Below are 72,089 nucleotides of genomic sequence, written 5' to 3'. Positions count from 1 at the left end.
GTCGACGAAGATGGTTGGTTTATTGACGGAGTTGCAATGTCCCGGAGGGGGGGGGGGGGTTATGCTGAGATGGCTTCTTTGTTGACTAAGTCGTCAGAAGTCCTCTGGTCAACGCTACCTGTAGCCAGTGATCGGGTTGCCCCGGTCTTTGATATCCCGAGACTCGAGGCAGATTCAACGAATATATAAGTAACAGACTAATATGTATAATAACGAAATGCACATAGTACATGAATAGAGAATGTACCCTGGCCCAGGGGGGCGCCCTCGGATAGGATGTTGCTCGAGTGGTCATGACCCGGAAGAGCAAATGACTCGGAGTCGGATGAAGAGCTGGATCTGACGAAGCGGAGCCGAATGCGGCACGGAGCCAGAAGCGGCGGCACGAAACTAAATGTGACCTCGGCACGTAGGTCAGGCTATGATATCGGCACGTAGGCCGATCTATTACATCAGCACGTAGACCGGGATAAGACATCGATACGTAGGTCGGGATAAGATATCGACACGTAGGTCGGGATACAATGGCGGAATGAAGGCCGAAACATGATATCGACACACAGGCCGAGATATGACACACAACCCAGAATCTAACACATAGGTCGGATGGCACAAAGACCGGAACATAGCAAAGACGGAGCACAATCAAATCAGAGCCCACTGCAGTGAGGGCTCGGAGGCCTAATCAGCCTCGAAGGCGCACAGCATGGCGGACGACTTGGAGATGGCCTACGATGAGACAGCAAGAGAGGCGAGGTTGTGGCGTCCTGGAGGAGATCGCCAATGGGTGACTATGGACGCCGGAAAAGAGGGAGATGGAGGTAGCGCTTGGCTGTCGATGGCCTGGAAGACGGCAGTCGTTGGAAGACGGCGGTCGCTGGAAGCAGTTGTGGGCGCTCATGCGTTAAGGGAGAGGGAGATGGCGGCAGCTTGCTGGAGATGAGGGAGAAGGCAGTAGAGGCAGCGTCCTCCCCACTGTGGTGGCGGAGCCAAACACCTAACCATAACCCCCTTCCTGTTTGTGGTGGCGACGACGAAGTCAATGAAGGAAGCCTCCTTTGCATGAGGCGGCGGAGAAGACCCCCTCTGCTGTTGGCGTAGGTGCGACCGTTGATGGCAAAGGCGTGGAGAGGAAGGAGGAAAAGGGTTGCTTGCGAGGGTGTCGGCGCGAAGGGGTTGTGCGGGCTTGGCGACGGAGAAGGAAACCAACGCGCCAAAAGCCTCCTCCTGGCGGTGGCGGCAAAGAAAACTCAGCCAAAAGCCTCCTTGCCCTTTTGCGACGGCGGCGTGAAAATGCAGAAGAGACTCCCCTCCCTCGGTTCGTCGTCATGACGGAGAAGAAGCTCCCTGTGCCTAAGGCGACTGTAACGACCGTAAATTGCTTCTTTTTTTTTTTTAAAAAAAATACAAATATGCCCCGTTTAGGATTCGAACCCTAGAACGTTTATTTGAAATTGGGTAAAGTTGCCATTATGATGGTGGTAAAGCATCACATTGGGAATAGGGAACTATTCATTATATGTAGGATATGCATGATGAGATGCTTCAACTTCCACTTAGTATGAAAAGGAAATGGAAGAGACAAAACACAACTTCTCATTTTCCTTTCTCCTTCTCCATCCGAAACTTCTCCTCCCCTTTTCTCATGTTCGGCCAAGAACCCTAGGGTTCCATCTTTTGAAGCTTTTCAGGAGGAGATTCTAAGAAGGAGTTCTCACAAGGATTAGTACGCGCGTGAAGAACAACTCGGAGATTAAGTCATACAATAGGGGCTTTGTTCTTTCTTAAACCATAGTGGTATAATAGTAAGATATAGCGAAAGGATGTAAGTACCACTCACCTACAGTATAAATTGCTTTAATTATACATGGGTAAACGTTCTTGTAGTAGTTTTAGTATGATTTTATGCATATTTAAAGAAGATACATGATATGGAATGTAAGATGCTCCCCATCTAAATTTTGGGATTAAGAGCAGGTCTAGAGTATCTTGAATTGTTTCCCATTTAGTTTTGGGGCTAAAAAGCATATTCAAGTGCCCTAAAGTGCTTCCCTATAAGTGTGGAATTAAGAGCACACAAGGTGCTTGTTTAAATGATAATATTAAAAAAAGAAGTATTTTACTTTAAATTGGCATGTACTGGACATAAGGTTTATGGGTGGGCTCCTAGATCACCCATAGACCCTAGATCGCCTAGTAGTACCTTAGTAGGTTCAGGATTAGCTACCTCGAATCCTATTAAGGATGCGCGCAAAGTGGTACAATGTCGGACCCAAAGCAAGTTGTTTATTATTTTCAATAGTTATCTATTATAAAGTTTCAAAAATTCGTTGTTTGTTAAGTGGAAGCATTCTATGCTTGGGAACTTTGGTTATAAAGTGTAGCATTCATGAACTCAAAAGTATGGCAAGATTAGATGTTTCTAGTACAAGCATGGTTTTATGTTTATGTTTTGCATGATAAATTTATTTAAGAGCATGTCATGTACATATTTCCGAATTATGCATTTTAGCGTGAATTACTATCAAGTGCAAGCATGTGTTTTCCTACAATCATTTAAAAAGCATGTTTCCTTTTTAATGCACTATTTTATGAGTAGATGGTACTTACTAAGTATTCTTGCTTATAGATTTACATTTCCTTATACTGCAGATAAAGGTAAAGGAAAGCTCGAGTAAGAGGAGGCAGGAAGAGCAGTGTTGGGTGTGTGTGTGGTGGAACAGTGGAAGAAGACCTTAGAACTTGCTAATACTTACAATGTGCTAAACCTTTATGCTATCGTGTTGTCTTACCTCCGCTCTTCATGAATTACTACCATGATTTGTTTAAGATGAACTTACGAGTTTGACAGTAATTAGAATGTCGGAAGGGTTAGCAATCTAATAGTTCTAATCTTTGCTTCCACAAGATTAAAAGCTTGAGTTACAATTGTCTGTTGAAATTGGATAAATGTTGCTTACGTTAAGTAGCATTATGTGTGGAATACTTGCATACAAATAATTGTTTGCAATGCTTGTTTGACTCCATTAAAATCATGTTTAGAGTTGTTAAAGAATAGATGCATCACTGAAATTCTAAGTACTCAATCAAGGCTTCTACATGCCTACGCCATTTAATAGAAACAAAAATTTGAAATTTGTAATGAAAGAGTAATGTTTTCCATAAGGTAAGAAGGGCGAACGTTACAGTATGATATCAGAGCCAAGTTCCACCCTTCCGCCACACACACATCAAGCATTGATCCTGCAACTTCCAAGTAAGAAAGTATCTTCTCACAACTTTTAGGCATTTTGTTTCTGTTAGAAATGTTTGTTAAGATTAAGCATGCTTATACATGAAAGTACTAATGATAGCAAGTAAGAATGATGATGGGCTGACGTATGTTTCATTGGCTTGGTTCAGGGATATGTAGAATGGCCAGAGGACGTTCGACTAGACAGCCGAGAGTAGCTTTGGCGATGCCAAGCAAGCAACCAAAATAGTATCAAGCAAACGAAAATAAACTGCGATCAGGCGACCGATAGATGTTGACCGAGTGATCAAGAATGCCGAGCGAGTAGAAAGGCGATAGGCGAGAGGTGTTGAGCGCGTGATAGAGAAAATGTCGACTAGGCAACAGAGGTAATGCCGATCAGGTGGAATAAGAATGAGCAAGCGATGTCGAGGTGCGATTGACCGACAATAAATCCTGACCGGGCGACCGAAAAGTGTGAACAGAGTGATGGAGAATGCCGAGTGGGTTGAGAGACGATGGGTGAGCGGAAGCGGATCCCATGAGCGGAGGGAGCATAAAGCCTATGAAATCGAAGGCGGACGGGAGCAGAGCCCTTGAGCTGGGTGTTAGTTAGAGCCCCAGAGCCAATCATTTGATGATTGTTGTATGGACTCATTGTATCATATTTCTTATGTATATAAAGGCATTTGTTTATGGTTATTATGCTTACTTGTATTGGTGCCAAATAACTAAGTATAATAGCGTCCTTGAATAGAAGGTTCTTACCTATATCAATCGATTGGTTGAGTCGATAGTGAGATGATATAGGGAATACAACTCTTAATCATTCCTAGTCAAATATTAACATTCATGGGCAATGTTAATGTGATGAGACTAGTATGTAGGTCAACTCGATGACTTGATCTCACAAGTTATGGATATGGAGATATCAAGTTGACACATGGATATGCATTGGAGAATGTATACTGAATGACCCGCCATAAGAAAGTATCATGGATCGTTATATGAGTGTCATATACTTTCTCATGTGGCTATTAGTATGACTATTAGTCCTTGGACCTGAAGTCACCATGGTTCCCTACATAAGGAGTTACATACTTTGGCTTCGTCAAACGTCACCCGTAATTGGGTGGACTATAAAGGTGATTACTGGGTATGTAACAAATTATGCGGAGGGATGTGAGTGATGTAGATGAGATCTATCCCTCCTATATAACGGGAGTGACATCGTTATTCTTGATAGAGTGAGACCACTAAGTGCATGGCCATGCCCAAATGAGTTAATATGAGATGTTGAGCTCATTTGATTGAGTGAGTCTACTTGGGATCCAAGATTTAGATTGATTAGAGGATGACATGGTCTATGCCTCATATTGATCAATCTCGATGTCAAGGATAGAAGGACACTTATCACATATTGTGAAGAGTCACAATTAGTAGTCATAAGGTGATGTTGGATCTCAACATTCTTGTAACTTGGGTAGTAATGATGTGTTGCTAGATACCGCTCATTACTTATGCTTCTAAATGGGTTTAGGAGCATTGCCAACGTTACCAGAACCTATAGGGTCACACACAAAGGGTAATTAGATGGAGATTAGGTTCATATGATGAACCAAGAGGATTAGGTTCATGTGATAAACCAAATTGGATTAAGAGTAATCCAAAGTAAACTAATTGAGTTGGACTCAATTTGGTTCATGTGTTAAATGAGTCTAATTTGGACTTAGACTCATTGAGCCAATTTAATTCAATGAATAGAGATTCATTAAATTAAAATTGACATGAACCAATGGTTAGATTTGATCAACCATGGGAGAGAAGTGGTCAAGTTCGACTTGACTTGAGAGGAAGATGAAAGGTCAAGTTTGACTTGACCATTGCCACCTGATTTGTGAGTTGGCATTAAGTGTACTAATGATGATGTGCCACATCATCAAGGCTAGCACATGTGTGTGCCACCTCATGAGGGAGATCAAGAGTTGTGACTCTTGAAATTCCATGGAGGTTTATAAGCCTTAAAAAGGTGGTCGACCACTTAATTCATAAGTGTGAGTTTCATTTGGTTTTGGTAACCTCCTTCTTCTTCCTCTCTACCTTTCTTCTCTCCCTCTCCTCCACCATTGCTGATCCTCTAAGGTTGCTAGCATATCTTTAGAGGTTCTCTCCATAGATTTGTTCGTGTGGATACAGATAGAGGGTTGTACACTTGACAACCTTGAGATCCGGCGAACCTTGGACGAGAGGGATTTGCGAAGGGCATCGCATCAAGGGTAAACTCTTTTCTTTGTAGATCTAGTATAGATCTAGGTTAGAGAAACTCGTACAAGTAGAAATTTTTTGTTTTATAACTTCACACGGATCCGGTGGCATGGGATTCGGGGTTTCCGCAACGTAAAAAGCAGTTTTTGCGGCCCGAAAAATCTAACAGTGGCATCAGAGCCACGTGCGAAGAGTGTGCCTCTCAACTTTTGTGGATGATGCATACCTTAAAAGACTATCAATTAAAATACAAAAATACAAAAATATTAATTGATAATATAATCTAAATTAATCTAACAAAAAATCCAATTCACCACTCTAGGACTAAATACATAGAGGTAAAGCACCACTTTGTAAGGGATCACGTAGCTAAAGGTGAACTTGCACTCAACTATGTTGAGTCCAAATCAAACCTAGTTGATATTTTCACAAAACCCTTACCTGAACTTGAGTTCAGTACACTTAGAAGACAAATTGGAATGTACTGGGTAGAATAGATGTTGATTTTCAAACTTATTGTCTTACTTAATCATCCTGTTCTTTTCAAAAAAAAAAAAACTATTTTGAAAATTATAGGGAAAATAATGATTTTAAAATCCCTTTTTTCTTAGAATTTTCAAAAATTAGACTTAGTTTAGGCTCTACCCTAGAAATCTTGCTCCCCTAGATTTAAGCCAGAGCATCTCACAAACAGTTAGGCATACCTTGCTTGTGTTTGAAAAACATAGAATGGTGTGAGATGCATAGGGTACAGCCTGGACTCGAGAATGCTTATTTCTGTGCATCAATATGAGTCAGGGCATTAAATAATTTATTAATAGTAATCAAGTCAAGTCTTCCAGCCTTAGTCAAATCTAACTGGACAAATGACTTAACTTGACTAACCAAGTGAAAGTTGCTGTCCTCTAGGTAATAAGAAAGTAGCTAAAGGTTAGACAGTTGGTGAAGGAAATGGAGATTGTAAGATTGAGCATGCTTTAGGGCTCTAATACCTGATCAAAACAATTTGTATAATTTAACATCTATTTAACCTGACTCATGCTTGGACTTAAGGACCAACTAAATTTAAATAAATAACCTAAATTAAATAGTTACTCCCTATTCGTCCTAACACTTAACAAGTTCTTACTCCTATTCTTTCAAAATTAATTTTTTTTAGTTAAGCTAAGTACCTTTTTAAACTGAAGCTACATTTTCAAAATTCAATGTTTGCAAAAGGCTTAGCTAAGTGGTTCATATAGCAACCTTCTAACTTTCTCAAACTTAACCAACCTTGAAATCTAACTTTATAAATTTTTGCTAAAATATTTCTCTAAGTCACCTCTAAGATTCATTTTTTACTTAGCTTAAAGTATTAAAAAGCATATCCTTGCAATATTTAACTCATTGCTTTCAAAATATTTCTGCTAAGTAAAAAGAGACTTTAAATTTTTTGGCTCCAAAAATTCTTTAAAATCTAGCTAAGTTTTTCTTCTAACAGATTTTCAAAGAACAATATTTTTCAAAGAACAATATTTAACAGATTTTTTTTTGGCTCCAAATTTTTTTTGCTAAGTATTTTTAAAAAAACAAAGAAGTCAACCATATATTAGCCTTTTAAACTTACGTGAATAATATTCCTTTTAAGTCCTTTATCTCACTTAGCTAACAGTTTTTACAGTAAAATTTAATTATAAGCTAAGTGTAACACAAGCATCTTTCAAAGCCTAATCTGTTTTCTAAAAAATTTAAAACTTGCTTTCAAATGGCTTATTTTTGATAAATGGCAAAGGGGGAGAGTAGGGAAATTCAAAATTAAATCTGATTCAAAAAGAAAGCCCTGTATTAAGGGGGAGCTTCACAAAGTTTAAGTGTTAGCTTAAGTTATGCTTTTATTTGAATTTATATACTTAAGCTTGCTCACTTAAAACCTTTTAATATATTTATGCATTTGTTTTACTTAACTTTGAATTTGGGTTGTCATAATCAAAAAGGGGGAGTTTGTTGGTGTGGGAAACATCCGACGATCGAACCTGAGTTTTGATAATGGCAAAGGATTCAGAGTTAAGGTTATATTGTGATCTAACAAGTCTGTTTAAGTAGTTCAGGAAAAGTCCTAGCTGTGGTTAGGCAAGTGAAAACCCTAGGGGGCGATAACCCTAGGTCATAGGGGGTGGTAACCCTATGCGGAAAGTTTTGGTGGGTCGAGTGCTTCAGGCAAAAGTCCTGGGGGGGGGGTAACCTTAGGTGGAAAGTCCTGGTGTCGCGAACCAGGTGAAAGACTGGACCAGCCGGGAACCAGAAGTCCAGCAGAAAGTCTGGAAGCATCGAGCACCGAGCAAAAGTCCAGTCGATCTGGAGGATCGCACTGGCAACAGGTAAATCTCCTGAGTGGAGTAGGTGAGGACGCGTTCCTCGTAGAGGGAACAATAGGCGTCGGGTCGACCTAGGATTTCCGGTTGGAAATCCGAAGTCAAACCCGGACAGTCCGATGACTGTCAAACTTCATATTTATGATATTATATGTGCTAACTTTTGTTTTGCAGGATATATTTGTATTTTGGATCTAACATGTCTTGCAGGTACGAAAGAACAAGGTTAAGCCTCGGATAAACAGTGTCCGAGGCGGCTCCATGGAGCTTGGAGGCGCCTCGGGTACAAAAGATGAGCTGGCTGCGAAGCAGGCTTGGAGGCGCCTTGAAGGAAGCTCAAGGCGCCTTAGACTGGTGGATGAAGGCGCCTTGGAGAGAAAAAAAGGTGCCTTGAACCTGATAAGGTTCGACCTGTTTAGCCCTTATCTTAGCGTGTGACTCGGCCAGCATGGAGGCGCCTTGGATGGCTTTCAAGGCGCCTTGAACACCCTTTATAAGAGGGTCTCGACTAGCAGCTCTCTAGAACAAATACCAAGCGATTCCTTTGCAACTAGCTGCTATAAAGACGACCCGGAAGTGCTACGACTTGACACCGACGACTCGGAGCTCCGAAATCTTCATATTACTATACTATTGTCGGTATAACTGGTTTTTGTACTTAATTGTAATATTTGTACTCTATTCGAACTTATAGTTGTTGCCCACGGAAAGCGATCAAGGATCGTGGGCCTTCGAGTAAGAGTCGTCACAGACTCCGAACGAAGTAATTCCTCGTCTCTGTGTTTGCTTGTTTTTATTTTCCGCTGCTTATTAATCTGTTAGTTTTACTCGACTGCTTTTACGATTCTGAAACGAACGAAATAGGCACGAGCGCTATTCACCCCCCCTCTAGCGCTTCTCGATCCAACAATTGGTATCAGAGCGAGGTCGTTTTGAATCAGTGCAACCACTATTCAAAACATTTTTTTTCATGGTATTTTCAGTTTTTACGGAGTCAATTAGAATTAGCTTAATAGTTATATTCTAATTAATTTTTCGAATCGAATTTTTCTCGAGACTGGTGCAACACCACTCGAGTTCGCAAATCTTTAACTCTATTTCCCGCACTACTAATCCAAGACCTAGTCTTGGAACATTATGCTTTACTTTTTGTTGTTGCATATTACAAATGGCTCAACAAGAAGGTTTCAGCACCGTTCGCCCCCCACTTTTCTCCAGAGAAGACTTCGGATATTGGAAGGGGCGAATGGAAACCTTCCTGAAGACGCAATTCGATACGTGGATGATAATCAAGACCGGACTACAACTCCCATCCGACGAAGATGGCAAGCCGACACCCTGCGAAAAATGGGAACCAACCACAATCAAGAAAGTGGAAGCTGATGCCAAAGCGACCTGCACCCTCTAGTGCGGACTGACCAAGGAGGAGCTCAATCGAGTTGGTCCGTTCACATCAGCAAAGGAGCTCTGGGAGAAGTTGATCGAACTCCACGAGGGCACCTCCGATACTAAGGTAAGCAAGAGAGATCTCTTGTTTAATAAATTGTATAATTTGAAAATACAGAAAGACGAGACGACCAGCCAACTTCACGCTCGAATTCAAGACATCCTCAACTCCCTCCACGGAATCGGGCAGAAGGTAGAAAATAGGGATATCATAAGGTACGCTCTTAACTCGTTTCCAAGAAGTACATTATGGGCATCAATGGTAGATGCCTACAAAGTCTCTAAGGATCTATCTTGTATTAAATTAGATGAATTGTTTTCGGAATTCGAACTTCACGAGCAGACTAATGCACAGCCAACCGAGAAGGGGGTTGCTTTGGTTGCAGGTACCAATTGAACACGCGAACCGAGATCACGACGAAGAACTGAACCGGAGTCGGAAGAAGAACCTGACTCAGACAATAAAGACGATGAATTAACAACCGAGCTCGTAAACCTCGTAAAGAAGCTCTACAAGAAGAAGAAGAGCTTCAACAAGAGAGATCTAAAGAAAGCAGTACAATCCAAGGAGGTTCAACCGAGTTCGAAGGGTAAGTTCGAGGTTATCTGCTACGGGTGCAACAAGAAGGGACACATCAAGGCCAACTGTCCAAGTCTGAAGGATGCAAAGAAGCGAAAGAAGGAGGCTTTGAAGGCGACGTGGGACGAATCCTCAGAAGAAGATACCGACGACGAACTCGATCAAACGAGTCTCTTCGCACTGATGGCTCGAGACCAGATCGACGTGTCCGAGAGCAAGAGCGAGAGCGAGAGCGAGTTGGAGGCCGAGTCCGAGCGAAGCCACGGATCCGTATCCGTTTCCGAAGGGCCAGACCCCGTTGTGAGTATTTCTAGACTTAATAACTTAGTTAATTATTTATTACGAAAATTAGCTAAGTCGAATCTTAAAATTAAGTCACTTCTAAAGGAAGTAGCTGTCCTTAAAGAAGTGACTAACTCCGAATCTTTGATTGAACCAGTTCAGACTGGAAACTCAACTCAAGCCCAAAAACTTGAGGAAGAGAATTATAGCCTAAAAACTCAAGTCAAGGATCTGGAGAAAACACTAGAACGGTTTTCTTTAGGTTCCAAGAATCTTGACCTAATTCTTGGGACACAAAGAGCCGTTTACAATAGAACTGGTCTAGGATTTAAACCAAAAAGGGAATATAAATCTTACTTATCTCTTGTAGAAAGAACAAATAGAAAAATAGTCCAAGCATGGGTCCCCGAGTCCAAATTGATTAATCAAGTTGGACTTGGTCAATATTGGATCCCGAAGGATCAAATACACTATCTCGATAGACCATATTGAGGCTATGATCTAGGGGGAGCAAAAAGAAAAACAATATTAATAAAATGAACATAATTTTAAATTTAATTTAAAAAAAACTCGAAATTAAATTAAAAATTCATTAAAAACTAAAAATTAAATTAAAAATTCATTAAAAATTCAAAATTAAATTAAAATTCAAAATTAAATTAAGAATTCGAAAATAAATTAAAAATTAAAAATTAAATTAAAATTCAAAATTCAATTAAAAATTTGAAATTAAATTAAAATTCAAAATTCAAAATTCAATTAAAAATTTGAAATTCAATTCCAAATTAATTTAAATTCAACTTAAATCAAATAAAAAATAGAAGGAGGATCCAGAATAGCTAGCACCCCCAACTAAACTACCCGATTGGGTAACCGAACTTAATCTACCCGAAATGGGTAAACAAGAGTAGACTACCCGGTAGGGTAATTAATGTTAGATTAAAAGGAGTTAGGTTTAACTTGACCCACGGTACTGGTGAAGTATTGGATGATAGTACGTTGGGGAAACTTAGTCATCGCATGTCTAGGAAGATATGACTTCGACCTGGTGCATTTGGCTAAGTGGAACTGACCGAAGCTACCCTTTTTGGATCATAACCAGTTAGACCAAGGTTTTGTACTAAGTTCAATGGGTAGGACTATTTGGAAAACCTCGAAGGCATGATTACTTTAATGATGTCCTTGTGACTCACCATAGCCCAGAAGTTTATCCAAAGAACGCCTACTTGTTGAACCCAAAGCTAAATCTGAATCTAACACAAAGTTAAACCAAACCCTTAAATTGAACCTCAACTCATCTCACAACAATTATAGGAGTACCTGATTGAAAATTTATATCGGGTGAGATGACTAAGGAATTTATAAGAGAATCAAATTTGAAATTCAAATTCAAATTCAAATTAAATTCGTAATTAATATTATTTTTTAATTTCAAAATTAGTTAAAAATTATTTTCAAAATCAATTTCAAAATTATTTAAAAATTATTTTCAAAATCAATTTCAAAATTACGTAAAAAATTATTTTCAAAATCAATTTCAAAATTATTTAAAAATTATTTTCAAAATCAATTTCAAAATTATTTAAAAAATTATTTTCAAAATCAATCTCAAAATTATTTAAAAATTATTTTCCAAAATCAATTTCAAAATTATTAAAAAATCTTTCAAAAATCAATTTCAAAATTATTTAAAAATCTTTCAAAAATCAATTTCAAAATTAACTTAAAACTATCTTTCAAAATTAACTTAAAAATTATTTTTCAACTTAAAAATTATTTTTCAACTTAAAAATTATTTTTCAAATTTAATTAATTATTTTCAAAATTAATCAAACTTAATTATTTTTAAAATTAATCAAACTTAATTATATTTCAAATTAACTTAAAATTGTTTTTCAAAATCGACTTAAACATTATTTTTCAAATTAATGAACTTAAAATTATTAACTTCAAAATAAACCTAAAGTTAGATCTTTGTTTCAACAAATACAAACTCAAACTTAATCACTTCACTTTCTTTTCATCAAATAGAGTCCAATTCAAACAATTTATGTGTAGGAACATAAAGAATTGGATCAGTGGATGTTAGATAGTGGATGCTCCAGACACATGACTGGAGATAAACTAAAGTTCACAAAGCTCAAACTAAAGAATTTAGGGTCTGTTGCATTCGGCAATGACGACAAACTTAAGGTAATCGGAAGAGGTAACATCGAACTTAGTTCCGATTTTATTTTTCGAAAAGTTCTATTAGTTGAAAACTTCAATTTTAATCTTCTAAGTATAAGCCAATTATGTGATAGTGGATATTTAGTTACCTTTAACAGATCTAGTTGTTTAGTTATAAATATTGAAAACCTTGAAATCACACTTAAGGGGCTTAGGAAAAATAATATGTACTCAATTGATCTACCCACTTCCTCATTAAAGTGGTTTCTAACACAAGAAGAGGAAACTGAGTTGTGGCACAAAAGATTGGGTTACACTCACACTAGACTCATTTAATAAATGAGTCAAAATTGTCTAGTTAAAGGTTTGACCAAATTAAAATTTATTGAAAACTCAATCTGTAATGCTTGTCAACAAGGAAAACAAACCAAGTCAACCCACAAATCAACTAATCTAGAAAGAACTAACTCTTTACTTGAGCTCCTTCACCTTGACCTATTTGATTCACATGGAGCCAAGTCACTAAGCAAGAACTAGTATTGCTTAGTAATAATTGATGACTATTCTAGGTTCACCTGGGAAAAATTTCTAAAATCAAAAGATGAAACTTTTGAAGAATTTAGTAATTCTTGCATGTTAACAGAAAATGAAAAAGATACTAAAATTAAAAGAATAAGAAGTGATCATGGGGGGAGGGGGGAATTTGAAAATCATAGGTTTACCCAATTCTATAAAATCAATGGATACCAACATAAATTTTCATGTCCTAGAACCCCCCAACAAAACGGTCTAGTGGAATGTAAAAATAGAACCCTACAAGAAGCCGCTAGAACCATGCTAAATGAATATAACTTAAGTCATCAATTTTGGGCCGAAGCCATAAATACCGCAAATTATATTCAAAATAGAATTCTAATTAACAAATATCACAATAAAACTCCTTATGAAATGTATTATAATAAAATTTCCAACCTAAACTACCTAAAAGTTTTTGGATGTAAAGTTCATATTTTAAATACTAAAGATTACTTAGGAAAATTTACACCCAAATCAAACCAAGGAATCTTTTTAGGGTACTCCACAACCAGTAGGGCCTATAGAGTCTATAACCAAAATACCCTGAAAGTTGAAGAAACAACTAATATAATATTTGATGAAGAAAATAATCTACCTAACTTAAATGAAAATGTTGACATTAATCCAAGAATTATTGAAGACGATGAAATTCATCCCAATACTAATAAACTAGAGGAACCAATTTCTGACCCAAATATAAGACCAACTAGAGCAAGTATCTCTCACCCACCTGACCAAATTTTGGGTGATCCAAACCTAGGAGTCAGAACTAGATCCTCATATAGGAACCTGAGTCAGATTGCCCTTATTTCAAAGATTGAGCCTAAGACTATAGAAGAGGCTCTACCCGACCCAGACTGGATCATTGCTATGCAGGAAGAGCTAGCACAATTTGAAAGAAACCAAGTCTGGGAACTTGTACCTAAACCCATAGATAAGTCCATAATTGACACCAAATGGGTATTTAGGAACAAATTAGATGATCAGGGTGAAATAGTTAGAAATAAGGCCAGACTAGAGCCAAAGGATTCAATTAGCTTGAAGGTTTAGATTATGACGAAACCTATGCACCAGTAGCTAGACTCGAATCCATTAGGATGCTGCTAGCCTATGCAGCACATAAAGGGTTTAAATTATACCAAATGGATGTAAAATCCGCGTTCCTAAATGGGTTCATTAAAGAAGAGGTCTATGTAAACCAACCCCTAGGATTTGAGGACTTAGACTACCCCAATCATGTATTTAAATTGAAAAAGGCCTTATATGGACTTAAACAAGCTTCTAGAGCATGGTATGAACGGTTATCCAATTACTTAACATCCAAAGGTTTTAATCAAGGTCACATAGATCCGACCCTATTTGTAAAAACTATAGAAAAAGACATCTTCATAGCCCAAATATATGTTGATGATATAATTTTCGGCTCAACTAACTCTAAATTTCTAAAAGAATTCGTTAAATTAATGGAAAATGAGTATGGTTGGAGAACTAAATTTCTTCTTAGGTTTACAAATTAAACAAACAAAAGATGGAATCTATATTTACCAAACTAAATATGCTAAAGAACTAATTAAAAAATTTGGCATGGAACATTCTAAAATCATAAATACCCCAATGGCCACTAACATCAACATTGACTTGGACCTAGAAGGAAAATCAGTAGACCCAAAGTACTATAGAAGTATAATAGGAAGCCTACTCTACCTAACTGCAAGTCGACCAGATATAATATTTGTAGTTGGTATGTGCGCAAGATACCAATCTTGTGCAAAAGAATCACATTTAACATATGTTAAAAGAATACATAGATATATAAAAGGCACCCTCAATATAGGACTTTGGTACCCTAGAACTAGCACCTTTGACCTGTTTGGCTATACTGACTCAGACTATGCCGGGTGTAAATTAGACAGAAAAAGTACAAGTGGTAGCTGCCAAATCCTAGGTCAGTGCCTAGTAAGTTGGTCAAGCAGAAAGCAACATTGTGTTGCTCTATCCACCACTGAAGCTGAATACATAGCCCTAGGAGAGTGTGCCTCTCAACTTTTGTGGATGATGCATACCTTAAAAGACTATCAATTAGAATACAAAAATACAAAAATATTAAATAATATAAGCTCAATTAATCTAACAAAAAAAATCCAATTCACCACTCTAGGACTAAACACATAGAGGTAAAGCACCACTTTCTAAGGGATCACGTAGCTAAAGGTGAACTTGCACTCAACTATGTTGAGTCCAAATCAAACCTAGCTGACATTTTCACAAAACCCTTACCTGAACTTGAGTTCAGTACACTTAGAAGACAAATAGGAATGTGCTGGGTAGAATAGATGTTGATTTTCAAACTTATTGTCTTACTTAATCATCCTGTTCTTTTCAAAAAAAAAAAACTATTTTGAAAATTATAGGGAAAGTAATGATTTTAAAATCCCTTTTTTCTTAGAATTCTCAAAAATTGGACTTAGTTTATGCTCTACCCTAGAAATCTTGCTCCCCTAGATTTAAGCCAGAGCATCTCACAAACACCTAGGCATACATTGCTTGTGTTTGAAAAACATAGAATGGTGTAAGATGCATAGGGTACAACCTGGACTCAAGAATGCTTATTTCTGTGCATCAATATGAGTCTAGGCGTTAAATACTTTATTAACAGCAATCAATTCAAGTCTTCCAGCCTTAGTCAAATCTAACTGGACTAAATGACTTAACTTGACTAACCAAGTGAAAGTTGCTGCCCTCTAGGTAATAAGAAAGTAGCTAAAGGTTAGACAGTTGGTGAAGGAAATGGAGATTGTAAGATTGAGCATGCTTTAGGGCTCTGATACCTGATCAAAACAATTTGTATAATTTAACATCTATTTAACCTGACTCATGCTTGGACTTAAGGACCAACTAAATTTAAATAAATAACCTAAATTAAATAGTTACTCCCTCTTCGTCCTAACACTTAACAAGTTCTTACTCCTATTCTTTCAAAATTAATTTTTTTTAGTTAAGTTAAGTACCTTTTTAAATTGAAGCTACATTTTCAAAATTCAATGTTTGCAAAAGGCTTAGCTAAGTGGTTCATATAGCAACCTTCTAACTTTCTCAAACTTAACCAACCTTGAAATCTAACTTTATAAATTTTTGCTAAAATATTTCTCTAAGTCACCTCTAAGATTCATTCTTTACTTAGCTAAAAGTATTAAAAAAGCGTATCCTTGCAATATTTAACTCATTGCTTTCAAAATATTTCTGCTAAGTAAAAAGAGACTTCAAATTTTTTGGCTCCAAAAATTCTTTAAAATCTAGCTAAGTTTTTCTTCTAACAGATTTTCAAATAATAATATTTTTCAAAGAACAATATTTAACAGATTTTTTTTTGCCTCCAAATTTTTTTTGCTAAGTATTTTTCAAAAAACAAAGAAGTCAACCATATATTAGCCTTTTAAACTTACGTGAATAATATTCCTTTTAAGTCCTTTATCTCACTTAGCTAACAGTTTTTACAGTAAAATTTAATTATAAGCTAAGTGTTACACAAGTATCTTTCAAAGCATAATCTGTTTTCTAAAAAACTTAAAACTTGCTTTCAAATTGCTTATTTTTGATAAATCGCAAAGAGGGAGAGTAGGGAAATTCAAAAAGAAAGCCCTCTATTAAGGGGGAGCTTCACAAAGTTTAAGTGTTAGCTTAAGTTATGCTTTTATTTGAATTTATATACTTAAGCTTGCTCACTTAAAACCTTTTAATATATTTATGCATTTGTTTTACTTAACTTTGAATTTGGGTTGCCATAATCAAAAAGGGGGAGTTTGTTGGTGCGGGAAGCATCCGACGATCGAACCTGAGTTTTGATAATGGCAAAGGATTCAAAGTTAAGGTTATGTTGTGATTTAACAAGTCTGTTTAAGTAGTTCAGGAAAAGTCCTAGCTGTGGTTAGGCAAGTGAAAACCCTAGGGGGCGATAACCCTAGGTCATAGGGGGTGGTAACCCTATGCGGAAAGTCTTGGTGGGTCGAGTGTTTCAGGCAAAAGTCCTAGGGGGGGTAACCCTAGGTGGAAAGTCTTGGTGTCGCGAACCAGGTGAAAGACTGGATCAGCCGGGAAGTGGAAGTCTAGCAGAAAGTCCAGAAGCATTGAGCACTGAGCAAAAGTCCAGTCGATCTGGAGGATCGCACTGGCAACAGGTAAATCTCCTGAGTGGAGTAGGTGAGGATGCGTTCCCCGTAGAGGGAACAGTAGACGTCGGGTCGACCTAGGGTTTCCGGTTGGAAATCCGAAGTCATACCCGGACAGTCCGATGACTGTCAAACTTCATATTTATGATATTATATGTGCTAACTTTTGTTTTGCAGGATATGTTTGTGTTTTGGATCTAACATGTCTTGCAGGTACGAAAGAACAAGGTTAAGCCTCGGATAAACAGTGTCCGAGGCGCCTCCATGGAGCTTGGAGGCGCCTCGGGTGCAAAAGATGAGCTGGCTGCGAAGCAGGCTTGGAGGCGCCTTGGAGGAAGCTCAAGGCACCTTGGACTGGTGGATGAAGGCGCCTTGGAGAGAAAAGAAGGCGCCTTGAATCTGATAAGGTTCGACCAATTCAACCCTTATCTCAGCGTGTGACTCGGCCAGCATGGAGGCGCCTTGGATGGCTTTCAAGGTGCCTTGAACACCCTTTATAAGAGGGTCTCGACCAGCTGCTCTCTAGAACAAATACCAAGTGATTCCTTTGCAACTAGCTGCTATAAAGATGACCCGGAAGTGCTACGACTTGACACCGACGGCCCGGAGCTCTGAAATCTTCATATTACTATACTGTTGTTGGTATAACTGGTTTTTGTACTTAATTGTAATATTTGTACTCTGTTCGAACTTATAGTTGTTGCCCACGGAAAGCGATCAAGGATCGCAGGCCTTTGAGTAGGAGTCGTCACAGACTCCGAACGAAGTAATTCCTCGTGTCTCTGTGTTTGCTTGTTTTTATTTTCCGCTGCTTATTACTTTGTTAGTTTTACTCGACTGCTTTTACGATTCCAAAACGAACGAAATAGCCACGAGCGCTATTCACCTCCCCTCTAGCGCTTCTCGATCCAACACGAAGCGTGTACGAATCTATTTTGTATTTTTTATGAAAAATATCATTTCTGTAACTTTCTGTAAATTTATGATTTCTATGTATTTTATGGATATTTTTCTCGTAGAAGCGAAGCAACAAGTGTTTGAACACTTGTAGGCTTCGACTACCGAGAAACACCTTCCGAATCGGCAAGGTCTCTCCCAAAATGATTTGGGACAGCGGGCTAAGGCGCTGTAGGATCGCTTAGAAACACTTGCGATGGTTATATCGCAAGTAGGGTTGCTGCCCCTAACCCCGCAAGGGACTTCGTTCCGCGATTGCACCCGAAAATCGCTAATTGGGACCGCTGGGAAGTTACGACTCATAAAATCGTAAAAATATTAGAAAAATTATAGAAATTTATGGAAATCACATAATTTAGAATTATGTATCATTTTGTGATGGTCATGGCCCAAAGAACCCAATTTGATTGGAAATATGTGTTGTAATTTATAATATGGTCTGCGCGCCATTTTGTGTGTTTGTGCGTGTTGTACTTGATTCACGACCTACGCATTGTACCCTTCTATTTATATTCCTATTGTAAAATAGTTTTTAGACTCGAATGTAACTCGTGTTTCACCTTTTGTAATGTACAAAATTGGAGCGGTGGAAGGTCCACTCGAGACAGAGTTACGAGGAGGGTGCGAGCAACACATGACGGTCAAAGGGAGGAGCTTGAGGAAGCTATTGACCCTAGGTTGACCAACTGATCTTCTCATTGGCTTGAGAAGATCGTAGTAGGGCCATGACTAATCACAAAATTTAATTAATTGCTTGTGTGTGTATGTGATGCATGCTAGATTAGGAATTAATTAGTGCCTTAACAATTAGATTAGATCTAAATCGCGTACATGATGCACCTCCATGATTAGATTAGATCTAAATCGAGTATATGATACACATCGTCGATTAGATTAGATCTCAATCGCGTTAACTCGAAATGCCTACCATGCCGTGATACCCATCTACCTCGATCACATGTTGTTGTTGAATCTGCCAAAGTAGAGCAACACATATTATCTTGGTAGGGTGCGGAGGGACAATCTTGGTCCCGCCTATCAACGCATGGGTGAGTACAACTCAATTAGATTGAGTAACTAGTTAACTCAATTGGATCAAGTTTAACTATAGGCATTTTCCAATGGTTGGTAGATAGGTCAAAATCACATTTATATTAACTCTTGGGTGATTTAGCCAAAGCTAACTCAAGTTTTAATATACATGCGAATCTTGATCCTATAAACAAGAGTTCCATAGAGATGTAATTGGTAATTAGTTACCTACCGATCATACTGAGTCTTGGGCGATTTAGCCAAAGCTAACTCAAGGCGTAGTATAATGTGGATCATGTCCCGCACGAATTATAGATAGTTAGAATCTGGTAAGTGTGGTTTGACCACGTTCATGACTTGATTCTACAAAAGTTCTATAATTCAGTGGGAGCATCATTTAATTAAAGGCCTAATTAGATGATTAATTGGAATATGATATTTATTTTCTGCATTTTTCTATTATAGATTACCATGTCGTCAAACACGAACTCCTTCTCCCTGCGTTCTGTCCTCGATAAGGACAAGCTCAATGGAGCTAACTTCCTGGACTGGTACAGGAACCTGAGAATAGTTCTCACACAGGAACGAAAACTGTATGTCCTGGAGCAGCCCATTCCTGAGGCACCTCCTGCCACTGTCACGCGAGCTGATCGAGATGCTTACAAGAAGCATCAAGATGATGCATTAGATGTGTCATGTCTTATGCTCGTGACCATGAACTCTGAGCTTCAGAAGCAACATGAGTTGATGAGCACTTATGATATGGTTGAACATGTTCGTCAACTATATCAAGGACAAGCGAGGCACGAGAGATTCGAGATCTCTAAGGCACTGTTTCAGTGCAAGATGCAAGACGGGACTCCCATAGGCCCATATGTACTCAAGATGATTGGGTACATAGAAAACCTACAGAGGTTGGGATTTCCACTTGGCCAAGAGCTGGCCATTGACCTGATATTGCAATCCTTGCCAGATAGCTATAGTCAATTTGTTCTAAATTACAATATGAACGAAAATGATAAGCCACTGCTCGAGCTGCTTAGCATGTTAAGAACTGCTGAGCTCAACCTTAAGAAGGTTAAGCCCAACTCTATTCTGATGGTTCAGAAACACAAGGGCAAGGGTAAACCCAAAGGTAAGGGAAACTCCCAAGCCAAGGGTAAAGGCAAGGCACTAAAACCCAAAGGAGGGGTTGCCAAGGATGCTACCTGCTTCCACTGCGGTTAGACTGGGCACTGGAAGAGGAACTGCAAAGTGTACCTAGAAGATCTTAAGAAGAAGAGAAGTGAGACTTCCACTTCAGGTATATATGTTATAGAAGTCAATCTATCTATTTCTTCATCATGGGTATTAGATACCGAATGTGCTTCTCACATTTGTACTAATGTGCAGGCACTGAGAAATAGCAGGGCATTGATGAAGGGCGAGGTGGACCTACGAGTAGGCAATGGAGCACGGGTTGCTTTTGTTGCTATAGGAACTTATTCTCTATCTCTGCCCTCTGGGCTTGTACTAGAATTGGATGATTGTTGTTATATGCCTGCTTTGACTAAGAACATTATATCAGTTTCTTATTTAGACAAGAAAGGCTTTTCATTTATAATAAAGAACAAATGTTGTTCAGTTTATTTAAATGATATGTTCTATTGTAGTGCACCTCTGATGAACGGACTCTACATTCTAGACCTTGAAAACCCTATCTATAACATAAGTACCAAGAGGTTCAAGTCAAATGACATGAACCAAACCTATATCTGGCACTGTCACTTAGGTCATATAAATGACAAACGCTTATCCCAGCTCCATAAAGATGGTTTGCTGGACTCATTTGATTTTGAATCTTATGAGACATGCGAGTCATGCCTACTGGGCAAGATGACCAAGACTCCCTTTAGTGGACACAGCGAGAGAGCGACTGACTTGTTAGGACTTATACATAGTGATGTATGTGGACATTTCAATGTCGCTGCTAGGGGTGGTTATAGGTATTTCATTACATTTACTGATGATTTCAGTAGATATGGTTATGTGTATATGATGACACATAAGTCAGAATCCTTTGAAAAGTTCAAGGAATTGGAACACCACAGTGGAATGGTGTATCCGAAAGGAGGAATCACACCTTATTAGATATGATACAGTTTATGATGAGTCACACAGATCTTCCCATGTTTTTTTGGGATTATGCTCTAGACACAGCAACCTTCATTCTCAACCGAGTTCCATCTAAGGCTGTAATAAAGACATCATATAGGATATGGACTGGGAGAGATGTCCAGGTATTTTTTATGAGGATTTTGGGTTGTGAGGCTTACGTTCGACGTCAAGTCTCGGACAAATTGGTACCCAAATCTGATAAGTGCTATTTTATTGGATATCCCAAGGAAACGAAGGGATATTACTTCTACATTCCCAATCAACACAAGATAGTTGTGGCTAAGACTGAGGTATTTCTAGAAAGGGATTTTGTTTCTAGAAAGACTAGTGGGAGTACGTTCGATCTTGAAGAAGTTCAAGATGTGAACCATAGCACGGAAGCCTCGATGGAAGTTGAACTGGAACCACAAAGTGTTGTGGATGATGTTGTTCTACAAGGAGGTGAGGAACAACAAACAGTTCAAGTAGACCTACCTCTTCGCAGGTCTGATAGGGTACGTCGTCAGCCTGAGAGATATTCATTTCTCTTGTCTGACCATGATGACGTTGTGCTCATTGAGGTTGAGCCTACCTCCTATCAGGAAGCTGTGATGAGACCAGATTCCGAGAAATGGCTAGAGGCCATGAGATTCGAGATGGAATCTATGTACACTAACCAAGTATGGACTTTGGTTGATCCACCTGAAGGGGTCAAACCCATTGAGTGTAAGTGGGTCTTTAAGAGAAAGACTGACATGGATGGACTTATTTATAAGGGTCACTTGGTAGCTAAAGGTTTCAAACAAATTCATGGTATTGACTATGATGAAACCTTTTCTCCAGTAGCGATGTTTAAATCCATTCGGATTATGCTTGCTATTGCGGCGTACCACGATTATGAGATCTGACAGATGAATGTTAAAACCGTGTTTCTGAATGGAAACCTGCTCGAGGATGTGTACATGACACAACCTGAGAGTTTTGTAGATCCACAGCATACTGGCAGAGTATGCAAGCTGCAAAGGTCCATTTATGGACTAAAGCAAGCTTCTCGGAGCTGGAATCATCTTCGATTCGATGATGCAATCAAATAGTTTGGTTTCATCAAGAATGAAGATGAACCTTGTGTCTACAAGAAGGTTGTTCGGAGCACAGTTGTCTTATATTGTATGTGGATGACATACTAATCATTGGAAAAGACATCCCTTTGCTGCAGTCTGTCAAGACTTGGCTAGGGACTTGTTTCTCAATGAAGGACTTAGGTGAAGTATCATGCATTCTAGGCATACAGATCTATAGAGATAGATCTAAGAGATTGCTTGGCCTAAGTCAGAGTACATACATTGACAAGGTACTACTACGGTTTGCCATGCATAACTCCAAGAAGGGATTTCTCCCGATGTCACATGGTGTGAGTCTTTCGAAGACTCAAGGTCCCTCTTCTAGAGAGGAGAGAGACCGCATGGATCAGATCCCTTATGCTTCAGCCATAGGATCTATCATGTACGCCATGCTATGTACTCATCCTGATGTCTCGTATGCTTTAAACATGACGAGCAGATACCAGTCAGTTCAGGTGAAGGTCACTAGATAGTGGTCAAGAATATTCTTAAGTACTTGAGAAGGACTAAAGAATATTTCTTGATATATGGAGGCGATGATGAGCTAGCTGTAAAGGGTTACACTGATGCTAGTTTCCAAACTGACCAGGATGATTATCGATCATAGTCTGGGTTCGTGTTTTGCATAAATGGTGGTGCTGTGAGCTGGAAGAGTTCGAAGCAGGACACAGTCGCTGATTCTACAACAGAGGCCGAGTATATTGCTGCATCAGAAACAGTAAAGGAGGAAGTTTGGATCTGCAAGTTCATTACTGAACTTGCGGTGGTTCCTAGCATAGCTGATCCCATAGAGCTCTATTGTGACAACAATGGAGCAATAGCACATGCTAAGGAACCTTGCTCACACCAGCGGACCAAACACATACTACGGTGCTTCTATCTCATTCGAGAGATCATCGATAGAGGAGATGTGAAGATTTACAGAGTACCACTGAGGCTAACATTGCAGATCCCTTGACCAAGGCTTTGGCACAGAGAAAGCATGATGGTCACACTAGGTCATTAGACCTTAGAGCCTATACTGATTGGCACTAGTGCTAGTGGGATATTGTTAGTTAGAGCCCTAGAGCCAATCATTTGATGATTGTTGTATAGACTCATTGTATCATATTTCTTATGTATATAAAGACATTTGTTTATGGTTATTATGCTTACTTGTATTGGTGCCAAATAACTAAGTATAATAGCGTCCTTGAGTATAAGGTTCTTACCTATATCAATCGATTGGTTGAATCGATAGTGAGATGATATAGGGAACACTACTCTTAATTATTCATAGTCAAATATTAACATTTAGGGACAATGTTAATGCGATGACTAGTATGTAGGTCAACTTGATGACTTGATCTCACAAGTCATGGATATGGAAATATCAAGTTGACACATGGGTATGCATTGGCGAATGTATACTGAATGATCCACCATAAGAATGTATTATGGATCGTTATATGAGTGTTATATACTTTCTCATGTGGCTATTAGTATGACTATTAGTCCTTGGAACTAAAGTCACCATGGTTCCCTACATAAGGAGTTACATACTTTGGCTTCGTCAAACGTCACCTGTAACTGGGTGGACTATAATGGCGATTACTGGGTATGTAACAAATTATGCGGAGGGATGTGAGTAATGTAGATGGGATCTATCCCTCCTATATAACAGGAGTGACATAGTTATTCTTGATAGAGTGAGACCACTAAGTGCATGACCATGCCCAAATGAGTCAATATGAGATGTTGAGCTCATTTGATTGAGTGAGTCTACTTGGGATTCAAGATTTAGATTGATTAGAGGATGACACAGTCTATGCCTCATATCGATCAATCTATATGTCAAGGATATAAGGATACTTATCACATATTGTGAAGAGTCACAATTAGTAGTTACAAGGTGATGTTGGATCTTAACATTCTTGTAACTTGGGTAGTAATGATGTGTTGCTAGATACCGCTCATTACTTATACTTCTAAATGGGTTTAGGAGCATTACCAACATTACCAGAACCTATAGGGTCACACACAAAGGGCAATTTGATGGAGATTAGGTTCATATGATGAACCAAGAGGATTAGGTTCATGTGATAAACCAAATTGGATTAAGAGTAATCCAAAGTAAACTAATTGAGTTGGACTCAATTTGGTTCATGTGTTAAATGAGTCTAATTTGGACTTAGACTCATTGAGCCAATTTAATTCAATGAATAGAGATTCATTAAATTAAACTTGACTTGAACCAATGGTTAGATTTGATCAACCATGGGAGAGAAGTGGCCAAGTTTGACTTGACTTGAGAGGAAGATGAAAGGTCAAGTTTGACTTGACCATTGCCACCTCATTTGTGAGTTGGCATTAAGTGGACTAATGATGATGTGTCATATCATCAAGGCTAGCACATGTGTGTGCCACCTCATGAGGGAGATCAAGATTTGTGACTCTTGAAATCCCATGGAGGTTTATAAGCCTCAAAAAGGTGGCCGGCCACTTAATTCACAAGTGTGAGTCTCATTTGGTTTTGGTAACCTCCTTCTTCTTCCTCTCTACCTTTCTTCTCTCCCTCTCCTCCACCATTGCTGATCCTCTAAGGTTGCTAGCACATCTTTAGTGATTCTCTCCATAGATTTGTTCGTGTGGATACACATAGAGGGTTGTACACTTGACAACCTTGAGATCCGGTGAACCTTGGACGAGCGGGATTTGCGAAGGGCATCGCATCAAGGGTAAACTCTTTTCTTTGTAGATCTAGTATAGATCTAGGTTAGAGAAACTCGTACACGTAGAAAATTTTTATTTTATAACTTCGCACGGATCCGGTGGCATGGGATTCAGGGTTTTCGCAACGAAAAAAGCGGTTTTTGCGGCCCAAAAAACCCAACACTGGGTAATCACCGAGCTTATGAATCGAGCAGGAGCGAATCCCGAGAGATCGAAAGGTACAACATCGATACCCTAAGTGGGCACAAAGCCCATCGAAGGCGAATGCAAAAGGGGGCATAACCGGGGATCCGAGTGGGCGCAAAGCCTGCGGGTGCGACTGAGAAAAATGTCGACCGAGTGAAAGTATATCATGATTGAGTAATCGAATAATTGTGAAAGGGTAATAAAGATAATGATGGACGAGTAAAGCCGTGAGCGTGACCTAGAAAAATGCCGACTGAGTGACAGTAATTTGTGACCGGTCCATAGAGAGAATGATGGACAAGCAAAGTCGTGAGAGCGACTGGGAATGAGCGTAAAGCCTATGAAATTGAAGGTGATTGGGAGTAGAGCCCTTGAGTTGAGCAGCGAGTGAGATGTGAGTGTCAAGCAATGCAAGTGAGATGAGTGGGGGGCAGAGCAACAAGTGAACGATGAGTGCCAACCGACCAACAACGATGAGCGAAACGCAAGCGGTGAGTGCCAGGCAGAGCGGCGAGTGAAGCGAGTGTGATGAGTACCAGGCAGAGCAATGAGTGAGTGGTGAGGGCTGACCGACCAACAATGATGAGTGAAACGCGAATGGTGAGTACCGGGCAGAGAGGCAAGTGAAGTTAGCCCCGGACTAGGGAGTAACCCAACCGACTAGTAGTTGATCGTGAGAACCTGATCGAGAGGTCGTTGATCGTGAGAGCATGCTCACTTATAAGTCGCGATGGGGCGAGAGTCTGGAGCCCAACCAAGAGGTTATTAGTCGTGAGAGCATGCTCACTTATGACTCGCGCTGGGGCGAGAGTCAGGAGGCATGAGAGCATGCTCACTTATAACTCGTGCTAAGGCGAGAGGTTGGAGGCATGAAAGCATGCTCACTTATAACTCATGCTGGGGCGAGAGTCTGGAAGCGTGAGAGCATGCTCACTTATAACTCGCGCTGGGGCGAGAGTCAGGAGGCGTGAGAGCATGCTCACTTATAACTCGCGTTGGGGTAAGAGTCTGGAGGCGTGAGAGCATGCTCACTTATAACTTATGCTGGGGCGAGAGTCTGGAGGCGTGAGAGCATGCTCACTTATAACTCGCGCTGGGGCGAGAGTTTGGAGGCGTGAGAGCATGCTCACTTATAACTCGTGCTGGGGTGAGAATCTGGAGCCTGATCGGGAGGTCGTTGGTTGCAAGAGCATGCTCGCTTATAACTCGTGCTGGGGCGAGAGTTTGGAGCCCGACTGGGAGGTCGTTGGCGATACTCCAGTCTAAGACCGGTGGCGATACTCTGGTCCGAGACTAGTGGCGATACTCTGGTCTGAGACCAGTGGTGATACTCTGATCCGAGATTAGTGGCGATATTCTAGTCCGAGATCAGTGGCGATACTCTGGTCCGAGACCGATGGCAATACTCTAGTCCGAGACCAGTGGTGATACTTTGGTCCAAGACAAGTGATGATACTCCGGTTTGAGATCGATGACGATATTCTAGTCCGAGACCAGTGGTGATACTCCAGTCCGAGACCGGTGGCGATAACTCAACCCTAGACGGGGGAGATAAGAGATCCGATAAGCTGGTCCAAGACTAGTGAAGACCACTCGACCCCGAACGGGGGAGATAAGGGGTCCGATAGGTTGGCTTGAGACCATGAAGACCACTCGACCCCGAACGGGGGAGATAAGGGATCCGATAGGTTAGTCTGAGACTAGTGAAGACCGCTTGACCCCGAACGGGGGAAGTTAAGCCCTGAAGTCCATAGAAGCGGAGCCTATAGTAATATGAGGGAGCAGAGCCTATGTCGTACCTGATCACAAAGTGGTGTCGACCGGCCGAGAATCTGTCTCAGTCCCTCAACTCTCGAATACTTGTGGAGCGAGGGGAGAAGATAATAATCTGAGCCCTGGCCGTCAAAGGAAGTGAAGCCCATGGCAATATAAGGGAGCAAAGTCCGTATTAGTAGAAGGAAGAAGAGCACCGTGGGTAAAGGGAGCAGGGCCTGTAGACGTAAGAGGATGCAAAACAGGTGTAGGATGCAGAGCATATAGTAGTAATAGAATGCAGCGCTTATAGCAGTAAGAGGAAGCAAAGCCCCATGGTGAAGGGTGCAGAGCCTGTAGCAGTAAGAGGATGCAGAGCCCCATGGTGAAGGGTGTAGAGCCTATAGCAATAAGAGGATGCTGAGCCCCATGGTGAAGGGTGTAGAGGATGTAGCAGTAAGAGGATGCAAAGTCCCATGGTGAAGGGTGCAGAGCTTGTAACACACCCAATCGAGAAGCTAGGCCCCAAGTCCTTGATCGGAAAGTAAGACCCCTAGCTTGTAATCAAAGAGAGAGATCCCTAGATCCTGATCGGGAAGCTGTACTGCAAGTCACTAATAGGGAGGTTGTGTCCCTAGTGTTTGATTGGAGACCTGTGCCCCTAATGTTTGATCAGTGAGCTGTGCCCCTAGTGTTTAATCAAAGATCTAGAGCCCTAGGTTTTTATAAAGGGACTAGGATCTTACTCTTTTATCAGGGAACTATAGCAGATCCTATAACTGTAAAAAGAAAGCAAAGCTCATAACGTTCCTGATTTAGAAGCCATGCTAATCGGCTGAGGTTTGTCTCGGTTTCTTGACTCCCGAATACCAGTGGAGTCAGGAAAAAATATAATGGGAAAACTAACCTGTTGGTTAGCTGAAGTTCCAACTCAATCTCTCGACTCCTGAATACCCGTGGAGTGAGGGTAGATGATAAAATGTTCATCGGGATCCTTTGGGACTGTGATAATGGTGGAGAAGCTCCCGGCGTCGTCCATCTTCATGTTTTAGAACAGGTGGAGAAGATTTCCACAGACGACACCAAATTGATCCTGTCTAGAATCTGAGTCAAACGGACTGCGGGGTGAGGTGGATGGAATGTTGACAGAGTCATGATGTCCCGGAGGGGGTATGCTAAGATGACTTCTTTGTTGTCCAAGTCATTAGAAGTCCTCTGGTCAATGCTACCTACAACCAACGATCGGGTTGCCTCGGTCTATGGTACCCCGAGGCTCGAGATAGATCCAACGAATATATAAATAACAAACCAATATGTATAATAATGAAATATGCAGAGTACATGAATAGAGAATGTACCCTGGCCCAGGGGGGCGCCCTCGGATGGGACGCTGCTCGAGTGGTCGTGACCCGGAAGAGCAGATGAGTCTGAGTCAGATTAAGAGCTGGATCTGACGAAGCGGAGCCGAACGTGGCACGGAGCCGGAAGCTACGACACGAAACCGGATTCGACCTCAGCACGCAGGCCGGGCTATGACATCAGCACACAGGCCGGGCTATGATATTAGCACGTAGGTCGGGATAAAACATCGACACTTAGGCTGGGATAAGACATCGGCAAGTAGGCCGGGATACAATGGCGAAATAAAGGCCGAAACATGATATCGACATGCAGGCCGGGATACAATGGCGAAATAAAGGCCGAAACATGATATCGACATAACAAAGACGGAGCACACTTAAATCGGAGCCCACTGGCAGCGAGAGCTCAAAGGCCCAATCAGCCTCGAAGGCGCACAACATGGAGGACGACTTGGAGGTGGCCTACGATGAGGCGGCAAGAGAGGCGAGGCTGTGGCGTCCTAGAGGAGATCACCAATGGTTTGCTGTGGACTCCAGAAAAGAGGGAGATGGAGGCAGCGCTTGGTTGTCGATGGCCCGGAAGGCGGCGACCGCTAGAAGCGGCTTTGGGCGTTGGTGCGTTAAGGGTGAGGGAGACGGCGGTAGCTTGTTGGAGATGAGGGAGAAGGCGACAGAGGTGGCGTCCTCCCCATTGTGGCGGCGGAGCAAACCATCCAGCCATAACCCCCTTCCTCTTTGTGGTGGTGGCGACGAAGTCAACGAAGGAATCCTCCTGTGCATGAGGTGACGGAGAAGACCCCCTCTACCGGTGTTAGCATCGGTGCAACCGGCAACGACAGAGGCGTGGAGAGGAAGGAGGAAAAGGGCTGCTTGAGAGGGTGTTGGCGCAAAGGGGATGTGCGAGCTTGGCGGCGAAGAAGGAAACCAACGCGCCAAAAGCCTCCTCCTAGCGGCGGTGTCGAAGAAAACCCAGCCAAAATACTCCTTGCCCTTTTGTGATGGTGGCGTGAAAACGCAGAAGAGACTCCCCTCCCTCGGTTCATCGTCGGGGCGGAGAAGAAGCTCCCTGTGCCTGAGGTGGCTGACACCAGCGAGGAGCATAGCATGAGGGAAAGAAACTGGCCCTCTCTATTGGTGGCGTAAGCAAAAAAAAACGAAGAAGCTACTTTTCCACAGGTGAACAATACGCTAAATGGAACGCTACAGTGCCATGACCAAAATGCCCCTCCCCCTTCTTCTAATTGCTCCTCTCCCCTTAAGCCCTCTCCACATCAGATACATTACCACCAACTGATTCATCAAGCTCTACAAGTATGTTTCTTTTCCCACACATATGATTACTTGCACCAATATCGAGATACTACATTGTATCTTCGCCTCTTTCATTATCTTTATATGCTAGCAGTAGGGTGTCATCTTCTTCTCTTCTTTCTTCCATATAGTTTGTTCTTTCATATACTTTATTCTTGGGTGATCTACATTCTTTAGCATAATGTCCAAATTTATCATTATTGTAGCACTTAACTTGAGATTTATCATACCTCGAGTTTGTGTACCCTCTTCTACGTCCTCTTGTTGAATGTTCTTCTCTTTCATTATTGTTGTTCGAAATACATCCTTGCTCATTAGTATGACCTCATCCATATCCACGACCTCTTCCACATTTACTTCTATTGTTACTGAAGTTTTCATCTTTCTTTGTCAGTTGAAGAGTCGTCTTTAGGAGTTGTTGAGTAATTTCTTCATTTATCTTCTTCTTTTCTTCATGGGCTTGTAATGAACCAGGAGTTGCTCTATCATCATGGCTTGTAGATCCTTGGTCTCTTCGATGATGGTTGTAATGCTATCAAATTTTGAATCCAATGATCGAAGAATTTTCTCAATGATATTTACTTCTTCTAGCTTATCGTCATTTCTCTTTAGTTGATTGAAAATGATAGAGACTCTAGAAAAGTCATCGCATACCAACTTGCCTTCCTTCATACGAGGAACATCAAATTGACTTCTTATTGTTTAAAGTCATACCTTTTTTTACTTTTTTTTTTCTCTTTGATGTGAGACTTAGAGCTTTTTCCATGCTTACTTCGCTGAAGTAGTACTTGAGATTTTCTCAAAATCATCCTCATCTAAAACTTGATAAATGAGGAATAGAACCTTCTTGTCTCTCTTTCTTAAATCTCTTAGACTATCTTTTTCAATTGGAGATAACGTTGAACAGCTCAATGTAGCATTTTTCTATAACCTCCCAAACATTATGAGCTCTAAGAAACACCTTCATTTTGATATTCTAATTATCATAATTACTCGCCTTGAGTATTGGAACTTGGAAGGGAGTCATACCTCCATTAGCTAAAGTTCTGATATCACTTTGTTGAAAGAAGAATTATAAAAAAAATTATACTCTATGTAGAAGAGGAGAATAAAAAAAAATATGAGTTCAAATTTATTTTTATTTATTGAAAAAGTTATATATTTATTGATTTATTAAATAACTACTAATCTCAAATATATTAAATCTAGATCCTTTTATTTTTACCCGTTATCATCATAATCATATTTTATTTTCATGAATTCTTATCCTTATCAATATTTTTATTAAAATTTATCATCTCATTCTTATAATATTTTATTCTATCAGTGAAATTAAGTTTAATTTTTAATGTCCCTTTCATGTTTTCAGTGAGGGATTAAATTTGACGCCAAGACGCCTTTCCACGTATTATTGTTCTTCGGTGGAAATTAACATGCATAGGTTGATTAATCGGTATCACTATGAAGTGTGTGCCACAGACAAACTGTATCAGATAGCCGGCGGCTGCAGCCTAACGGGCACACGCCGCTCCGGGGCTTCTCCGCCAATCGTAACTGAGAACACGTGAATGGTTGTGTGTGTTGGAAGAAAGAGATGGAAGTCAAATTAAACCTCATTTCTCAAAGCTACTCGAGTGATAGTAAATGCCATAATATTACACAAGTGATGCATATGGCTATCATTGACATTCGTGCACGCTACTCGGAGAATTCGCTCTCTATTCTTCTCCTCGATAAGAGAAGATAACGCCCCATGATCAAATCACAAGAAAACAGCATGTCAACAAAGGATTCACGCTGGTATATACTCCACCAAGGCCATCTTAAAATGCTCAAATAAGATATATATTTTTATCAAAGTTCGTAGATGCACTTATCGTGTAGTCCCGTGATCGATGTAGCTAGAAAATTAAAGTATTATTTGAGTATAGCAGATCTATCAATTTGATCTGCTACTTGGTCATAGAGCTAGTAATTAAATTAAACTAGCTAGTTAAGTTGAACCATCAAGCTGGAAGGCCAAGCTAGTTGGCCAAGTTACTAGGTTGAGCTGGTTAGTCAACTAGAATCAGAATGAGTTGGTTGGTCATGTCAACTAAGCTGAGTTGCTTTCGTTGAGTTGAACCAACGGATCAAGTAGGGTTCATTGGTTTGATCAAATAATCTAAGCAAACTGATCTAGTATATATATGGAGAGTCAAGTGATCTTGTCTGAAAATTACAGAGATAACGTACTGGGCATAGTAGATCAGTGGTTGACTGGTAAAAATTTTTTTTACACCACAAGAAAGCTTTCTTACTATTCCAATGCACATGGAAACAAGCCAACAAAACATCAGCACCCAGAAATCAGGGGGAGTCTCTTGCGAAGACCCTCCGATACTCAAGTTAGTACCAGTCCGGACATGTCACTATAATAAAAATAGCTTTTCGTAGCACTACAACAAAATCGCTCATAGACATCGGTTTTCCACCGGTGTCTATTTGATTTTCGACCGATGTCTATGAAGCCGATGTTAAAAGTCTGCCATTTTAGACATCGGGTTAAAACCGGTGTAGTATCACTTAACGACACCGGTCTTCGAATCGGTTATTAACCGGTGTAGTATCACTTAACGACACCGTTTCATCAACGGTGTAAAACCGATATAATATTGTATGTTAATAACACCAGTTTTGGCAGCGGTAAATGACCGATGTAATATTACTTTATAACACCGGTTTTACATCGGTGGAAAACCGATGTAATATGTATATTTTTTAACAGCACAGATTTGATTTTAAAACCGACAATAACAAAAAAAAATACACAAATATTCATAAATTGTACAAATATTCTTCATTCAATAATATCCATAAAATACACAAATATTCACAAATTATATAAATAATCTTCTTACAACAATATCCATAAAATACCCAAACATTCTTTTTACATCAAAAGCTAGCTAATAGATATCAAAATCAAAGTATAACATTCTGTTAACACATCAAGGTACAACTGTCTCAAATGTAATCTAGCATGCATTCAGCCCACTCGAATTTCAACTCTGGAGTACTTGAGATTTGTAAACTGAAAAACACATAAATCCACCATATGTCAAATAACTAAAACAAATGTGTGCATGTATCAAATAAAATAGAATACTGAGTTTTTAAAGGCTGTTGTGGAAGATAACGAATATAACATAGAATCTAAAACTTTCATATATGACACTTAGTATATGCTGCTTAGAATATAACATAGATAATTTGCTCCTTCTAATTCAAGTGTACAGATTGATAAGAACCGACAGCATCATACAACAACTTACTAGGCATGATAATGGTTGAACAAAGAAATATGACTACACAACAAATCCAATGAAGGAAGCATAGAAGAACAAAGCTACCTCTGATGAAGAGATATACTATTTATTGTACTACCTCTGATGCCATCTTGGTATCCTGAATATCCTGCACTAAGCCCCCTATTTTCTGTGATTTCTCCTACCAACCACAGCAGCAAGGAATGCGGCAAGAAGGCAGCTGCCTCCTTAGTTCAGCACTCAAAACAAGTTAGAGCTTCCTTTTGAACACTCAAACTAGAACACTCAAACAAGTTAGAGTTAATGTGTATTTATCCTTTTTGTCTTGTCTTTTGATCCAGATATCAGCATCATAGGTGAATTAACTAGAAAACTCTACATGTTTTGCTTCAAATAATCTCTCAACTGTACAACCTTCAGTCATTATTGTCTTTCTCATGTTTTTTTAAGGTCGACTTGGGGAATCCATCCTTTGACATAAGGCATTACATCCAGGTGCCTAATTGCTTGAGATAACAAGTCGATGGCAATAAATACCTACTCCCCAAATGATCATTTGTTCTTTATTGGTTACTACAGTCAGTCATATGGAGCATGGTTCGCATGAGAGCAACGCCCAACTATAAAGGCGCACCTTTAAACACTGCATTTGGAAATATTAGGGTAACTGTAACTCTCTTGTAAGCCACCAAAAGTTCTTTTAACAAACTGGACGTGAAGCTGAGGCATTGATGGGCAAAACTAAGATCAATTGGCCTTTTAACCCCAAGTAAGTAATACCTACAGGAACCCATAGCAGTTAAAAAAAAGTGTAGGCTGACATCTGAAGGATTTGCAATTTAAACTAAGAAAATTAGAAAAATTTCTCACTATCACCCAGCTTAAAACCAGGGATACAGACATCTGTAAAGTCAGCATCTTCTTCCTCAATTAATTTCTTTATTGTTCCAGATGTTGTTTGACATATTAGTGCTTTCCTCATATGCTATATTTATCAACAGCTCAAAGAACAGATGTAAAGATAAAATTGACCTATTTGATGCAATATGTGACGGCAAGAACAGCCCAGGACATCATACCAAATCGGCAGTTTGTAAAAACCTTGATGTCAAAGTTTTTGCCGATACGAGGATACAGTTCCATGCCCTGCACAAGAAAAAAAAATTGTCCACAAACTGTATAAATTGCAACTACATTGATAGGAAAAATTAGGCTGAAAAGCATTGCCAAGTAATTCATTTGTTCATTATAGAAGGATATTAATACATGAGATACAACTTGCATAATAACAACACATAGCTAGAAAAACTAGCATGAAGAAAGGCACAAACCAAATGGTTGAGCAAAAGGAAGTCCAACAATATCAACAAGAGGTAAGATCCTCATGTGGTTTTAATGGCAATTATTTAAAAGCAAAGAATAACCTATTCCACCTAAGGTTTCCTCTGCCAGGACCTCATATTAGTGAATATACTTCTCCGTGCAAGAAAATTGAACAAGCAGTGTGAGGCAAGTGTTTATTGTATAGCCAGAAATCAAACTTTACTGATAAAAAGAGGAGAATTTCAATTCTGTCAAGATGCTCTTTTCCCAACAACTTAACATGAATGGAGCTTTAGAGATTGAAAAGTTCATGGAACTGCAGAACTAGCTTGAAAAGCTTAAATAGAGACCAGGCAGGAAAGTATTCCAATGCGCCATATTCAAATTGACTTGTGACATCCCAATTCATTGGGTATTCCTTATAATGAAAGCTAGAATGTGGTTGCCGAAATCAAAGACATCATATTCTAAGCCATGTTTAAAGAGTTTTTACATGTATGTGATATTATATAAGATCCCATCATCATAGTAAAAATAATCCTATTGTTGCAACAGAAGTACATGCATATGTGTATTATAGTTGGCAGTGAGACCAAGGATGTGAGAGAATTTTTTTTCCATGACGGTGAATATATGGCAACATTGAATATTGGTGGGCAAGTGTTTTAGATTTCTAAATAAATCATTTCATAAGATTTCACATAATGGAAAAAATACTTGAAGGTTTTTTGTGATTCAGTTGGTTCCACAAGTAGATATGGTTAGAAAATATCCTCTGAACTCTTAAGTCAACATATCTTGGATCACGAACAAACACATATAGAGTAGGCAATGAAACATTTGAAAATAAAATACTAATGAAGTCACAAATAAGGTTATTCATTTGTACCAAACATAAATATTTAACTAATTTTTTTAAGGAAATTGCATTTTCCAATGCAATTTGATCTCATGGTACTCCTTTTACGACTAAAACCCTCAACACCAAAACATGTTATAGCACAATTCCCCATGGAAATATCTAGAGCATTAACTACTAGTCTTGGGTAGTTCTGCTCCCTGGTGTTGGCTAATGATTGAGACTTAACTATTCAGCAAAACAAATCACAGAGTGATTTTCCTGTTTAAGTCTGTGATCAAGAGCATATATTACTTTCTATACTAAAAAAGAAAATGAATGAGGCTGCATTGAATTTATGACATTTGACTTTAGCAAATAGACGTGCTTTTTTAATGTTTGTTGAGGATAAACATGCACAGTTAAGAAGCAAAAGAGAATCAATTGGTTAAAGAGACAACCAGAAGAAAGTAAGACTGCTACATATTCTACAAAGTACACTTACATACACAAATATAGTTTAATCTATATGCAGATTGGAGAAATCTCATGTAACCATTAGTACAGAGAATGGAAATGCAAGAATAGAGTGCACCCATGCAAACATAATTGTAATATGTAAAAATAGTGATACATCTGGGAACAAGTAACAGATAAAATCCTTCACTATCAAATATAGCTAATAAAAGTTTAAGCATTGGCACATAACCTGCCATGATTAGGTAACAGTGATTAAAAGTAAGTGCAGGCCGTCTTTGTTTGACTGAAGCTGCATCATCCTAAAGATGATGATGCATGAGCAAATGAAGGTCTTACTGAATGGTTTCAACACTCATCTAATTATCAGAAGAATAAAGTTGACCATATTATCATGTACCTGCTGCAATGGTTTCTCTCCCTGGCCAACTTTAGCACCAGAGGAGTGCACGTCAGGAGCACTAGCTAAACCCAATCTCGACTTATGGAGTAGAACTCTATTTTTCAAATTGTGTATCTATTTATGACCATATCAAAATGAAATATTAATAATTATACTGTCCCAAGTAAAAAAAGGTTATTAGAAAAAATATTTCAAAAGTATTAACCTGTTTGGATCTTCCATCATCCAGCTTTTGCCTTTTAATAGCTTGATTTTCTTGTGCAATTCCAATAGACGTTATATTCTTTGCAGCAACACTACCAGGACACCAGTTATAGATAAAAACATGTCATGGTAATTCATGATAGAATATCTGCAAAATCGAAATCCTTACTTGGTCACATTCTTAGCATTTTTTGAAGGTTGGCCAGAGGACAACTTGCTTTTCTCCTTTAAAACAGATGGTTTTTGAATTGAAACAGTTCTCGTAGCAGTTAAATTCTTTGAACTGCTTAGTGTTGCTACTCCTTTCCTTGCTCTCAAATTAGGAACAAAGGGCAGTAATAACCATAGGAAAAGCTAGATTGAAATTTACAGAAGCTCACTTTCAAGTATAACAAAATGCAGAACACTAAGCTTCCCAGAATAAGTGCTGAATAAATTTCTCCCAGGTGATCATACACGACTGCTGGGTTGAAGATTCCAAACCTTCAAAGATAATTCAAGAAGCACTGGTCATAGTTAAAAGTTAGAAGTATGTTAAAATAAAGATAAATACACATGAATTGCCAACCGATGTCAAAAAATGTGCATACATGTAGAGGAAAATAAGAGATGCAACTAGGTGTCTATAAACCACTCATCTAACTCCCTGCAGAGAAACAAAATCCTACGTATGCACAACAATACGAAAAAGTATGAAATTAAACCATTTAATTACATACTTGAGGTATGAGTTAAACATAGGAGATCAACAAATTTAGCAATAACAATGGTAATCATCATGGCGACTTATCATTAATACTAACAAAGATTTCCTTTTTCCCTCCACCCCTTACATCTTCAACTCTAATTAATCCAAATACTTGAGAGTTTATGCACTTTACTAACAATATTCAGTCTTTGTCTGCATGACTTTATGCCTCTGTATATGCTTTGTGAACCTTGATCACAAGATAGGACTTTACCATGTGCTATTAAATTTGGAAAAAGTGGCATACTTGTAGCCGTTTAAGTGATATGCTAGTATATAAAATAAAAAAGACTGCCATTACCTTCAAAACTTACAACAAATAGCAATCAAACCAATCTCCATAGCTTGTGTTTTCCAAAAACAGGAATTGGAAACGAGAAAGAAAAAAAACCACAAATTTATGTCGGAAACGAAAATTTACGGGAGGGAAAGACAGGGAGTTTCACCTCGTCGGATTCCTCCTTCTCCTCCACCTTCTCCTCCTTCTTAGACTCCTCTGCAGCTGGGGCGCCGCCCGCGCCGCCGCTACCAGGGGCGGCGACCCCGATGGCAGCCACAGAGCCACCGAGGGCACGGAAGCGAACTTCTCCCAGCCGGCAGCGATGACTTCCGTTATGTCCTTGCCCTTGACTTCCGCGAGGAAGTGGTTGATCCTCTTATCCTCTGCCTCCGCTCCTACTACAAGCAAGAAACAAGGATCACCGAAATGAAACCAAGATAAATATGAGAGGGAAGAGAGTTCAACCTGATTCAAGGATGGATCTGATATCATCGGCGGAGGGGTTGGGGTTGCCGCTGAGGACGGCCAGGAGATAAGCCACCACAATTTTCATCTTCGCTTCGAGATTTGCAGACGACGATGCCGCTGTTGCAAGGTCTCGGACCTCTCGGTGATGAGTGCGTAGAATGTGGTGGGTCGGCTTAATTCCAATTTGTATCTTATCAAAACCCTAGGGTTGGGTCAGCGGAGGGAGGGCAGCGGAATGCAGGAGTAGGGGTGGGAGACGCAGCGGCGGCGGCTAGGGGAAAGTTGGTCTTGGCCTTGGAACCACGGAACGCGCGAGCGGAGGAGTCGTAGGCCAGAGCGGCAGCCTCGGCCGAGTCGAAGGTTCCGAGCCACACCCTGACCTTCTTCCAGGGGTCCCTGATCTCGGCCGCGAACCGCCCCCACGGCCGCTTCCGCACGTCGCGGAACCGCGTCTCCGCTACTGCCACCGCCGGCTCCACCAGAACTCGGCCTTTCTTCATCTGGCCAACAGATCGACGGAATGAAAAGGAACAAAAGAAGGGGGAAGAGGGGGCGAGAAATGGGATGAAAGGAAGAGGAGTGCTAATTTCGCCATGTCGAATTGTTCAAAATTGGGGAGATAAATTGGCTGGTTGCTTCATCCAAGGCGAGGAGAAACCCAAAAGAAAGGGCGCTAAGAAAGTCCGCCAGAATTTTGGTTCATAGACACCGGTTTTAAAAATCGCGGTTAAAATCGGTGTCTATTAATGAAAAAAAGGCGCTCATAGACATCGGCTAAAAAAACCGATGTCTATGAGCGAAAATCTGTGCTCATAGACACCGATTTTTGGAAAAACCGGTGTAAAATACTCAAAGACATCGGTTTTTGCTTAAAACTGTTGTTGTTCCACTGATGTCTATGAGCGATTTTGTTGTAGTGTAGCTTGCTATTAACAACGCACATTAAAAGTACATCGTTAATAGTATTATTAACGGCGTGCATATTGATGCGCGTTGTTAATAGTATAAATTTAAAGAAGAAAAAAAATTATGTTTAGATATTAACGATGCACATTAAAAATATGTCATTAATACTATAAATATTTAATAACAATAACAACACACAAAAATAGGCACGCTGCGGATACTTTTTTTAATTATCAACGACATGCAACATGCTACGATTAATTTAAAAAAAATAAGAAAAAAAATTATTGTTTATGATCATGTTGATTAAAAGGAATGTATTTTGACCCAGCGTGTTTTGACCAACTTCAAATTTCTTTTAAAATTATAGTTTAAAAGAAAGTTATCTTTAAAAAAATTAAATTAAAAAAACACATGATTAAAAGGATTACGTGGTTAAAAAAATAAGTAAAGAAAAATTAAAGTAAGTAAAATAAAAATGCAATAAGTAAATTAAAAAAACACAATTAAAATCAAAGAACACTAAAAAACAAGCCAATCAAAGCCGCCCGAAGCCATCACCGTACAACTTTCCTATCCACAACAGCTCTCCGCCTCTCTTCAGTACTACCGTCGCTGGACTCCTCTCTACCTATCCGCACTCACCGCCACCAGCCGTAGGACTCCTCTCTGCCTCTCCGCACTGACCATCGTCGGTCACACGACTCCACTCTGTCTCTCCACACTCGTCGTCGTTTGCTGCAAGACTTCCATATATCCCTCTACATTGTAGGACAACAACAAGAGTAAGCAATTTTTCATTCAAGGCATCATCTTCTTCCTTCCTCTCTTCTTCTCTTCTCTCCCTCTCATTCTTGCCGAGACTCCTTGGGGTGCTAGCACACTCTAAGGTTTCCTCTCCATCTCTTGTTCGTGTGGACACTTCTAGAGGTGTGTACACTTGAACACACTTGAGATCCGACGCACCTTGGACGAGCGGGATTTGTGAAGGGCTTCACTTCAAAGGTATAGTCACTTTCTAATAGATCTAGTGTAGATCTAGGATAGGAAACATGTACATGAAAAATTTTATATGTCTTCTCACGAATCCGTGGAAAGACTTCGGGGTTTTCGCAACGTAAAAAGTGATTTTTATGGCCCGAAAGTCCCAACAGTGGTATCAAAGTCACGTGCAAAGCGTGTACATGTTTCGTTTGTTTTTTTTTTTTATGAAAAATAACACATCTGTAAGTTTCTGTAAGTTTGCTATTTTTGTGTATTTTATGAGTATTTTTTGTAACACCCGTAAGGTCCCTAGCAATTTCATATGAATTTTCCCATGATTAGAATAGACTTTATGTAGATTTTTTTAAAAATAAATAAAAGAAAATAGAACAAAAAAGAGGCATTACCAAGGTTTGAAACTTGGACCTCTTAGTAAGTGGTTCTATGTGATAACCAGTAGCCCAGCAGGGGTGTGCTGTTAGAAAGGAAAGGGACATGGTAGTTAAGGGTAAGGAAAGAGAAGGCCCCCTTCACTAAGAAGGAAAAGTTTAAGTTTTCTTTTTCTTCTTTCAATGAGAAGTTGGTTTTGCCTTCTTCCTTCATGGAGAATAAAAAGGGAAAAGGGAATGAAAACTTTATTTTTGCTTCCCTCTTCCTCCTCCTTCCTTCTTCCACCGAAAATCTAAGCCCTCTCCTCACCATTGCCGAAACCAAGCAAAAGGACTCCTTCCTAGGAAAACTTTTCAAGCAAGGGTATTTTTCTTAGCAAAACAAGCAAGAGGATGTAAGTATTCCCCTCACCTGCAGTACAAGTAGTTTTTGTATGTCTCTATGCTTAAAGGTTTCTTGAAAACTGGGGTTTTACTTTGCAAGTTTCGGCCAAGACAAGGTTGAGAGGCTATCTATGGTTGCTAAAAGTTTTTATACTTCATGTTGAAACAAAACTTGGAACCACACCTCCTTTAGGTTTCGGCCAAGTAAGAAAAAAAGGGTTAAAGGAAATGTAGAAACCTAACTATGCTTGTTTATGATTTCTCATGATATGTGAACCACTATATGATGTTAGTTTAATGATCTCATGCTTAGGTTGCATAAAAAGTTAGACCCATGCTTCTAGGGTTTCGTCCAAGTAAGAATAAAAGGATTAAAGGAAGTTTAAGAACTTAACTATGCTTGTTTATGATTTCTCATGATATGTGAACCACTATATGATGTTAGTTTAATGATCTCATGCTTAGGTTGCATAAAAAAGTTAGACCCATGCTTCTAGGGTTTCAGCCAAGTAAGAATAAAAAGATTAGAGGAAGTTTAAGAACTTAACTATGCTTGTTTATGATTTCTCATGATATGTGAACCACTATATGATGTTAGTTTAATGATCTCATGCTTAGGTTGCATAAAAAGTTAGACCCATGCTTCTAGGGTTTCGGCCAAGTAGGAATAAAAAGATTAGAGGAAGTTTAAGAACTTAACAATGCTTGTTTATGATTTCTCATGATATGTAACCCACTACATGATGTTGGTTTAAAGTTTCCATGCTTTAGGCTGCTTAAAAACCTAGATTTATGACATTAGGGTTTCGGCCAAGTAAGAATAAAAGGATTAGAGGAAGTTTAAGAACTTGACAATGCTTGTTTATGATTTCTCATGATATGTAACCCACTATATGATGTTGGTTTAAAGTTTCCATGCTTTAGGTTGCTTAAAAACCTAGATTCATGACATTAGGGTTTCGGCCAAGTAATAATAAAAAGATTAGAGGAAGTTAAAGAACTTAACAATGCTTGTTTATGATTTCTTCATGATATGTAACCCACTATATGATGTTGGTTTAAAGTTTCCATGCTTTAGGTTGCTTAAAAACCTAGAAACATGCTTATAGGTTTTGGCCAAGGCTTGAACATTAGGGTTAGAACCTTAATTATGCTTGCTACGAACCTCATTTGCTATGCTATGTATGTTGTAAGAATTTCATGTTTTAAGTTGTTAAAAGAAGCTAGAATTATGCCTACATGTTTCGGCCAAGATAAGGAATTAGGTTAAGGAGCTACCTAGGGTTTCCCAAATGCTCTCACATGTTATGTTAAGTATTATGAGAACTTAGGATAGTGATTTCATGTTTTTATGTTGCTTGGAAACCTAGGATTCATGCTTATATGTTTCGGCCAAGTGATGATTTAGGGTTGGTAGGAAGTCCAAAACCCCAACCATGCATGATAAAGACTCTTTATGATATGATATGAATTCTATGTCACCATGTTACTAGATATGTGCACTTATGCCATCATGTTATGCTATGCTATATGATATGTGTACTTATGCCATCATGCTATGTTTTCTCTATGATATACCATATGTTATGTGCATGTTATGCCATCAAGTTATGCTTATGCAAGGGTTATGTATGATGAAAAGCCTAAGAGATGCTTCCCTTAAGTTGGGATTAAGAGCACTCTTCATGATAAGACAAGAACAAGATATGCCATGTGATGACAAGAAACATGATATGCTATGATATGATAAGAAGCATGTATGCTATTTTACTTTTGTATGGCTTGTACCGGGGATGAGCTCCTAAGTTGCCCCTAGGTCGATGGTCAATGAAACGGGCCTAGTTAGGGATGAGCTCCTAAGTGCCCCTAGGTCGATGGTCAAGGAAACAGGCCTAGTTCCTAGTAGGTTCAAGATTAACTACCTTGGATCTATTTAGGATGCGTGCAAATTCATGTATGTGGAACAAAACCGGGCCCTCATGTTAAGATTATGTTTAAGTACTTATATGATATATATGTTTTAAAAAGGACATCTTGCATACACTCATTTCATGCTATATGATACATGTTTTCAAAGAACATCTTGCATACACTTATTTCATGTCCTATGATTCCCTTTATGCTTTAGAAAGATGTTTCTTCTAAGATATGTCTATGATGCCTAGATGAACATGCTACTACCTTACGCTTATGCTCTCACATGTGATGCTATGATTTGACTAAATGTGTATGACACTACTTTATGTTAGCATGTGAATGTTCAATCTAGACGTTGGATAAATGAATATGTCACTACTATATGCTTAATTCATGATTCATGGTTTTTGCGAGTAGGAAAGGATCTTACTAAACCTATGTGCTTATAATTCAGTTTTCCTTGTACTGCAGAGAAGGGAAAAGAATGGCTAAACTAAAGGGAGCAGCAGGAAGGGCAAAGATGTGTGTGGAGGTGGCATGGTGGATGAAGATCTGTTATGTGTGTCAACAATTTTATATGTCTTAATTTATGCATGTGAACTATTCTATGTTTTCTACCTTAGGTTTTTGATGATATCTACAATAGAATAACTTGAATCTGTTTGGATACTTATGTTCCCTCTTGTTCCATGTTTAGTATGCTCCATGCCCTAGTAAAAATATCTTGTGTCATGTTTAAGTAGTAGGTGCCGAATCAAGTTATATGCATGAATGCTAGTATGTTCACATGATATGTCTAAAAGATTAGCATGTTAGCATGTTCAATATGTTACATTATTATATTGTTCACATGTCATGTTCAGTTAATATGCATATGAAGAAATTAAATCAAATGTGTCTTCCGCTGCCATGACTTCATATGTATATGTATGTATGTATGTATGTTCTAGTAACCCCGTCCCTTCCTAAGTAGTAGAAGGGCGGGCGTTATAGTTTAGTATCAGAGCAGGTCTGCCTTTCCACACACACACATCAAGCCTCTATCCTGCCGCTCCAAGTAAGAATTTCTATGCCTACTCTATTTCTTTTATGCATGATAAAAAAAATGCTTTAATCTAAGTATGCATGCCTACTCTATTCTTTTAATTATGATAAGGAATGTTTTAGTCTAAGTATGCATGAAGGTAGGGTAGGAATGATGATAACTTATGCTAGTCTTGTTGTCATTTATGAAGATAAGCATGACTAGAAGACACAATACCAGAGTCGATGAGACGGTATCCCCACCTGATCTGATGCATGTAGTCACTGAACTTCAGCGTCAGGTCATTGAACAGCAGCAAGTGATTAATACTCTGATGAATCAGCAGGGGATCCCTGCCACCCCACCAGGGAACCAGAATGCGATGCCAGTTATGTTGGTGCGGTTAGCACTAACGATTTAACCCAGGTTTTGATGAATGACAAATCAGGTTAAGTTAGTTTGTTGTTGTCTGACACTTTGATCGAGTGTGCAGGAGAAGTCCAGACAGGTCGACGGGCTGACCGGATGTCTGGCACGAAGCCCAGCTAGGTCGACGGGCTGACCGGATAGCTGGCGAGAAGTCCAAGCGAGTCAACGGGCTGACCGGACGCTTGGCGGAAAGTCCAGCTAGGTCGACGGGCTGACCAGATAGCTGGCGAGAAGTCCAGACGGGTCGAAGGGCTGACCGGACGTCTGACAGGTAAGTGAGGTAAGTCACTGGAAGGGAGTGACTGTGAGGATGTGTTCCCGGGAAGGGAACATTAGGCGTCGATCCAGCTTAGATCCATTTCGGATATCTAAGTTGAGATCGTGACTAGATTCCGATCTCGGAAAGACGGAATCTAAGTCATACTCTTTGCTATTACTTTGTTGAACTGTAATTATGCTAACACTTTATTTTGTAGGATCTATTTTTGTCTCGGACTAACCTTGTTTTGTAGGAAAGTTGTTCGCTGGAAAAAGGTGGTCCGGGTGCCCGGGAGGCACCCGGGCGCCCTGGAGGCACCCGGGCGCCCTGGAGGCAAAATTTATCCTGACCGCGCATCGCCACTTGGAGCTCGCTGGTTGGACTTGCCACGTCTCACCAGGGCCCCTGGAAGGGATCTAGGGCGCCCCGAGCTTCATATAAAAGATGGGGCAGAGGCAGAAACAAAAATCAACTCAGAACTCTCAGACTGCCTGCTCTACTGCTCTGCGCTCCTGCGACGCTAACGAAGATCCGACGATATACTCCTTTCCTGTTCTTTAATTCTTGTCGGTATTTTCTTTATTTTGCTAGCATTACTGTACCTTAAATTGTAATCATTTTCGAACTGCTAGTAATTGCCCAACGAAAGTACTCACAGAGTACGGGCCTTCGAGTAGGAGTCGTCACAAGCTCCGAACGAAGTAAAATTCATTGTGTCCAATTTTTATTCCGCTGCGTTTATACTCGTTATTTTTCGAATCGATATTCACCCCCCCTCTATCGACATTTCACGATCCAACAAGTGGTATCAGAGCAGGTACCGCTCTGATTTGGTGCAACCACCAATCAGATAGGGGGTGAAAATTTTTTTTCTCCTAATTCTAATATGATATTATTATTATTATTCTGGGAAGTTTTTTATTTTCCTTTTTCTTTCCTCCGTTGAAATTAAATCCATATTGGTGTAACACTAATTTAGATATTCTTATTATCTTTCCCGCATTGCTAATCCAAGACCAAGTCTTGGGATATTCTTTTTTCGTTATTTACTTGTGTGCAGAATGTCTCAACTAGAAGGCTTTAGCACAGTACGTCCTCCCCTATTCAATGGGGATGACTTCTCGTACTAGAAGAAAAGAATGGAAGTATACCTAAAGACAGATTACGATCAGTGGTTTAGCGTTATAAAGGCCTACCGAGCTCCAACCGACAACTCCGGAAATCCACTAGACACAGAACAGTGGACTCCGGACATGAGGAAAAAGGCGTCGACAGAAAACAAAGCGATCAATACGCTACACTGCGGCCTAACACGAGAAGAGCTGAACCGGGTCGGACCACATCAGAATGCTAAAGAATTGTGGGACAAACTGATCGAGTTGCACGAAGGAACAAGCGACGCAAAGGTAACAAAATGAGACCTACTTTTAAATAAAATATTTAATATAAAAATGCAGGAAGGGGAAACGGCAAGTCAACTGCATGCAAGAATCAAGGACGTCCTCAATGGACTCTACGCGATAGGCCACCAGATGGAAAACAGAGATTTAATAAGGTACGCTCTAAATGCTTTTCCTCGTAATAGCTTGTGGGCATCAATCGTAGATGCCTACAAAATTTTGAAAAATTTATCTAAGTTAAAATTAGACGAGCTTTTCTGTGAGTTAGAATTACATGAACAAACTAATGCTGGAGCCGAGAAAGGTATTGCTTTATTTGCAGGCTCATCCAAAGAAAAGAAGAGCAAGCCTGAATCTGAAGAAGATTCTGATCAAGATTCCGAAGACGAAGAACACCTGGTGAACCTGGTAAGAAAAATATTCACCAGGAGAAAAAGAAGCTTCAGCAAGAAGGACCTTCAAAAGATCAGTTCTCCCTCGGAACAAAAGAACGTGACGTGCTTCAGATGCAACAAAAAGGGGCACTACAAGAACGAATGTCCAAGACTGAAATTCGACAAACCGAAGCCAACTAAAAAGAAGGCCCTCAAAGCAACGTGGGACGACTCCTCGGACGAATCGGAGGGAGAAGAGCAGAAACACCAGAGCCACCTCGCGCTGATGGCCCGCGAAGCTGAAACAGAAGACGAGTCGGAAGATGAAGACAGGTCTGAACCCGAATCAAGCCACGAGTCAGTACTCGTTTCCGAAGGCCCAGATGAGGTATATTTTAATTTAAACAAAAAATTCTTTAAAGTTATTTCTTGCTTAAATAGTAAGTTAATTAAAATAGAAAATGAAAACAAATCACTCCTTGAGGAAAATCAAGACCTCAAGGAACAAATAAAGAATTTAAATCCAACTCAAGATATAATACTTGAAGAGAACTCAACATTAAAATCAGAAATTAATAACTTAAAAGAAATACTAGAGCAATTCACTACAAGATCAAAAAATCTAGACTTAATCCTGAACAATCAAAAAGCATGTTATAATAAAACCGGACTTGGATACAAGTCGAATTCAAATAAAACTTTCAAATCGTTAATAACCCAATACAAATCAACTAATCAAGCTTGGGTTCCGAAAGCGTGTTTCACCACGCAAGTAGGAATTAATCAATATTACATACCTAAAGAAAAAATATACTATATTAACTCGAATAAACTAAATCAAAACCCAAAACACAAATCAAAGAAATCAAAATTTAAAAATATTAAAACTCAACAAAATATAAATTATCACCAAGTTAATTATAACTATAAAAGGAATCGACACAAACCTAAAACCAAAATTTAAATTAATGGCCAATAATTCAGGGGGAGGCTCCAGAATAGCTGGCACCTCCAAAACTAACTTACCCGACAGGGTAACCTAAACAAACTAACCCGGCAGGGTAATTAGGATTAGTTAAAAAGGGACCAAGTTTAACTTGAATCATGGTACTGGTGAAGTTTTTGGATGATAGTACGTTAGGGAAGCTTGGGCATCGCATGTCTAGAAAGATATGGTTTCGATCTGGTGCATTTGGCCAAGTGGAACTGACCGAATCTACCCTTAAATGAATCCCAACCAGTTAGACCAAGTTTTAGTACTAAGCTCCGTGGACAGGACTATTCGGAAAACCTCGAAAGGTTGGTTACTTCTAATGACGTCCATGTGGCTCACCAAGCTTAGAAGTTTATCCGAAGAATGCCTGTTTGTAGAGACCAAAGCTAAAACTGAATCTAACACAAGTTAAAACCAAAACTCCATAATTAAAAATCCAATCCATCTCACAAAATTATAGGATTCCCTGATTGACAGCTTAAATCGGGTGAGATGACTAAGAATCAAAATTAAATTTCAAATTGAACTAATTAAATTATATTTCGAATTAATTAAATTAAATTTTGAATTAAATAAATTAAATCTCAAATTAAATTAATTAAATTAAATTTTGAATTTCAAATTAAATTTTGAACTGAATCAGTTAAATTTTAAACTAACCAAATTTTGAATTAAATAACTAAAATGAATTACGATTAATTTACTTTTAATTCTAAAACCAAATTAACCTGAAAAACTATTTTTAAAACTAACCTTAAATCCTACTCATTGTAGCAAACCAAGTGGATTTTGGACAGTGGTTGCTCCAAACACATGACTAGAGATCACACCAAGTTCACTCAACTCACCTACAAAAGCTTAGGAACAGTTGCCTTTGGAAACAATGACAAACTCAAGGTGATCGGAATAGGTAATATTGAACTAAAAATAGATTTCATAATTACAAATGTTCTACTTGTCGAGAATTTTAAATACAATCTCCTGAGTATAAGTCAATTGTGTGATACTAGGTATAAGGTTAAATTTCTATCCACAGAGTGTTTAATCAAACATCTAGATAATCCTACTATAAGCCTAAAAGGTTTTAGAAAAGACAACATCTATGCTATCAACTTAACCACCTCTTCAATTAAGTGTTATTTAACACAAAAAGAAGAAACTTGGTTATGGCATAGGAGAATGTCTCACACCAACTTTAGAAATATAAGCAAATTAAATGGACTAGTGAGAGGCTTACTGAAATTACCTAACCTAGATTCAACCATATGTAATGCTTGTCAACAAGGTAAACAAACAAATTCCACTCACAAACCAACCAATCAACCACAAACCTACTCGATATTAGAACTTCTACATTTAGACCTTTTTGACTCCCATGGGGTCAAATCCATAAATGGAAACTTATACTGCTTAGTAATAATAGATGACTATTCTAGGTTTACTTGGGTTAAATTCTTAAAACAAAAAGATGAAACTTTTGAAATCTTTGTAAACTTTTGCAAACAAATTGAAAACGAAAAAGATATTAAAATTAAAAGAATTAGGAGTGACAACGGGGGAGAATTTAAAAATCATAATTTCAACAAGTTCTGTCTTGAGAATGGCTACCATCATGAATTTTCGTGTCCTAAAACCCCCCAACAAAATGGAATTGTAGAAAGAAAAAATAGAACCTTACTAGAAGCCTCTAGAACTATGTTAAATGAATATAACCTACCTAAATATTTTTGGGCAGAAGCTGTAAGTACAGCCTGCTATGTGCAAAATAGAACAACATTAAATAAAAGACATAATAAAACTTTCTTTGAAATATTTTATAACAAACAACCCAACATAAAATATTTTAAAGTATTTGGGTGTCTAGCCTACATCTTAAATACTAGAGAACACTTAGGAAAATTTACATCTAAAGTAGAAAATGGAATTTTTGTAGGATATTCTCTAAACAGTTGGGGTTACAGAATATATAATAAAATTACGTTAAAAATCGAGGAAACCACAAATGTAAAATTTGAAGAAACCCAAGAACAAACTCAACTTCAACCTATTGAAAATAATAATTCTGAAGAAACCAATCAATCCCTAGATCATGAAGAAGATGAACACACTCAAGCAAATCAACCTCCTAGAACTATAAGAATCAACCCTAACCATCCAACTGATCAAATAATTGGTGACCCAGACCTAAGGGTTCAGACCAGATCATCCTTTAGGAACCTAAGTCAAATTTCCCTGATTTCAAAAATTGAACCAAAAACTGTAGCTGAATCCCTACTTGATCCAGATTGGATCATCGCTATGCAAGAGGAAGTAGCTCAATTTGAGCGTAATGAAGTTTGGGATCTAGTACCACCACCTAAAGATAAGAAAATAATAGAAACAAAATGAGTATTTAGAAACAAATTAAGTGAATCTGGGGAAATTACTAGGAATAAAGCTAGGCTAGTTGCTAAAGGGTTCATTCAAGTTGAAGGACTTGACTACGATGAAACCTATGCCCCAGTAGCCAGATTAGAATCCATTAGAATGTTACTAAGTTATGCAGCCCATAAGGGATTCAAACTATATCAAATTGATGTTAAATCAGCCTTTCTCAATGGACTAATAAAAGAAGAAGTTTATGTAGGTCAGCCTCCTGGATTTGAAAATCTAGAACATCCTGATTATGTTTTTAAATTAAAGAAAGCATTATATGGACTTAAACAAACACCTAGGGCATGGTATGAAAGGCTAACATCTTACTTAACATCCAAAGGATTCAACCAAGGTCAAATTGACCCAACCTTGTTTGTTAAATTACTAAAAAATAACATATTTATAGCACAAATATATGTAGATGATATAATATTTGGTTCAACTAACTCAGACTTTTTAGAAGAATTTATCAACCTAATGGAACAAGAATTTGAAATGAGTTTAGTAGGAAAATTGACATATTTTCTATGATTACAAATTAAACAAACAAATGAAGGAAACTACATTTATCAACATAAATACACTAAAGAATTACTTAAAAAATTCGGAATGGAAAATACAAAAGAAATAAAAACACCCATGGCAGTAAACACAATCTTAGACAATGACCCAAATGGAAAACCAGTAGATCTAAAGTATTATAGAAGTGCAATAGGCAGTCTACTCTACTTAACTGCAAGCCGACCTGATATCTTATTTGCAGTTAGTATGTGTGCAAGATACCAAACCTGTGCTAAAGAATCCCATTTGACTCAAGTCAAAAGGATTTTTAGATATCTTAAGGGAACAACAAACGTAGGAATTTGGTATCCTAGGACTAGTGACTTTGAATTAATAGGATATTCTGATTCAGATTATGCTGGATGCAAATTAGACCGCAAAAGCACAAGTGGTGGATGTCAACTACTAGGCCCATCACTTGTTAGCTGGTTTAGTAGAAAGCAACATTGTGTTGAACTATCTACAACTGAGTCAGAATACATAGCCATAGGAGAATGTGTAGCCCAATTATTATGGATGATGCACACCTTAAAAGATTTCAACTTAAAAATCACAAATGTAAAAGTTTTAATTGACAATATTAGCTCAATAAATCTAACAAAAAATCCAGTGCATCATTCAAGAACCAAACACATTGAAATCAGGCACCACTTTATCAGGGATCATGTTACTAAGGGTGACATTAAGCTCAAATACGTTGAATCCAAGTCAAACTTAGCTGACATATTCACTAAACCACTCCCTGAAAATGAATTTAGTCATTTACGTAGAAAACTAGGAATGTGTCTAATAGACTAGGAGTTTCGAATTTCAAAAATATTTTCAAAAATGATTGTTTTCAACTCATAGGTTCAAACATGTGTCATTTTAAAAACCTTCCTATTTTTTTTAGTTTTTTTTGCTCAAAATGTTTTTTAGCCTTAGACTAGTTCAAAATCCTTAGAGAACATGTACCCATAGGACTAGTTTTGAGCATCTCACCAAAACCCTAGGCTTACCTTACTTGTGTTTGACGAACATAGAAAGGGGTGAGATGCATAGGCCACTTGCCTAAGACTTAAGATGCTTATTTCAGTGCATCAACATAAGTCTGGGCGTTAAATACAAAATATATATTAATCAAGCTAAGGTTGACCTTAACTTGACTAATCAAGTGAAAGCTGCTATCTTTTGATAAGTCAGTCAGTAACAAACTGGTTAGACATTTGATTTAATGTCAGGTTCAGGGGGAGAAATACAACTACTTCAGTCTTTCAAATTAAACTTTAAAATTATTTCTGAAAAAGAATTTTACAAAATCATTTTAAAACTCCTTTATCTACTGTGAATATTTTAAAACTATGTTTGCAAACTAACTCGTATACAATAAGTTGTATTGGGTTTCACTTTTTATTGAAAATTGATTTTTAGATTTAACTTAGTTTTGAAAATTAAATCTAGTTCTCAAAATTTGATTGTACTTAATTTGAAAGTTAAATTTTGCAAAAATTAGTTTTAAAAATTACTTTGTTATTGAAAAATTGTGGAAATTAGATTTTTTCAAAACTTAAGTTTACAAACTAAGCTTCTCAAAATTATTTTTCTTAATCATTCCTTTTTTCAAAACTGATTTTGAAAATTACTTTGAAACTAATTTTGAAAATTGATATTCTTGATAGAGTGAGACCACGAAGTGCATGACCATGCCCAAATGAGTCAATATGAGATATTGAGCTCATTTGATTGAGTGAGTCTACTTGGGGTTCAAGATTTAGATTGATTAGAGGATGACACAGTCTATGCATCATATTGATCAATCTAGATGTCTAGGATAGAAGGACAATGTCATATATTGTGAGGAGTCACAATTAGTAGTCACAAGGTGATGTTGGATCTCAACATTCTTATAACTTGGGTAGTAATGATGTGTTGCTAGATGCCGCTCATTACTTATGCTTCTAAATGGGTTTAGGAGCATTGCCAACGTTATAAGAACCTATAGGGTCACACACAAAGGACAATTAGATGGAGATTAGGTTCATATGATGAACCAAGAGGATTAGATTCATGTGATGAATCAAATTGGATTAAGAGTAATCCGAATTGAACTAATTGAGTTGGACTCAAGTTGATTCATGTGTTCAATGAGTCTAATTTAGATTATGACTCATTGAATCAATTTAATTAAATGAATTAGATTCATTATATTAAATTGGCTTGAATCAAATGGTTGGATTTAATCAACCATGGGAGTAATGAAGTCAAGTTTGACTTGACTTGAGAGGAAGATGAAGGGTCAAGTTTGACTTGACCATTTGACACCACATTGGTGAGTTGGCAAAGAGTGGGCCAATAATGATGTGCCACATCATCAAGGCTAGCATATGTGTATGCCACCTCTTGAGGGAGACCAAGAGTTGTGACTCTTGGTATCCCATGGAGGTTTAAAAGCTTTCTTTTCAATGTGGCCGGCCACTTAATTCTTCTTGGGAGTTTTCATTTGGTGAGTAACTTCCTTCTTCTTCCTCTCTTCTTGCTCTCCCTCTCCTCCTCCTTGGACGAACCATCTAAGGTGCTAGCACACCTTTGTTTGGTCTTCTCCTCCTAGTTTGTTCGTGTGGATACTTCTAGAGGATCGTACACTTGACGATCTCGAGATCCGGCGAACCTTTGGACGAGCGGGATTGCGAAGGGCTTCGCATCAAGGGTATAAGTCTTAACCATGTAGTTCTAGTGTAGATCTAGATGAAAGAAACTCGTACTCGTAAAAATTTTGTTTTATTTTACTTTGCACGGATCCGGTGGCATGGGAATCGGGGTTTCCGCAATGCGAAAAAATGGTTTTTGCGGCCCGAAATTCCCAACAGTGGTATCAGAGCCATGTGCGAAGTCTTGTACGAGTTTAGTTTGAATTTTTATGAAAAATTTAGGCTCTATAACTTTCTATAAATTTAGGTTTTTTATGGTTTTTATGAGTATTTTTCTCGTAGAAGCGAAGCACAAGTGTTTCGACACTTGTAGGCTTCGACTACCGAGAAGATTTTTCCAAAACGGAAAGGTTTCGCCCCAAATCATTTTGGGATAGTGGACTAAGGCACTGTAGGATCGCTTAGGAACACTCGCGATGGTTATATTGCGGGTAGGGGCGCTGCCCCTTACCCCGCAAGGGGATTCATTCCGCGATTGCGCCCGAAAATCGTTAATCGGGACCGCCAGGAATTTTTACTCATAAAATTGTAAAAAAATAGTATTAAAATTACAGAAAATTATGGAAATTACATAATTTAGAATTATATATAATTTGTGATGGTCATGGCCCAAAAGACCCAATTTGATTGGAATATTTGTGTTATAATTCATATTACGGCCTGCGCGCCGTCATTTGTGTTGTGTGTGCTGTATACTTGATACGCGACCTGCGCGTCATGCTTTTATCCATTTATTCTTGTTGTAAATTATTTTAGACTCGAATGTAACTCGAGTTCCAAAATTTTAATGTACAAAATTGGAGCGGTGGAACGTCCACTCGAGACGGAGTTACGAGGAGGGCGCGAGCAACACAAGGTGGTCAAAGGGAGGAGCTTGGAGAAGCTGTTGACCCTAGGTTGACCATCCGATCTTCTCATTGGCTTGAGAAAATCGTAGTAGGGCCATGACTAATCACAAATAATTTAATTAATTGCTTGTGTGTGTATGTGTGATGCATGCTAGCATAGTAATTAATTAGTGCCTAACGATTAGATTTGATCTAAATCGTGTACAAGATGCACCCTAATGATTAGATTAGATCTAAATTGAGTATTTGATACACATCGACGATTAGATTAGATCTAAATTGCATCAACTCGATATGCCTACCATGCCGTGATACCTATCACTACCTCGTTCACATGTGTTGTTGAATCTGCCAAAGCAGAGCAACACATATTATCTTGGTAGGGTACGGAGGGACAATCTTGGTCCCGCCTATCTACGCATGGGTGAGTACAACTCAATTAGATTGAGTAACTAGTTAACTCGGTTGGATCGATGAAAACTAATGTCATATTTCCAACGGTTGGAATATAGGACATAATGACATTTATATTAATTCTTGGGCGTATTAGCCAAAGCTAACTCAAGTTTTAATTTAACTGCGGATAATGATCCTATAAACAAGAGTTGCATAGAGATATAATTGGTAAATCGTTACCTACCGATCATACTAAGTCTTGGGCATATTAGCCAAAGCTAACTCAAGGGTTAGTATGATGTGGATCTTGTCCCACATGAATTATAGAATTCAGTGGGAGCATCATTTAATTAAAGGCCTAATTAAATGATTACTAGAATATGATGTTTATTTATTTTCTGTATTTTTCTGTTGTAGATAACCATGACGTCAAACATGAACACCTTCTCTCTGCATTCTGTCCTTGACAAGGACAAGCTAAACGGAGTAAATTTCCTGGACTGGTATAGGAATCTGAGAATAGTTCTCACCCAGGAACGTAAACTGTACGTTCTGGAGCAGCCCATTCTGGAGGCTCCTCCTGCCAATGCCACGCGAGCAGACAAAGATGCTTACAAGAAGCATCAAGATGATGCATTAGATGTATCATGTCTAATGCTCACGACCATGAACACTGAGCTTCGAAAGCAACATGAGTTAATGGGTGCTTATGATATGGTTGAACATCTTCGTCAACTATATCAAGGACAAGCGCGACACGAGAGATTTTAGATCTCAAGGGCACTATTTCAGTGCAAGATGTCAGATGGGGCTCCCGTAGGTCCATATGTACTCAAGATGATTGGGTACATAGAAAACCTACAGAGGTTGGGGTTCCCACTTGGCCAAGAGCTGGCCACTGATCTGATCTTGCAGTCCTTGCTAGATGGCTATAGTCAATTTGTTCTAAATTATAACATGAATGAAATTGACAAGCCACTGCCCGAGCTGCTTAGCATGTTAAGAACTATTGAGCTCAACCTTAAGAAGGTTAAGCCTAACTCTGTTCTGATGGTTCAGAAACATAAGGGCAAGGGCAAGCCCAAAGGCAAGGGAAAGTCCCAAGCCAAGGGCAAAGGCAAGGCACTGAAGCCTAAAGGAGGGGTCGCCAAGGATGCTACCTGTTTCCACTGCGGTCAGACCGGGCACTGAAAGAGGAACTGCAAGATGTACCTGGAAGATCTTAAGAAGAAGCGAAGTGAGACTTCCACTTCAGGTATATATGTTATAGAAGTCAATCTATCTATTTCGTCATCATGGGTATTAGATACCGGTTGTGCTTCTCACATTTGTACTAATGTGCAGGCGCTGAGAAATAGCAGGGCATTGACGAAGGGCGAGATGGACCTACGAGTAGGCAATGGAGCACGGGTTGCTGCTGTTGCTGTAGTAACTTATCATCTATCTCTGCCCTCTGGGCTTGTATTAGAATTAGATGAATGTTGTTATGTGCCTGCTTTAACTAAGAACATAATTAATTTCAGTTTCTTGTTTGGACAAGAAAGGTTTCTCTTTTATAATAAAGGACAAATGTTGTTCTGTCTATTTAAAAGATATGTTCTATTGTAGTGCACCTCTGATGAACGGACTCTACATTCTAGACCTTGAAAGCCCTATCTATAACATAAATACCAAGAGGTTCAAGTCAAATGACATGAACCAAACCTATCTTTGGCACTATCGCTTAGGCCATATAAATTGACTAGCGCTTATCCCAGCTCCATAAGGATGGTTTGCTGGACTCATTTGATTTTGAATTTTATGAGACGTGCGAGTCATGCCCACTAGCAAGATGACCAAGACTCCCTTTAGTGGGCACAGCGAAAGAGCGACTGATTTGTTAGGACTTATACATAGTGATGTATGTGGCCCTTTCAATATCGCTGCTAGAGGCGGTTATAGGTACTTCATTACATTTACTGATGACTTCAGTAGATATGGTTATGTGTACTTGATGACACATAAGTCTGAATCCTTTGAAAAGTTCAAAGAATTCAAGAATGCAGTACAAAACCAGCTTGGCAAGAGTATTAAGATACTTTGATTAGATCGAGGTGGGGAATACCTTAGCCATGAGTTTCGTGACTATCTAGCTGAGTGTGGGATTCTATCCCAACTCACTCCTCCTAGACCACCACAGTGGAATGGTGTATCTGAAAGGAGGAATCGTACCCTATTAGATATGATACGGTCTATGATGAGTCACACAGATCTTCCTACATTTCTTTGGGGCTATGCTCTAGACACGGCAGCTTTTATACTCAACCGAGTTCCATCCAAGGCCGTGATAAAGACACCATATAGGATATGGACTGGGAGAGATGCCCATGTGTTTTTTATGAGGATTTGGGGTTGTAAGGCTTACGTTCGATGTCAAGTCTTAGACAAATTAGGACCCAAATCCGACAAGTGCTACTTTATTGGATATCCCAAGGAAACTAAGGGATATTACTTCTACATTCCCAGTCAGCACAAGGTAGTTGTGGCAAAGACTGGGGTCTTTCTAGAAAGGGATTTTGTTTCTAGAAAAACTAGTGGGAGTGCGTTCGATCTTGAAGAAGTTCAAGATGTGGACCATAGCACTAAAGCCTCGATGGAAGTTGAACTGGAACCACAAAGAGTTGTGGATGATGTTGTTTCACAAAGAGTTGAGGAACAATAACCAGTTCAAGTAGACATACCTCTTCGCAGGTCTGATAGGGTACGTCGTCAGCCTGAGAGATACTCTTTTCTCTTGTCTGACCATGATGACGTTGTGCTCATAGAGGATGAGCCTACCACCTATCAGGAAGCTGTGATGAGACCAGACTCCGAGAAATGGCTAGAGGCCATGAGATCCTAGATGGAATCCATGTACACTAACCAAGTATGGGCTTTAGTTGATCCACTTGAAGGGGTAAAACCCATAGGGTGTAAGTGGGTCTTTAGGAGAAAGACTAACATGGATGGACTTATCTATAAGGGTCGCTTGGTAGCTAAAGGTTTCAAGCAGATTCATGGTATTGACTATGATGAAACCTTTTCTCCAGTAGCGATGTTTAAGTCCATTCGGATCATGCTTACTATTGCAGTATACCATGACTATGAGATATGGCAGATGGATGTCAAAACCGTGTTTTTGAATGGAAACCTACTCGAGGATGTGTACATGACACAACCTGAGGGTTTTGTAGATCCACAGCATACTAGTAGAGTATGCAAGCTGCATAGGTCCATTTATGGACTAAAGCAAGCTTCTCGGAGCAGGAATCTTCGATTCGATGATATAATCAAACAGGTTGATTTCATCAAGAATGAAAATGAACCTTGTGTCTACAAGAAGGTTGTAGGGGATATAGTTGTCTTCCTCATATTGTATGTGGATGACATACTACTCACTGGGAAAGACATCCCTTTACTACAGTCTGTCAAGACTTAGCTAGGGACATGTTTCTCAATGAAGGACTTAGGTGAAACATCCCGCAATATAGGGATACAGATCTATAGAGATAGATCTAAGAGATTGCTTGGCCTAAGTCAGAGTACATATATTGACAAGGTACTCCTTCGGTTTGCCATGCAGAACTCCAAGAAGGGATTTCTGCCGATGTCACATGGCGTGAGTCTTTCGAAGACTCAAAGTCCCTCTTCTAGAGAGGAGAGAGACCGCATGGATCAGATCCCTTATGCCTCAGCTATAGGATCTGTCATGTACGCCATCCTATGTACTCGACCTGATGTCTCGTATGCTTTGAGCATGACGAGCAGATACCAGTCAGATCCAGGTGAAAGTCACTGGATAGCGGTATAGAATATTCTTAAGTACTTGAGAAGGACTAAAGAATATTTCTTGATATATGGAGGCCATGACGAGCTAGCTGTAAAGGGTTACAGTGATGCCAGCTTCCAGACCGACCAGGATGATTATCGAACGCAGTCAGGGTTCGTGTTTTGCATAAATGATGGTGCTGTGAGCTGGAAGAGTTCGAAGCATGACACATACTACGGCGCTTCCATCTCATTCGAGAGATTATCGAGAGAGGAGATGTAAAGATTTGCAAAGTACCTACAGAGGCTAACATCGCAGATCCCTTGACCAAGGCTTTGGCACAGAGGAAGCATGATGGTCACACTAGTTCATTGGGGCTTAGAGCCTAGACTGATTGGCACTAGTGCTAGTGGGAGATTATTAGTTAGAGCCCTAGAGCCAATCATTTGATGATTGTTGTATGGACTCATTGTATTATATTCTTATATATAAAGACATTTGGTTTTTTGGTTATTATGCTTACTTGTATTGGTGCCAAATAAACTAAGTATAATAGCGTCCTTGAGTAGTGAGTTCTTACCTATATCAATCTGTTAGTTGAACCGATAGTGAGATGATATAGGGAACACTACTCTTAATCATTCCTAGTCGAGTATTAACATTCAGGGACAATGTTAATACGACGAGACTAGCATGTAGGTCAACTCGATGACTTGATCTCACAAGTCATGGATATAGAGATATCAAGTTGACACATGGGTATGCATTGGAGAATGTATACTGAATGCCCCGCCATGAGAAAGTATCATGGATCATTATATGAGTGTCATATACTTTCTCATGTGGCTATTATTATGACTACTAATCCTTGGACCTGAAGTAACCATGGTTACCTACATAAGGAGTTATGTACTTTGATTTCGTGAAACGTCACCCGTAACTCGGTGGACTATAAAGGTGATTACTGGGTATGGAACGAATTATGAAGAGGGATGTGAGTGATGTAGATGGGATCTATCCCTCCTATATGACGGGAGCGACATCGATATTCTTGATAGAGTGAGACCACGAAGTGCATAGCCATGCCCAAATTAGTCAATATGAGATATTGAGCTCATTTGATTGAATGAGTCTACTTGGAGTTCAAGATTTAGATTGATTAGAGGATGACACGGTCTATGCCTCATATTGATCAATCTAGATGTCTAGGATAGAAGGACAATGCCATATACTGTGAGGAGTTACAATTAGTAGTCACAAGGTGATGTTGGATCTCAACATTCTTATAACTTGGGTAGTATGGATGTGTTGCTAGATACCGCTCATTACTTATGCTTTTAAATGGGTTTAGGAGCATTGCCAACGTTATAAGAACTTATAAGGTCACCCAAAAAGGATAATTAGATGGAGATTAGGTTCATATGATGAACCAAGAGGATTATATTTATGTGATGAATCAAATTGGATTAAGAGTAATCCTAATTGAACTAATTGAGTTGGACTCAAGTTGATTTATGTGTTCAATGAGTTTAATTTAGATTATGACTCATTGAATCAATTTAATTAAATGAATTAAATTCATTATATTAAATTGGCTTGAATCAAATGGTTGGATTTAATCAACCATGGGAGTAATTAAGTCAAGTTTGACCTGACTTGAGAGGAAGATGAAGGGTGAAGATTGACTTGACCATTTGCCACCTCATTGGTGAGTTGGCAAAGAGTGGGCCAATAATGATGTGCCACATCATCAAGGCTAGCATATATGTATGCCATCTCATGAGGGAGACCAAGAGTTATGACTCTTGGTATCCCATGGAGGTTTAAAAGCTTTCTTTTCAATGTGACCGGCCACTTAATTCTTCTTGGGAGTTTTAATTTGGTGAGTAACTTCCTTCTTCTTCCTCTCTTCTTGCTCTCCCTCTCCTCCTCCTTGGCCGAACCATCTAAGGTGCTAGCACACCATTGTTTGGTCTTCTCCACCTAGTTTGCTCGTGTGGATACTTCTAGAGGATCGTACACTTGACGATCTCGAGATCCGGCAAACCTTTGGACGAGCGGGCTTGCGAAGGGCTTCGAATCAAGGGTAAAAGTCTTAAACATGTAGTTCTAGTGTAGATCTAGATGAAAGAAACTCGTACTCGTAAAAATTTTGTTTTATTTTACTTCGCATGGATCCGGTGGCATGGGAATCGGGGTTTCCGCAACGCGAAAAAATGGTTTTTGTGGCCCGAAATTCCCAACAGTCATTGTGACTTAGCATAGGGACGACCAATGATGATATGCCACATCATCATGGCAACTTCATGGTATGCCACCTCATGAGGGAAACCAAGAGTCTTGAGTCTTGAGATTCCATAGAGATTACAAACCTCATTGAAGTGGCCGACCACTTTTAGTGATGGAATGAATTGATTTTTCATTCATGGCATCATCTTCTTCCTTCCTCTCTTATTCTCTTCTCTCCCTCTCATCCTTGCCGAGACTCCTTGGGGTGCTAGCACACTCTAAGGTTTCCTCTCCATCTCTTGTTCGTGTGGACACTTCTAGAGGTGTGTACACTTGAACACACTTGAGATCCGACGCACCTTGGATGAGCGGGATTTGCGAAGGGCTTCGCTTCAAAGGTATACTCACTTTCTAGTAGATCTAGTGTAGATCTAGGATAGGAAACATGTACATGAAAACTTTTATATGTCTTTGCACGGATCCGTGGCAAGACTTCGGGGTTTCCGCAATGCAAAAAGCGATTTTTACGGTCCGAAAGTCCCAACACCAACATAGGTGATAGGAGATTGCTTGCTCCTAATCATCCATTTTGTCAAAAAAAAAGTGGTTTAATGGGAAACAAGAGAGTAAAGGGAAACCTAGACCTTTGAATGAGTTAGAAATTGTTAATGCATTGAAAGATATTGAAAATGACTGGGGTAAAAAGAAAAAGGGTGAGACTGTCAACACTTTGAGGAAAAAGAGGAAGAAACTGGAGATTTCAAAAAAGGTACAAAAACCAGTTCAAAGGTGGAAGAAATAGTCATTTTTTTCAATTTACCATATTGGAGTGTAAGTTATTTTTCACCCTATTCATTAGCTTTTACAATTTATTATTTTTTGTTCCTAAATTGTGTTATAATATTCTGAACTAACACTATAAAACATGTTGATGTTTACCTTTAGGGCCTCTTGCTACATCATAACTTAGATGTGATGCATGTTGAAAAGAATGTCTGCAAGAATATCATAGGCACATTGTTAAACTTGAAGACAAAATCCAAAGATGGTGTGAATGCTCGCAAAGATTTGGCACACTTAAAAATTAGATAAGAATTACATCCTCAAGAAAAAGGAGAAAATAAATATCATTTGCTCGCTGCACTGTACACATTTTCTAAAAAAGAAATGGATGTGTTTTGCACTAGGTTGAAAAAAATAAAGTTACCCGACAAATATAGTTTAAATATTAGTAATTGTGTTTCTGTAGAAGAGAGTAAGCTTATTGGGCTGAAATCCCATGATTGGCATGTTCTAATACAACAATTACTATTAGTAGCATTGAGAAATCTTCTACCGAAAGGTCCACGTAATGCTATATTTCTGTTGGGTGCATTTTTACAATGAATTATGTCAAAGAGTATTATTAGACAGGAACCGTTTAGAACAACTCGAGGAGAATATTGCTAAAATTCTATGCATGTTGGAAAGGTATTTTCCACCTGCTTTCTTTACCATCTCAGTTCACTTGACAATTCATTTAGCAAGAGATACTCGTTTGTGTGGGCCAGTCCAATTCCGTTGGATGTATCCATTTGAAAGGTAATAAATAATAATTATTCTTTTTTATAAATTTTATATTATAAAACGATTTAGATTTTGCCATCAACACATTTTTCATTTCAAGTTTGGTTTGTCATTTAGATTTATGAAAACACTAAAAAGGCATGTGAAGAATCAGGCATGACCAGAAGGATACATAGCTGAGTGTTACCTCGCAGAAGAACGAATGATATTTTGTAGTGCTTATATAAAAAAGGCTTCTAGTATTGGTGTTCATTCTAATAGGAACGATGATTTAGAAGATGGATTATTAGAAGGCCGCCTAATTTCTAATGGGAAAGAAAAGATTTTAGAGGACCACTTGTTGCAAGCTGCACATCGATATATCCTATTCAATACTGCAGAAGTTGAACCTTACTTACAGTGAGTGTAGATAATTTCATATTATTAGTCTTGATCTATTACATATCTTATGTATTCTAACATCTCCCTTCAATGATTTTAAATAAGATGCACATTGATGAGCTTAAACAAACAAATCATCGTTTCTCAAGTAACGAAACATTGTTACAAAAGAAACATATGGAAATATTTGCTGAATGGTTATTGATACGGGTTATAATAGATCGGTCGAGCGAGTGAAGGAGGGGTTTAAGTCCAAAAAGATAGGAAAGGTATATCGCTATCGAATAAAGGGTGAGCGAGCATCCTAGCACTCATATATACTCGATCGAGCAAAGCCCGCTTGAGCATAAAGGAATTTAAACCTTATATAATATTCTCAGTATATTACCGGCCAACCACAGGCTGAGTGAGTGTCTCAGCGCTCATATATGCTCGATCAAGCAATGCCCGCCTGAGCATAAAGGCATTTAGCCTTATATAATATTTTCAGTATATTACCGGCCGATCACAGTCCGAGTGAATGTCTTAGAGCTTATATATGCTCGACCGAGCAAAGCCCACCCGAGTATAAAAGCATTTAGCTTTATATAATATTCTCAATACATTACCGACCGACCGCAGGCTGAGTGAGTACCCCAGCGCTCATATATGCTTGACCGAGCAAAGCCCGCCTGAGCATAAAAGAATTTAGCCTTATATAATATTCTCAGTATATTATCGATCGAACGCAGGCCGAGTGAGCGCTCCCACGCTCATAAATGCTCGACCGGGCAAAGCCCATCGGAGCTTAAAGGAATTTAGCCTTATATAATATTCTCAATGCATTACCGCCCGATCGCAGGCTGAGCGAGCACCCACATGCTCATATATGCTCGGCCGGGCAAAGCCTGCCCGAGCATAAAGGCATTTAGCCTTATAATATTCTCATCATCTTACCGGCCGACAACAAGTCGAGTGAGCACCCTCTCACTCATATACGCTCGGCCGGGCAAAGCCCGTCCGAGTATAAAGAAATAGTCAACAGAAGATAATCCTAACATACGACCAACATGAACGACCGACTGAGACATATTTAACAGGAGGAATTTTGAATAGTATATACGACCAATTTGAACGAATGGTTGAAACATATTCAACCAAAAATGGTTTAAACAATATATACGACCGGCTTGAACGGTCGGCTGAGACATATTTAACAGGTGATCTTTTGAACAGTATATATGAACGACTTGAATGAACAGCTAAAACATATTCAACAGGAAATGGTTTAAACAATATATATGGCCGGCTTGAATGACAGATCGAGACATATTTAATAAGAGGTATTTTGAACAGTATATATGGTTGGCTTGAATGATTGGTCGAGACAAATTTAACAGAAAGCATTCTCCACAGTATGTGTGGTCAGCTTGATCGACTGGCCTAAACATGCTTAGCAGAATATTTGACAGGAAATATCTTCTAGAAGCTTCTTCAATTATGATGACATGTTATAAACGACAAAACGAGTACATCTGGGGTACAAAACAGATTTCTTAAAGGATTATTGCACAAAGTATAGAAGATGACTTCATCTCTTAACAAACCCTAATGAACCGGGGACCACCTCACGACTACGGAGGTCACGTGAGGTGGTATAAAAGGGGGATCTTCTCCGTTGGCAGTGGTACGAAAGTTCTAGAATTTGAACTCTGTTTTTCACTTCAATTACTGTTCTTCTTCTGCTTCTTCTTCTGGGATCTTTGAGAGGAACTGACTTGAGCATCAGAGGGCCTAGCTGTTGGGTTTTTCGGGCCGCAAAAACCGCTTTTTCGCGTCACGGAAACCCTGAAACTCCCTAGACAACGGATCCGTGCAAAGAAAAATTTTCGAAAAAACTACGAGTACGAGTTTACCTAGATCTACACTTAGATCTACATGGAGAAAATCTTATACCTTCGATGCATGCCCTTTTCAAATCCCGCTCGTCCAAGGAAGTGCCGGATCTCAAGATTGTCAACGTAGACAATCCTCTTGAAGTATCTACACGAACAAGAAATGTTCTCTAACACTCAAGGATGGAGAAGAGAACACAACAAGTGTGCTAACACTTCTTGATGCTCTCGGATGGGTTTATAAGAAGAAGAAAGGAAAAGAAGAGAACACACTCCTCTAAAAAATCTCTATGTGACTTTCACTAACCATTATTCTTGGATTAGACTCAATCTCCTTTCTTCTCCCTTGCTTGAAACCCACGACAAAGAGAAGAGAAGGAGCAAAAAGAGAGCTTGAGGAAGAAGATGATGTGAATGTGAGTGAATGAAAAATTTATTTTCATTCAAAACCAAAAAGGTAACCCCCATTCTCATTAAATGTGGCCATTAAAGAGAATAGATTTGTAACCCCCATGAGGGGGCACACTTTGATGATGTGGCACATCATCATTAGTCCTCCTAATGCCAAATCACTAATGATGTGGCAAATAGTCAAGTCAAACTTGACTCTTCCTCTTCCTCTCAAGTCAAGTCAAACTTGACTTAATCTCTCTCATGGTTGATCTAATCCAACAATTTAATTCAAGCCAATTTAATATAATGAATCTAATTCATTTAATTAAATTGATTCAATGAGTCATAATCTAAATTAAACTCATTGAACACATGAATCAACTTGAGTCCAACTCAATTAGCCCAATTAAGATTACTCTTAATCCAATTTGATTCATCACATGAATCTAATCCTCTTGGTTCATCATATGAACCTAATCTCCATCCAGTTGTTCTTTGTGTGTGACCCAATAGGTTCTTGTAACGTTGGCAATGCCTCTAAACCCATTTAGGACCATAAGTAATGAGCGGTATCTAGATATACATCATTACAACCCAAGTTACAAGAATGTTGAGATCCAACATCACCTTGTGACTACTAATTGTGACTCCTCACAATATATAACATTGTCCTTCTATCCTTGACATCTAGATTGATCAATATGAGGCATAGACCGTGTCATCCTCTAATCAATCTAAATCTTGAACTTCAAGTAGACTCATTCAATCAAATGAGCTCAATATCTCATATTGACTCATTTGGGCATGGCCATGCACTTCGTTGTCTCACTCTATCAAGAATATCGATGTCGCTCCCGTCATATAGGAGGGATAGATCCCATCTACATCACTCACATCCCTCTGCATAATTCGTTACATACCCAGTAATCGCCTTTATAGTCCACCCAGTTACGAGTGACGTTTGACGAAACCAAAGTACATAATTCCTTATGTAGGGAACCATGGTGACTTCAGGTCCAAGGACTAGTAGTCATACTAATAGCCACATGAGAAAGTATATGACACTCATATAATGATCCATGATACTTTCTCATGGCGGGACATTCAGTATACATTCTCCAATGCATACCCATGTGTCAACTTGATATCTCCATATCCATGACTTGTGAGATCAAGTCATCGAGTTGACCTACATGCTAGCCTTATTGTATTAACATTGTCCCTGAATGATAATACTCAACTAGGAATGATTAAGAGTAGTGTTCTTTATATCATCTCACTATCGATTCAACCAATCGATTGATATAGGTAAGAACCTTCTACTCAAGGACGCTATTATACTTAGTTTATTTAGCACCAATACAAGTAAGTATAATAACCAAAACAAATACCTTTATTTATTTAAGAATATGATACAATAAGTTCATAATACAATCATCAAATGATTGGCTCTAGGGCTTTAACTAACAATCTCCCACTAGCACTAGTGCCAATCAGTGTAAGCTCTACGCCCCAATGACCTAGTGTGACCATCATGCTTTCTCTGTGCCAAAGCCTTGGTCAAGGGATCTGCGATATTAGCCTCTGTAGGTACTCTGCAAATCTTCACATCTCCTCTGTCGATAATCTCTCGAATGAGATGGAAGCGCCGTAGTATGTGTTTGGTCCGCTGGTGTGAGCGAGGTTCCTTAGCTTGTGCTATAGATCCTGTTGGAGTGTATACTGAAAGCCTAAGCTTTGTAAACATTCATTATGAATAAAGAATCACATTTGGTCTAATTATCTACATTTGTTTGTAGTTGTTCATTTAATTTATATTGTAGATAACATAGTATGTGGTGTCACATACAGAAGATGATGTTATCAGTACCTTATAAATTATAAACAGTAGCTCACGACCAGAATGGAAAGGAACAAACCATTAGAAGGTCGTAGTGTAATTAGGTATTAGTTTATCTTGACTATATAATTTCACTAGTACACTCAGAGTGTATTGAGTAGGACCATTTGAGGTCGTTCCTTTTATACTGACTTTATAAAGGAACAAAGACCTCAGTTATTATGGAAGTGTGTGCTCTTAATCCTAATATAATAACAAGCACATATGTTTGATATTTATTTCTTTAATTTATCAATGGGTGAGATTTAGTTCGATGAATCAATAAACCCGATAAATTGGGAAATGGTATCACTCATAGTGTGTGTTGTTGATTATAGAAGGAAACTGTGTCCTAGTGATACTAGGTTGATAATGTCCTCAAGAGGAGCTCATAAAGATTATCATGTTAAACCCTGCAGGTGGACTTAGTCCGACATGATAATAAGGTTGAGTGGTACTACTCTTGGACTTAGATATTAATTAAATGAGTTGTCAGTAACTCACTTAATTAGTGGACATTCGATATCTTAAACACAGGGACTAACACACTCATAATAAGAAGGAGCCCAAAATGTAATTTGGGATTGGTGCGGTAGTTCAATGATAGTTCTCTAGTGGAATGAATTATCATTGATAAAATTAAGTTGTGTGTTGGGCGAACATGGGATGCTTATTTTATCGGGAGACCAAAACCAATTCCTCCTCTCGGTCCCTATCGTAGCCTCTTATTTATAGAGTACTATACCCACATATACCCACCTTCTATACCCACCTAATGCTAGCTTGGGAACCAAGCTAGGGCCTAAGCTTGGTTTAAGGTGGCGGCCCTAGCTTGAACCCAAGCTAGTAGGGCCGGCCATAATTAATTAAAAGAAAATTTAATTTTAATGTTTATTATTATGTGGAAGATTTAATTTAAAGAGAATTAAAATTAAAATATCTCTCTTGTAAAAGATTTACAAAGATTAAAGAAAGAGATTAGATCTCTTTCCTTATTTGTAGATTGGAGATGTTTTTATTTTCTCTTTAAAATTATTCACATGTTAATAAAATTAAAATTATAGATATTTCCTTTTATTAACCATGAAGAGATTTTAAAGAGAAATTTTATTTTTAAAATTTCCGAAACAAATAAGGAAAGTTTTAATTGTTGATTGAAACTTGTCCAATTTGCTACCTATTGATTTGGTCGTTCATTATTGTTTAATTAGGGAAATATTATTTTATTTTTCTCAATTAAATCATGTCAAGGAAATTAAGGAAAATTTATTGTAATTAAATTTCCTAATTTACCTAGGCCAAGGAATATAAAAGAAGGGGTGAGGTGCCTTCACAAGACACAACATCTATTATTCCTCTCCTCTTTTGTTCCTTGGTGTGGCCGGCCATCATCTCCTTCTCTTCCTCTTGTGGTGGCCGAACCTCTCTCTCTCCCTTGGAGTTCTTGTGGTGGCGGATACTACTCGGAGAAGAAGAAGAAGGAGAGAAAGCTAGCATCTCTTGAAGCTTGGTTAGTATTTTGGTTTTTCTCCTTGGTAAAGCTTTTCTTTGTGGCCGAACCTTGCTTGGCGGAGAAGAAGGTGGTTGGTGGTTTCTCATCTTGGAAGATCGTTGCCCACACAACGTCCGAGGTTAGAAGAGGAATACGTTAGAAGATCAAGAGGTTTTTCTACAAGGTATAACTAGTAATTTCTATTTCCGCATCATGCTAGTTATTTATGGAAATAATACCAAATACAAGAGGCTTACGTTCTAGTATTTCGAATATGTTTTTTCGAAGTTGTGTTCTTTTGTTTCTTTCTTTTCCTTGTGATTTGATTGTTCTCTTTGGTTAACCTAAAGTTATTTTAGGAAATTAAATATTAGCTTTCTATTAAAGGTTTTGTCTAGTCGGTGGTGGTTGCTCCCATATCCAAGAAGGCCATGTGCCTCGCCACGTCAGTACTGGGAACCTTTTATGGAAATTAATATTTAATGGAATTAATAACTTAAGGAGACTTGGGTCGAACGTGTTAAGTTCCGCAGGAGATCCAAGTCAAAACCTAAAAGAACAAATAGATTAAGTTTTGGATCAAACGTGTTAAGTTCCGCAGGCGATCCAAAATTTAATTTAAAAGAACACATGGTAGCTAGGAAAAGGTTCAGACCTTTGTATAAAATTTTTGTACAGTGGAACCTATAGGTTTTCCGAGTAGCAACCAACAGATCCATTGTTGTCACAATAGAGCTCAATAGGGTCAGCAATGCTAGGAACCACCCCAAGTTCAGTGATGAACTTGCGAATCCAAACTGCCTCCTTTGCTTCCTCTGATGCAGCAATATACTCGGCCTCTGTCGTAGAATCAGCTACTGTTTCCTGCTTCGAATTCTTCCAGCTCACAGCACCACCATTTATGCAAAACACAAACCCTGACTGCGATCGATAATCATCCTGGTCGGTCTGGAAGCTAGCATCACTGTAACCCTTTACATCTAGCTCATCATCGCCTCCATATATCAAGAAATATTCTTTAGTCCTTCTTAAGTACTTAAGAATATTCTTGACCGCTATCCAGTGACTTTCACCTGGATCTGACTGGTATCTGCTCGTCATGCTCAAAGAATATGAGACATCAGATCGAGTACAAGCATGGCGTACATGATGGATCCTATGGCTGAAGCATAAGGGATCTGATCCATGCGGTCTCTCTCCTCTCTAGAAGAGGGACCTTGAGTCTTCGAAAGACTCACGCCATGTGACATCGGCAGAAATCCCTTCTTGGAGTTCTGCATGGCAAACCGAAGGAGTACCTTGTCAATGTATGTACTCTGACTTAGGCCAAGCAATCTCTTAGATCTATCTCTATAGATCTGTATCCCTAGAATGCGGGATGCTTCACCTAAGTCCTTCATTGAGAAACAAGTCCCTAGCCAAGTCTTGACAGACTGTAGCAAAGGGATGTCTTTCCCAATGAGTAGTATGGCATCCACATACAATATGAGGAAGACAACTATGTCCCCTACAACCTTCTTGTAGACACAAGGTTCATCTTCGTTCTTGATGAAACCAAACTGTTTGATTGCATCATCGAATCGAAGATTCCAGCTCCGAGAAGCTTGATTTAGTCCATAAATGGACCTATGCAGCTTGCATACTCTGCTAGTATACTGTTGATCTACAAAACCCTCAAGTTGTGTCATGTACACATCGTCGAGTAGGTTTCCATTCAGAAACGTGATTTTGACGTCCATCTGCCAGATCTCGTAATCGTGGCAATAGCAAGCATGATCCGAATGGACTTAAACATCGCTATTGGTGAAAAGGTTTCATCATAGTCAATACCATGAATCTGCTTGAAACCTTTAGCTACCAAGCGACCCTTATAGATAAGTCCATCCATGTCAGTCTTTCTTTTAAAGATCCACTTACACCCCCTTCAGGTGGATCAACCAAAGTCCATACTGTTGGGGTTGCAAGGTTGCAAACATAGTCCCATATTGGAAACACATGGGAAAGATCATGGGTTTATAAGAGAAAAAGATATCTTCATTGGCATGAGGCCTTTTGGGGAGAGCCCAAGAGCAAAACCATGAGGGCTTAGGCCCAAAGTGGACAATATCATGCAATTGTGGAGATATCTAAATTCTTTTCGATCCTACAATTGGTATCAGTGCCCGGACTGCCAGAAGGTTTAACCGCCGACTGTGCACATGAGCTATGGTATGATTGAGCCATGTGGATACAATATTGACCTCGAACAAAGAATGTGGGGGCTCCTATGTTCAGATCATGAGGACCAGACACCAGGCAGGAAGTCCTAGTTGCGACTAGGCAAGGAAGTCCTAGTAGGTCGGGTGGACCGAGGGGCAGGAAGACCTGGTGGGTCGAGGATATGACGTGGGAAGCCTATGGTCCTTTGTTTGAGGGGGGGATTGTTGGGGTTGCAAGGTTGCAAACATAGTCCCATATTGGAAACACATGGGAAAGATCATGGGTTTATAAGAGAAAAAGATATCTTCATTGGCATGAGGCCTTTTGGGGAGAGCCCAAGAGCAAAACCATGAGGGCTTAGGCCCAAAGTGGACAATATCATGCAATTGTGGAGATATCTAAATTCTTTTCGATCCTACACATACTTGGTTGGTGTACATGGATTCCATTTCGGATCTCATGGCTTCTAGCCATTTCTCAGAATCTGGTCTCATCATAGCTTCTTGATAGGTGGTAGGCTCATCCTCTATGAGCACAACGTCATCATGGTGAGACAAGAGAAATGAGTATCTCTCAGGCTGACGACATATCCTATCAGACCTGCGAAGAGGTATGTCTACTTGAACTGGTTGTTATTCCTCAACTCTTTGTGGAACAACATCATCCACAACACTTTATGGTTTCAGTTCAACTTCCATTGAGGCTTCAGTGCTAAGATCCACATCTTGAACTTCTTTAAGATCGAATGTACTCCCACTAGTCTTTCTAGAAACAAAGTCCCTTTCTAGAAAGACTCCAGTCTTTACCACAACTATCTTGTGCTGACTGATAATGTAGAAGTAATATCCCTTAGTTTCCTTGGGATATCCTATAAAGGAGCACTTGTCGGATTTGGGTCCTAATTTATCTGAGACTTGACGTCTAACGTAGGCCTCACATCCCCAAATCCTCATGAAAGACACTTGGGCATCTCTCCGAATCCATATCCTATATGGTGTCTTTATCACGGCCTTGGATGGAACTCGGTTGAGTATAAAAGTTGCTGTGTCTAGAGCATAGCCCCAAAGGAATGTCGGAATATTTGTATGACTCATCATAGACCGTACCATATCTAATAAGGTACGATTCCTCCTTTCGGATACACCATTCCACTTTGGTGTTCCAGGAGGAGTGAGTTGGGATATAATCCCACACTCAGCTAGATAGTCACGAAACTCATGGCTAAGGTATTCTCCACCTCGATCTGATCGAAGTATCTTAATACTCTTGCCAAGCTAGTTCTGTACTTCATTCTTGAATTCTTTGAACTTTTCTAAGAATTCTTACTTATGTGTCATCAAGTACACATAACCATAACTACTGAAGTCATCAGTAAATGTGATGAAGTACCTATAACCGCCTCTAGCAGCGACATTGAAAGGGCCACATACATCACTATGTATGAGTCCTAACAAATCAATTGCTCTTTCGCTATGCCCACTAAAGGGAGTCTTGGTCATCTTGCTCATAGGCATGACTCGCATATCTCATATGATTCAAAATCAAATGAGTCCAGCAAACCATCCTTATGGAGCTGGGATAAGCGCTTGTCATTTATATGACCTAAGCGACAGTGCCAGAGGTAGGTTTGGTTCATGTCATTTGACTTGAACTTCTTGGTATTTATGTTATAGATAGGGCTCTCAAGGTCTAGAATATAGAGTCCGTTCATCAGAGGTGCACTACAATAGAACATATCGTTTAAATAGACGGAACAACATTTGTTATTTATTGTAAACGAAAATCCTTTCTTGTGTAAAATATGATGCCCAAATGTTAATTAAATAATAAGGTTATTTGACAAATATTTTTATTGGATTTTTCAGGAATTTTTAGAAGTTTTCTGGGATTTAATTGGAGCTCGTATGATATAATTACAGGGGATAGAGATATTGGGCTCGAAGGAGATCTATTTGGAATCCCAATTAAATTAGGAGTTGATTGAGGAATTGATCTAGTGTTTGATTTTACAAATCCCTAAGTTATAAAAAAGGGAAATTCTCCCGTGCCCTAATCTCTTGCGTACGCCGACCCCCACCCTTTCTTCTTCTCCTCCTCTGATTTTTCTCTCACGCACAACCGTCGCTCGCAGCGCCGCTCGCGCGACCAACTGCTAGGGTTGGTCACCGCCGCTAGCCTAGCAGCCAGGGCCGGTACCCCACCTCTAGCTTTCCTCGCTTGCGCCGTTGCCTGACCAAGCCGTAGCCGCCGGTTCTCTGCTCCGTCGAGTCACAACCGTCGAGTTCCTGCACTTGAGACGATCTTCCTCTTCTCCCTCAAGCCACGGCTGTCGGCTCTCCTCGCACGAGCACCACAACTCCACCAGGTACACCTCTCCTCAGGCCTCTGCTCTGCACAGCCCGATCTTCGGCGAAAGAGTGGGAAATCCAAGCCCTAGCTTCTTCCCTCGTTGCTGCATCCATGCACTACACCTCCGGTCACAATGAGAGCTGGCCAGCAGGTACATCTTGTATTGGTTGCGTTCTATTTGAAAGGGATTCGGGGTGTATAGATAGGTTTTCGTTTTCATTGATCTTGCGTTGTTTTATTTGTGAGGCTTTTGTACGCTTGGATGTTGATCAGATTTGGGTTTAGATGC

General features: G+C 39.2%; 1 long non-coding RNA gene and 1 pseudogene across 1 annotated transcript; both read right to left on the bottom strand.

Moving 5' to 3' along the window:
- Positions 1–27,481: 27,481 nt before the first annotated feature.
- LOC121999289 lies at positions 27,482–37,835 on the bottom strand (annotated as a pseudogene).
- LOC122005817 lies at positions 36,042–36,483 on the bottom strand. The gene is made up of 3 exons (XR_006118553.1): positions 36,358–36,483; positions 36,190–36,280; positions 36,042–36,098 (listed from the first exon to the last, which is right to left on the bottom strand). It is a non-coding gene; the product is annotated as an uncharacterized LOC122005817 (long non-coding RNA).
- Positions 37,836–72,089: the final 34,254 nt, after the last annotated feature.

The sequence above is a fragment of the Zingiber officinale genome, chromosome 1A (assembly GCF_018446385.1).
Source record: "Zingiber officinale cultivar Zhangliang chromosome 1A, Zo_v1.1, whole genome shotgun sequence".
Classification (NCBI taxonomy): Eukaryota; Viridiplantae; Streptophyta; class Magnoliopsida; order Zingiberales; family Zingiberaceae; genus Zingiber; species Zingiber officinale.
The sequence above is the reverse complement of the archived record's forward strand: the minus strand, read 5'-3'. Positions and strand labels throughout refer to the sequence as shown.